The 72,089-nt window shown below is 33.2% G+C and overlaps 3 protein-coding genes and 1 long non-coding RNA gene across 6 annotated transcripts; 3 read left to right on the top strand and 1 right to left on the bottom strand.

Moving 5' to 3' along the window:
• Positions 1-5,243: 5,243 nt before the first annotated feature.
• LOC131628176 (transcriptional activator DEMETER-like) lies at positions 5,244-12,125 on the bottom strand. Its single transcript, XM_058899046.1, has 19 exons — positions 11,603-12,125; positions 10,312-11,193; positions 9,347-9,437; positions 9,031-9,273; positions 8,736-8,949; positions 8,561-8,640; positions 8,371-8,455; positions 8,177-8,268; positions 7,963-8,031; positions 7,831-7,867; positions 7,662-7,744; positions 6,968-7,378; positions 6,774-6,810; positions 6,637-6,703; positions 6,338-6,420; positions 6,177-6,242; positions 5,979-6,093; positions 5,853-5,891; positions 5,244-5,754 (listed from the first exon to the last, which is right to left on the bottom strand). Exons 1-19 carry the CDS (start codon positions 11,751-11,753, stop codon positions 5,549-5,551), a joined length of 3,051 nt encoding a protein of 1,016 aa, XP_058755029.1. The 5' UTR covers positions 11,754-12,125; the 3' UTR covers positions 5,244-5,548.
• A 19,677-nt stretch (positions 12,126-31,802) lies between these two features.
• LOC131600886 (uncharacterized) lies at positions 31,803-35,107 on the top strand. The gene is made up of 5 exons (XR_009283494.1): positions 31,803-31,930; positions 32,257-32,608; positions 32,686-32,797; positions 33,778-33,942; positions 34,649-35,107. It is a non-coding gene; the product is annotated as an uncharacterized LOC131600886 (long non-coding RNA).
• A 258-nt stretch (positions 35,108-35,365) lies between these two features.
• On the top strand, positions 35,366-40,614 carry LOC131628181 (uncharacterized). 3 transcript variants are annotated; one of them, XM_058899057.1, is made up of 6 exons: positions 35,412-35,661; positions 35,956-36,708; positions 36,784-37,289; positions 37,428-37,747; positions 39,672-40,264; positions 40,365-40,614. In XM_058899057.1, the coding sequence occupies exons 4-6, from the start codon at positions 37,433-37,435 to the stop codon at positions 40,372-40,374; spliced, it is 918 nt and encodes a 305-aa protein (XP_058755040.1). In that variant the 5' UTR covers positions 35,412-35,661; positions 35,956-36,708; positions 36,784-37,289; positions 37,428-37,432; the 3' UTR covers positions 40,375-40,614. The 3 variants fall into 3 exon arrangements, with proteins under 3 accessions (XP_058755034.1, XP_058755040.1, XP_058755036.1); XM_058899051.1 differs by lacking the exons at positions 39,672-40,264; positions 40,365-40,614 and having other exon boundaries at positions 35,366-35,661; positions 37,428-37,620; XM_058899053.1 differs by lacking the exons at positions 35,956-36,708; positions 36,784-37,289 and having other exon boundaries at positions 35,421-35,661; positions 40,365-40,613.
• A 7,823-nt stretch (positions 40,615-48,437) lies between these two features.
• On the top strand, positions 48,438-58,448 carry LOC131628200 (bifunctional dethiobiotin synthetase/7,8-diamino-pelargonic acid aminotransferase, mitochondrial). Its single transcript, XM_058899064.1, has 14 exons — positions 48,438-49,248; positions 49,963-50,133; positions 50,976-51,237; positions 51,456-51,536; positions 52,601-52,721; positions 53,981-54,129; positions 55,028-55,122; positions 55,467-55,582; positions 55,665-55,802; positions 56,154-56,287; positions 56,393-56,524; positions 57,018-57,152; positions 57,658-57,770; positions 58,066-58,448. Exons 1-14 carry the CDS (start codon positions 48,614-48,616, stop codon positions 58,244-58,246), a joined length of 2,463 nt encoding a protein of 820 aa, XP_058755047.1. The 5' UTR covers positions 48,438-48,613; the 3' UTR covers positions 58,247-58,448.
• The last annotated feature ends 13,641 nt before the right edge of the window (positions 58,449-72,089 follow it).

The raw sequence follows: 72,089 nt of genomic DNA on the forward strand, positions 1-72,089 counted from the left end.
GACTGTTCTTAAAAATGGCGTCGCACGGGTCTCTGACTAGTTGGTATGTAAAATCAATGGTAGAGACTGTTGTTACAAATGGCATTTACAAAGATGTTGACCCAAATCACAAACTTTAGCTAACCTACAAACTGTTGAAATATAAACTTGATTTGGGCCTAATTATTATTTGGTATTTTGGGCTTAGTTATTTTGGGCTTAGATGATTTTGGGTAGTGTTTCTAGAGAATTCTTGTAGTGTTTGGAGTGTCTAGATATTTCTTATAGTTGTAAAATTCTCTAGAATACTCTTTAGATATCTAGAGTTGAGAACTCTCTAGAATTAGTGAATCTAGAGTTCTCCTTAGAGTACTATAAATAGAGATGTAATCTCACACATTTGTATCAAGCAAAATACAAAGTTCTCTCTTCCATAAAGAATTCTCCTACCTATCAAGTTTTATTCAAGCCTCCAATATTTCTAAACACTTGTCCTACACATAAAAACACCCTTAGTTCCAACAAAGTGGTACCAGAGCTTCAAGGTCCTCAAAAGATGGCGAATGGAGGTTTCCCTTTTCAAATTCCGATGCTCACAAAGAACAACTATGATAATTGGAGTATCAAGATGAAGGCGCTACTAGGATCTCAAGATGTGTGGGATGTCGTTGAGAAAGGCTTCAAGGAGCAAGATGAAGCCTCGTTAAGCCAAAGTGCGAAAGATACATTGAAGGAGTCAAGAAAGAGAGACAAGAAAGCTCTCTTTCTCATTTATCAATCGGTGGAAGAAGATACTTTTGAGAAGATATCCAACGCAACGACGGCCAAAGAAGCATGGGACAAGCTTCAAACTTGCAACAAAGGAGTTGAGCAGGTAAAAAAGATTCGTCTTCAAACTCTTAGAGGTGATTTTGAACGTTTGTTTATGGAGGAGTCCGAGTCAATTTCGGATTATTTTTCTCGAGTATTGGCCGTAGTCAATCAACTTAAAAGAAATGGTGAAGATGTTGATGATGTGAAAGTCATGGAGAAAATACTTCGCACTTTAAATCCAAGTTTTGACTTCATTGTTACCAACATTGAAGAAAATAAGGATTTAAAGACCATGACCATTGAGCAACTCATGGGTTCCTTACAAGCATATGAAGAAAAACAAAAGAGAAAAACTAAACAAAAGGAGGCTATAGAGCAACTACTACAACTCAACATAAAGGAAGCAAACTATGTAAACTACAAGAGCCAAAGAGGACGAGGACGTGGCCAAGATCGTGGACGTGGACGCGGACGTGGAGGAGAAGGAAGAGGAGGTTACAACAACTACTCTAACAACTTCAACAATGGAGAAAGAAGTTGGAATCCACAAGCGACAAGAGGTCGTGGAAGAGGAAATTCATGGTCGAGGTACGAAAAATCACAAATCAAGTGCTTCAACTGCAACAAGATTGGTCATTATGCATCCGAGTGTAGATTCTCGAAGAAGGTTGAAGAGAAAGCTAACTTCGTAGAAGAAAAAGGTGGAGAAGAAGAAACTTTGTTACTCGCATGTCAAAACCAAGTTGAAGAGAAAAGAAACAAGTGGTACCTCGACACTGGTGCAAGCAATCACATGTGCGGCGATCGAAGCATGTTTGTAGAGATCAATGAAGCGGCAACTGGCGATGTCTCATTTGGAGATAACTCGAAGATACCGGTCAAAGGAAAAGGTAAAATTCTCATACGCTTGAAGAATGGTAGTCATCAGTTCATATCCAATGTCTACTATGTCCCTAACATGAGGAATAATATTTTGAGCTTGGGACAATTATTAGAGAAAGGCTATGACATCCACTTGAAAGAACATAGTCTTTTCTTAAGAGATTGTAGACATAACTTGATTGCTAAGGTGCCTATGTCAAAGAATAGAATGTTCCTCTTGAACATTCAAAATGATGTGGCAAAGTGTCTCAAGGCGTGCTATACCGATTCCTCGTGGCTATGGCATCTACGATTTGGGCATCTCAACTTCGATGGCCTAGAACGTTTGGCAAAGAAGGAGATGGTGAGAGGCTTGCCTAACATCAACCACCCAGACCAACTCTGCGAAGGATGTCTAATTGGGAAGCAATTCCGAAAAAGCTTTCCAAAGGAATCAACATCAAGAGCCACAAAGCCGCTAGAGCTCATACACACAGATGTTTGTGGACCAATCAAACCCAACTCATTTGGAAAGAGTAAGTACTTTCTCCTATTTATTGATGATTATTCCAGAAAAACATGGGTTTACTTCTTGAAGGAGAAGTCAGAAGTGTTTGAAAACTTTAAGAAGTTCAAAGCCCTTGTGGAGAAAGAAAGTGGTCTTTCCATTAAGGCCATGAGATCTGATCGAGGAGGAGAGTTCACTTCAAATGAGTTCAACAAATATTGTGAAGACCATGGAATACGTCGTCCTCTGACTGTGCCAAGATCGCCACAACAAAATGGAGTAGCAGAGAGAAAGAACCGAACCATATTTAACATGGTGCGAAGCATGCTCAAGAGCAAGAAGATGCCGAAGGAGTTTTGGGCCGAAGCAGTGGCATGTGCGGTATACTTGACAAATCGCTCCCCAACAAGAAGTGTGCATGAGAAGACACCACAAGAAGCATGGAGTGGAAGGAAGCCAGGGATATCTCACCTCAAAGTGTTTGGAAGTATTGCCTATACCCATGTTCCAGACGAAAGAAGAACAAAGCTCAATGATAAAAGTGAGAAATATGTGTTCGTAGGTTACGACTCAAGTTCCAAAGGATACAAGCTTTATAATCCAAGTAGTGGAAAGATCGTCATAAGTCGCGACGTGGAGTTCGATGAAGAAGATTGTTGGGATTGGAGTGTTCAAGAAGAAAGGTATGATTTTCTTCCTTACTTTGAAGAAGAAGAAGAAGAAATTGAACAACCAATGATAGAGGAACATCTTACACCACCGACCTCACCGACACCAAGGTTGGAAGAAACAAGCTCAAGTGAGAGGACACCGCGACTAAGAAGCATTGAAGAGCTTTATGAGGTAACCGAAAACCTAAACAACATTAACCTCTTTTGTCTTTTTGGTGATTGTGAGCCTCTAAGCTACCAAGAAGCGGCGGAAAACATAAAGTGGAGAGATGCCATGGACGAAGAAATCAAGTCAATCACGAAGAACGATACGTGGGAACTTACTACGCTTCCACGAGGACACAAAGCAATCGGAGTAAGATGGGTGTACAAGGCGAAGAAGAATGCAAAATGAGACGTGGAGAGATATAAAGCAAGATTGGTGGCGAAAGGATATAGTCAAAGACAAGGAATTGACTATGATGAGGTATTTGCTCCCGTTGCTCGTCTTGAAACTATTAGACTGATCATTTCTTTGGCAGCCCAAAATAAATGGAAGATCTATCAAATGGATGTGAAGTCGGCCTTCTTGAATGGTTTCCTCGAAGAAGAAGTTTATATCGAGCAACCATTGGGTTATGAAGTAAAAGGGCAAGAAGAAAAATTCTTGAAGTTGAAGAAGGCACTGTACGGTCTCAAGCAAGCACCAAGAGCTTGGAATGTTCGAATCGACAAGTACTTTCAAGACAAGAACTTCATCAAGTGTCCATATGAGCATGCACTTTATATCAAAGCGCAAAGTGGAGATATTTTGATTGTGTGCTTGTATGTAGATGACTTGATTTTCACAGGGAACAATCCGAGCATGTTTGAAGAGTTCAAGAAAGACATGGCAAATGAATTTGAGATGACAGATTTGGGGCTCATGGCATATTATCTTGGCATCGAAGTAAAGCAAGGAGACAAAGGAATTTTCATCACCCAAGAAGGTTATGCCAAAGAAGTACTTAAGAAATTCAAGATGGATGACGCCAATCCAGTTGGCACCCCGATGGAATGTGGAAGCAAGCTGAGCAAGCATGAAAATGGAGACATCGTGGATCCAACTCTTTACAAAAGTTTGGTTGGAAGTTTACGTTACTTGACATGTACAAGGCCGGATATTCTCTATGCCGTAGGAGTCGTAAGTCGCTACATGGAAGCTCCAACAACAACTCACTTCAAGGCGGCAAAGAGAATTCTTCGATACATCAAAGGTACAACAAACTTTGGCTTGCACTATTACTTTTCTAACAATTATGACATTGTTGGTTATAGTGATAGTGATTGGAGTGGAGACTTGGATGATAGAAAGAGCACTACTGGTTTTGTGTTCTTTATGGGAGATACTGCTTTCACTTGGATGTCAAAGAAGCAACCTATAGTCACACTATCAACTTGTGAAGCCGAGTATGTCGCTGCCACATCATGTGTTTGTCATGCAGTTTGGCTAAGGAACTTGTTGAAAGAGTTAAAGATGCCACAAAAGGATCCTATGGAAATATGTGTTGACAATAAATCTGCACTTGCTTTAGCAAAGAATCCCGTCTTTCATGAAAGAAGTAAGCATATCGACACACGTTACCACTTCATAAGAGAATGCATTGAGAGAAAGGAGGTGAAGTTGAAGTATGTGATGTCTCAAGATCAAGCTGCCGACATTTTCACCAAGCCACTCAAGTTGGAATCTTTCGTGAAGCTAAGGAGTATGCTTGGAGTCACAAATCAAGTTTAAGGGGGGATGTTGAAATATAAACTTGATTTGGGCCTAATTATTATTTGGTATTTTGGGCTTAGTTATTTTGGGCTTAGATGATTTTGGGTAGTGTTTCTAGAGAATTCTTGTAGTGTTTGGAGTGTCTAGATATTTCTTATAGTTGTAAAATTCTCTAGAATACTCTTTAGATATCTAGAGTTGAGAACTCTCTAGAATTAGTGAATCTAGAGTTCTCCTTAGAGTACTATAAATAGAGATGTAATCTCACACATTTGTATCAAGCAAAATACAAAGTTCTCTCTTCCATAAAGAATTCTCCTACCTATCAAGTTTTATTCAAGCCTCCAATATTTCTAAACACTTGTCCTACACATAAAAACACCCTTAGTTCCAACACAAACAACTTGGAAAAAAAAAGAGCAGATGAAGATGTGATTATAGGTTGCAATTGCACAAAACACAAATTTTGAGAAGGAAAAAGGCATACAAATTATCCTTGACAACAATGGATTTTCTGATCCAAGTATTTTTTGAAAAACTAATCAACATGAACAAAAATAGTGTTCTGTTCTGTTTCTTCAAAACAAAGCAGGTAAAAAATTACTAACAAGGCAAATTCAGACTAGTTACAAAACTATTATGATGACATTAGTCTCCATCTCATCTCAAAGGGAAAAAAAATTGAATAGCAACATAAACTGGAACAAACATGAACCAAGTTTATATTTGTCCAATAAGAGAATGAAAGTTATTAAAATTTGACAAATAAAAATTGATAATAATTATTCTTATACAGTAAGATATCTGCTCGGGTAGATACAATTGCAGAGACGCGGATTCGAATCAACGACATCTTATTTATTCACCTATAAGAAATACAATTGCAGAGACGCAGATTCGAATCAACGACATTTCATTTATTCACTTTTAAATTGATATACAAAAAACAATAATATTCCAAAAGTACTATTAAAAACAATTTTACACTATGCTTGCATAGGTCATGATATTCCTGTCATGATTTGCTACTAATAACTCTGGCGACTCATTTTTCTCTTTTTCAACTGCCTTTTTCTCTTTTTCAACTCTTTCTTTTTCAAATCTAGCAGTTGTGTTGAGATGCAGCAGGGATGATATTGGTTTTGGAGCTCCGGTTTTTGTATCAAATGCTCTCACACAAATGTATCCTATATAAAATATAAGAAGACATTAGACATATTACATATTCTGTTCTAACCATCAAGTAGGAATTTATACAAAACCTACCGATATATTATTTTCTTACCTTCGTTGAAGAATTCTCTAACTTTTTCAGCTGACATACCTGTATTGATATTTGATAGAATAGTCGTTATTATTCGTACGACAATAAAATAATACTAAAACACGATATCATATTTGAATCATTTACCTCTTGTAATGGAAGATGTCCCGGTACCAAAATATGCTATCTGTTTCGTTAGAGACCATAACAAACGTCTAGCAACATAAATCGGTTTTATCATTGAAGCGAAGTCAGCAAAAACCTAAAAAAATAAATTACAGTAAGTACTTTTCAAGAGATTATCTATACTTTATGAGTCAACCAGCATTAATTTCAATTATTTACCTCATTAATTTGAAAGTATGTTCCGTTCAAGGGAAAATACCCTTTCATTGCAGTTCGGCATGGTATCTGTTAGATAAATTTTAATTCAATCTATAACTCTCTAATTTGTATAAGAAATGGTATTCAGAATGCAACATAAGTTTCATTGTTTAATAACTCACCAGAAGTGTCCCAGGAACTGCTTGGCTATTATCTTCCTCTTGCAAGTCAGATGTGTTTGAATAACCCGAGCTTTCTAATTCCGCTATTTAAGAATACACATAAAGTAGGCATTTGTGCTTAATATTTTCCTTTAAAATACAATTTTTTTTCAAGTAATATTCAATATTGGATACACTTTTATACATAGAGCAATTTAGTAATAGTTAGATACAAGATGTATTCATCATATTTCCGATTTTGCTTTTTGCTTAATATATGTAAAAAAATGGCTAAGCTTATAAAAAGACGAAGAGAGTACCTTTTAGCCATTCCATAAGAAGATAAGGGGAAGGATCGTCATGTACACGTGGATGAAATGGAGCATGCTGTAAAAAAAGAAACATGAATATATGTGTGCATAATTATAGCTTAATTCGTGATTATGTTGGTACATACCTCTCTTAAGAGAGGGTGATCATCCGGGAGAACATAACTGGACAAAAAAGAAAGAAAAACATATAAGACTACAAATATAATGAACACAAAATTAAATATTAACTTAACTAATTTAATAGAGATAATACAACTACGAATAACTTTAAAATATGAAGAGATCCAAATATAAAAATACAAGGAAGAGATAAACTTACACTGTACGCTCGGTTTTGAGACGGCTAGCTTCTTTCATTTTTGGTAAAGGGGTGTTTGCAGCATAAGGATGTAAAGCAACTATAGCCGTTGATGTATTCATGTCATGGTCAAATCCATCGAAAGAATAATCGACGGGCTTTGGCAAGCATGATGATTCTTGAGTACTGCGATCGACTCTTCCCATATCTTCAATGTCATCTTCAATGTCTTCACCATTTTTGTTATTATAATCATGGTAAATCTCTTCATCATCCTTTGTTTCAAAATCAGCCAACTCCGCTGTTTCAAGTTCCGGTGATGCAGGCATCTCAATTATAGGCTCACATTCTTTAATTTCATACGGAACAGACGTCAATGTAGGGTTGCTTAGCATATCAGAATATGGATTGAATGGCAAGGCAAATCTTTTGCTGCATATATATTAGCACATCTTTATACCAAAACCAATTTTAGGCGAGAAATTGAAACAACGCATATGTGGGTTAGTGGTAACATTGCAACTGTTAAAGCAAAGGTACAATTGTCTCTTCAAACTTTTTGAGGCAGATTTAGAATAGTGTACAAATAAATTTACATTCAGACAACAAAAATTCCTAAAAAACAATAATATGTGTTGTCAAAGCTAACGATTTCCTTTCAGTAAACCAAGCAATAACATATGCTTCAAATTTAATAAATAAATGCAACACATACCTTGCAAGGGAACTTTGATAATGTAAACACCTCTGTTTCATTGGACAAGCATTGCAATTTGGGTGTTTCTTTGTGCAAAAGACCTACAAAATATTTTAATAAGATTTCAATTTTCTTAATAGAAAGATTAAAATAAAAATGTATTATTTTGAATAATGTTAACATTTACCTTTCCAAATGTTATCAGCTGATAATGCAATTCATACCTATACAAAGCCACGTATCATATGATATGCATAAGAAAATTAATCTAATACAAAGTTCAAATAGATTAAAGATTAAAAAGATAGTTGATATTTACAATTTACGATGATCAAGAGTGCATAGTCTTGGCCAAAGATACTGTTGAATTTTATTCGAATCTGGAAATCTGTTATAAAACAAAATAGAGTAGTCAATAAATTGTAATATATGGTCTTTGCTAGATAAATGGTTGAATTTTGTTCAAATTTGGAAATCTGTTTTAAAATAAAATAGTGTAATTAATAATTAATAATTTGTAATAAAAGACTTACTCCTCTAAATTATGTATTTGCATTGATTCTGGCAATGGTTGCAGAGGAACCCATCCTAAACGTACTACGATTCTTGCAACATTTACATCCACCTATTAAAATTGACAAATTTTTTTACAAATAAAAAATATTCAGATCTAACAAAAATAGCTCCATTCATTAAAACAAGAACATTTGTCTTCGTATTTTCTTACCGGAAAAGCAATATGTTGAAGTGCTAAAAGTCTTATGCATTCCACACTTTTCAATCCCAATCCATGTACGCTCAAAAGATATTCCCTTTAACATAAAAAATGTACTTGGTTAGAAATACTCATGTTGATGACTAATAAAGACACTTTATACATACAAGAACTTGCAAAAGGACATGATGTGTAGACTTACTTTGCATCCAGTGGTGGAATATATCTCAGCCATTCTAGATCCATGTTTCCAGTGGTGGAATATAACTTTTTCAAAAGATCCTACAAATATATGACAATGTACTGGTTACTTCAATCATTGCCTTAATAATATGTCAAAAGATACTACAAATATACTAGTACTAATATTTTTTTACCACTACTCTGTCAGCAATAGTTTTTTGTTGACCACGAATTTCAATAGCTTTTGTAACTTCACCAGCTTTTGCATCTTTTACTGATTTCCAATCAACAAAATCCATGTGATCATCGTGTCGAGGCTTATCACTGTGGTATTTTCTTAGTGTATCCCAATATTGTTGTTTCTTTTCCAATAGCTCTTTTTCCTCTTGATTCTTGGTCTTTTTTGTAGTTGGCGTTTGTTTCTTACCAACTTTGGGATAGTCATTGGCGGAATTGTATTCAGTTCCCTCGTTATCAACACTGGGATATTCATTGGCGGAATTGTATTCAGTTCCTCTGTTATCAACTTTGGGATATTCATTGGCAGAATTGTATTCAGTTCCCCTGTCATCAACTTTGAGATATTCATTGACTTTCTCAACTTCCATTTCTTCACCTTTTCCATCTTTCATCTCTATATCAAACTTAGGATCCAACAAAACCATATTGATATCTTTTTCACAGCCAACTGATTTGATAGGGAAATGAGCAGCAAGTGACATGAATGCATAGTTATAGAAACAATAGTTAGTATTAATATTCAACATAGAAAAATTAGATAAATAAATTTTCTATTTAACTTTACCTTGACAAATAGTCAGACACGTTTTGAGTTAAAAAAACTCCAACCACAGAATCCAAAATTGAACCTTTCCACGGTAAGAATCTTCTATCACCTGCAAAGTTTATGAATGAATCTTTTAACAAATGACAAAATAAAATAATATTAAACAACCAATTCATGATTTGCAATTGATTTACATCTAAGAGCATTGCTATATACAGCGAACACCAATATCGTGAATATGACGAAGGTAACTTTAGACTCTATATATATCTCATTGGTTAAAAAAAAGGTTCACTATGTATACCAACATACAATTACTTTTTATTAAAATATAAAAGTAGTCATTATCGCCTTACCCAGAGAGTCCATATATGTTGCCTAATAAAGCTATTATCTGGTTGCCTTGACCAACGTAGTTCCATCTACTCTACTTTGGTCTCAAATTAATCAATAAATATTATAAAAAATTCAGCTAAAAAGCATTAAAGGAATACCACTGCTGTAACTTGGACAATTCAGCTTAAAAAAGAAAAAAAAAACATCAGGTTTATTTCCTTTCGTAAATTTTTCGTGAAATATAGTTCGCGAGATTAAGCATTTCTCTACATCTAATAATTCAATATGCTACAAAAAATTAATTAACTTGTTTATTAAAGAACTCAAATTGGCATTTAATGAGAGCATATTAGCACCATTTATTACAACAACAAAAAAAAGATTTGATTACTCATTATTATATGATATATGTCAAACAGTAAAATTGTGTGTTTCCTCGAATTCCTCTACTCATATAACATCCTAGAAAAATATATTCATTTTCTTTTAATTAAAACATAAAACTAAATCTAATCTAATTCACTTATAGAAACTAAGTCATCAACTCATTATCGATTAGAAGATTAAAAGACATATTTTACATTTTTATAAAAAAAATTCAAACATGTAAAAAATAGAATATGAAATCAACTGAAAAGAAAACATGCCTTGGGTGTCTTGCATCTGATCTAAGAATGATTGAACCATATTCTGATAATACTTTCTTATATTCTCCCAATGAATACGTTTCTGATCATCCTTTTCTTCATGTCCTCTTTCAGCAACGAGCAAATTCCATACTCGTAATGTATCATCATCAAATAATACATCAACTCTTGGAGATTGTTGTTTATAAATAACTAACTCCTCTGATTTTTTTAGGATATTTAACTTATTTATCTTTCGGCGATCTTTTTTCTTCAAAGAAGTCAGTTTATTTAGTATAAGCCTCATTTGTCTGCTCGGTATAGAACTTCCTTCTATGTGTAAATTTTCAAAACATTTTCTCTTTTTCATAGAAAGACTTGATCTTTTCCCCTTTGCAAAAGGGGTTAAGACTTTTACCAAACACATTCTTTGTCTTTTAACTCTTTTCCGCTTACACATCAGTGGAAAGTTTCCTCCAACTCTTCTGTTCTCAACTAGAGATAAACATGACAATGAATTTATCTTCTGATAACTCTGCAGAGAATTATATCCAATGGCAGATTCATTAGTTATAGTAGAATTCCCAAATCCACCATGACAAACGGTTGAATCATTGAAATTTTCCAAAAATGGTAGAGAGATGAAATCTCCACCATCATCAAATAATGGTCGCCGACACTTGGGAGTTTTTTTGACATCAGGTTTTCTCTGCTTCGGAGTTGAAGGTTTTGGAGTGGCACTGCTTTGAGGATGAGATTTCTTTGTTCTCTTGGGATCTTCAGAGACCACTTTGGGCCGATATATCTTTCTTTTAGTTTGTTTTTGCTGCTCATCATTAATATCCTTTTGGCTATTATTCTTTTTTGCTGAAGACAGTGGTGGATATAATTCACTATTTTCACCTGTATAGTCATAGAAAGTTAAATACTTTAATTATAAGCCAACACATTCCAAAAATAAAATTTATGAACATTACAAAGTTACAGAGACTAAAGTCATTTAAAATTGTTTCTATAACAACTTGTAGACGAGTGTTACTAAGTCATGGTAAGCTTTGATTAGTTCTCACTTCTCACTTCGCAATGTCGAATACCATGTCTGTGATGCCCCAACAACAACAAGGCAGGGATACCATGCCCGTTTCGAAATACCTCATTTGTAATGCTCTAAAAATAATAACAAAAATATTGACACCATGATGCACAAAAGAAGCAATGATGTGTCTGACAACAACTTCTATCACAATATCTTTGATAGAATAATAACAACAATATGAGAACACAAGTAAATGCATCAACAACTACAACTTACATTGAGAAGATACGTCGAACACCTCGTCTGCAAGGTTGAACAAGCCATCATCCCCGCCAATTACGTTCTGTCCAGCACTAGAATCAGCAGAACAAGGTACTTTATCCTTCAAATCGGCACCGGCACTGCTCGGAAACTGAGAGATTGCCATTGCCGTCAATGTTGTTTTGAATTAGTTTCAATTGTATGAAGTGAGTTTAACGCAATTGTAGAAACCAAGGCGTTGGAAGGAATTGTGATATGATGATCAATGACAGTGATAAGAGTGTATCTATTATCAAGATTATTGATTGAGATGATCCTTTTCAGAACTTTGAAGTTAATTCCGATTCTTGAAAACTGTAGAAGTTCAAACTGAGAACTCAGAGGTGTCAAGTGACGGCACTGAGAAACAAGGGTTTTGCTTGTGACGCAGGGTTTGTTACGCTTTCTAAAACGGTATACTCTTTTTTTTTTTAATTTCAACTTTTTTAATAAAACTTAAATTAAAAATAAACAAATAAAACCCTGCGTTGAAAATGAAACGATTTGTTAGCTTACTTTACTCATCACCGTCTTCTATTGTATCCAAATGTTTTCTTAATCTACAAGATATAGGACTATGATCTAATCTCCTACCCTTTTTACATTCCACTCCTTTACAATAATAATTATCACCTAATTTATCAACTTAACTTTGCTACTATATTTAAGCTTAAACTTTTATCAACTTAACTTTGCTACGATATTTAAGCTTAACGGAGCGAAACAGAGTGGAACATAATGGAATGGAGTTAAGCGGAGCAGAATGATATTAAGATTTCATTTCATTGTTTGTGTATATTTTATAGTTTGACGGAGCAGAATAAAATATTTTAGTTTATTCCATTGCATACACCTAAAATTTGGTGGAATAAAAATTGAAGGATATGATGGAATGGATTCCATCATATTCCATTCCACTCCATCCATTATTTATAAATCCAAACAATTGAATCTAATTAAATACCACTCCACTTCATTCCATTCCATCACATTTCATCAATCCAAACATACCCTTAGTTTCCTAATCTTTTTAATTTGTCCGTTTACTTTTTTTTAGGCACATAAAATTGATCTTCTTCTAAACACATAAAATTGATCTCAATAATACAATAATTATAACCTTATTTTTTTACAATTAGTGTGTTAACATTATATAATTGACTTTTGAGAAAGATTATTTGTCGAAAAAAAATCTCCTAAGATCGAGTTTTTTACCATTAACTTCAATCGCAGAGATATAAATTTTAAAAAATAAAGTAAAACATAAAGATAAAATATGATGTCGTTGTTACATTCCCAAAACTATTTACTTTTCTACAATTTATTTTAATTTATTTTTTAAATTTTAAATATCTAATATTTAATTTAATAGATGATCGAAAAAAGATCAGCATGTCATTTAAAAAAAAAGTATACCGTTTTAGAAAGCATAACAAACCCTGCGTCACAAGCAAAACCCTTGTTTCTTAGTGCCGTCACATCACACCTCTGAGTCTCAGTTTGAACCTCTGCAGTTTTCACGAATCAGAATTAACTTCAAAGTTCTGAAAAGGATCATCACAATCGATAATCGTTTGATGATAGATACACTCTTATCACTGTCATTGATCATCATATCACAATCCCTTCCAACGCCTCACAATTATGCTGATTTCGTACACCAATTACACTTAGCCCGAGTACCCGAATCATCTCTTGTAAAATGATCCCAAACCCAAGATTTAGGCCTATAAGGTTTTTGTTTACCTGCATCTCCAGCATTAGAATCATCGGCATTAGAATTTTCAGGTTCTCCAACTTTGCTTTTCTTCTTTTGAACATTGTCCAAATCAATAGTTTGTGGTGGATTTGTTGTTGGCATTTGTTGATTACTTTGAGGCTGCAAATACATAATAGACACATTGTTAGTATATTTCTACTATTATTTGTCATCTAAAGAACTTAGAAAAGTTTGAAAAAAATATAAACAAACAAAAAATTAAGAGCACAGTAACTCTAAATTAACCCATCACTGTCTGCAATGGAAAAGACTACAATACTTTATTCAAATAACAATTTTGCATAGCAAATTCCATATTTGATACAAAGTTATTAATATCTAAGAACATTATACACGCCAATTCTTAACCCTTAAGGGTATTGAATTGATTAAACAGTACTCTCAAATGCCTACAGACAAATACATCTTATAGAAATTGTTTAAGCTACTAAAAATACATGATACTACATTACTAAAAATAATTCCAAAAAGATCACTAGTTTTGAAAGAAGAAAATTCCTATTTGTTTAAGCTACTAAATTACATGATACTACAAACTGTCTAAGAGTACTAAAGCAAAGTGAAAGAAAGGATGAATGTGATTAAGAAAGAACAATGTGATTAAGAAAGAACAATGTGATTAAGAAAAGGCTAAATTACCAGATTTTCGACCATGGAAATGAAGAAGGAAGCATAAAAAACATTGACATCTTTATCGTTATCAATAGTCATGTCTGTTACAGAAGGAGATAAATAGAATGAGAAGATAGAACATGATTCACGGCCGGTAGAAATATAATTAGAAATTACCTGGAAACGAAAGAAACAGCGCAACCAGTAGAATCGGGGACGGCGACAGTAACGGTTCGTAAGTAGCACAAACCCTAGCCGTGTGTGGTAATGAGTATGGTAGTTAAAACCGAACCGAACCGGACGGTTCAACCGATTGAACCGGGAACCGGTCTCGAGTACGGTTCATTCAATGGAGAAAACCACAACGCTTCAAAACCGACTTATAAACTGCAAAACCGGACAGAACTGGCGGTTTGACTGGTTTTCTATGTTGAACCGTTTTTATCTAGGACTAGAAAAGAAGTGCTGATGGGAGGGTTAGGTTGATGTGCATAAGGTATATCCTTATGTATGGTGCATAAGTCTCGTACGAGTAATATTTTAGTTAGAAACGAGTAATAATATCATAATCCATGAATAGTATATGCATTTTTTGTACACATCTATTAATTATGAGTAATTATTAATTGTGAGTAATGAGTACACTATTTTGAGTAATATTTACACCATTCTGAGTAATATCGAATTTTAACTATTTTGAATAATATATTCATTGTTCTGAGTAATATTTATACTATTTTGAGTAATTTGTATATTATTTTGAGTAATAAATATAATTCTTTGAGTAATATAAACAATATTTGAGTATTTATGCATCGTGCATAAGGATATACCTTATGCACATCAACACATCCCCTAATGGGATATTTTAAGGGATTATACATGTTTTAACTGGAAGAATGTTGATTTGATATGAATCTAAAACAAAGATGTCTCTTCTTATTCTTCCAATCTTTCTTTCTTTCTTATACTTTATCATTATCTCTCTTCCTTTCTCTTCACAGACTGCTTCATTTTTCTTCTTCCTCTTCTCCTTCTTCCTTCTTCCTCTTCCTTCTTCCTTTTCTTCTTTACAAATCTAATGATACTCTTGTAAGAAATACTTGGCTAATGAAACGCTAATCAAACTCGATAACTATGCACGAAAGTAGGGTTTCAGAAATCCTATAAAAATGAAGAAGATGCATAAAATTAGGGTTTCATAAAAACATCAAACTCAATTGTTTTAAGTTTTTGCATATCAGGTAATCTATTTTAGTTTTTGATTTTTTGTTTTAGTAGTTTTTTTTTGTTTTTGATTATTAACAGGTTCTATAGGTTTGATCTATGGATTTCTAACTTCTTTGTCAATGGTAACAAACTATTTGTGGGTAAAATAGAAAGGTATGATTATGTCGAAAAAATAGAAGGATCGGGAAAGTGAGGTTTTAATTTTGTTGGTGTTGGTAATGAAAAGGGTATAATTTGTGGTTAGGATTTTTAGAATAGAAATTTGTTTTCATGATTTTGAGTTATGATAGAAATTTTTCTGGGTATTCTGATGGATGATTTTGAGTGTTGATTATGTTTCTGGTATCGTGTTTCTAGTGTCGGTATTAATTTGTATTTTGATTTTTTACTCCATTGCAGGTTGTTTGGCCCAAGACTCTAAATCATCAGATGCAGAATGTTTTATGGATGGTATAATATAATCTTTAATTTTTCATCAATTGATTAATCACTATTGATTTTTCATAGGAAATATGTTTATTGTGTTGATAATTTTCAGTTTTCATGTTACTGATCAAAATGGGAAAAAGTGTTCAAGCCCTTATACAATTTGGTTATTTGGTACTCTTTTTCTAACCCTATTTCTTCTACTCACTCAAGCTTTCCTCTTATCGTTCTGCCTTAAGTTTGTTTCTTCTTCTCTCTTACAAATTTCATTTGCTCCTGATTTATGAACCTCTTGTCGCATTTGTGAACCAACATCCACCGTACGGGTTCTGAATAATCCACGCCTGCTGATTCAATGGTAGGTTTGATAGTTATGGAATTTTGATTTTAGGGTTTTCTTTTTTTTGGTATTTTTGTTGGAAAAATTCAATCTTTTTTGGATTTTGAATCATGGGTTTTCTTTGTTTTGTTTTATTCATTGGAAAAAATGTAATATTTTTGGATTTTGAGTCATGGGTTATTCGTAGATTATTAAGGTGAGGCTGTCCGAGGAAGAAATTGGTAGTTTGAAATAGTAGGTTTTGTACAAATGCGACTATTCTACATAATCTTTAAGATATTTGTTTCCAAATTTATGGAAGTTCTGTTTTCTAATTCAATTTTAACTGTGTTTTTGTGTGACTGCTTATATTTTTAGGGTCACATTAGCTTTGTAAATCTTCAACGAATGACGAAAGTTTGTCATGTGATTCTTCTGTGTTCTATGATATGTATCCGCCAGAAGTTCGTCATCAAATAGGGGATTTTGGTATAAACCAAGTCATTCACAATCCTGGTTTATATTTTTAATGGCCAATTGACAAACTCAACAATCTCTAATAATTTATTTTTATCATGTAGTGAGATACGTTCAACAAGTTACTGTAATAGAGAAACACTTCTTGGTGCGTGCATGGAGGACTGATTTATGGCTGCAAGACGGAAGAGGTGTGTGAACTACACATGTATGGGGATGGAATCCTCCGTCTATATATATTATGATGTTTTTCAATCCTTTTTGTTTTTGTTTCTTCTATACTTTTCATTATGAAGACACACTTATTAACTATATTCTCCTTGTATGAACTACTACACTCCCTTTTTTGTTGTAGATTATAATTTGTCATATGTTGTAAATTATGAGTGTTCTCTTAAAGTTTGCATATTAAAAGATCGAGATCTACTACGGTTGAACTTAATAGTCTAGCTCTAAAAACGAAGATCCAGCTACATCACATCACATGAATAACTGAGAAGATAAATATAATGACACAACTACGATATATGATATAATATTTACGCACATCAATTAAACTCAATTATTTTTAAAAAATTGACTTCGTTCGATAAATAAAAAATTGCAAAAATCAAATCAAATCAATCCATTATTTTTTTTATCGGTTTAATTTTTTGTCTAATTAAACAGAATCGACTAATTACACCCTAACAACAAAAAATTAAATAAAAAAAATTCATGTGTTATTATGCAAACCATGTAAAATATATTCACAAGAGTAAGACATGTGAAAATAAAATTTAGTGTTCATTACCATGTTGATTATTGGCTTTTCCACCTCCAGCTAATGAGTTGGAATATGGAAGTTCAACAAATAAAGTGCCTTCTACAACTTTATGTTTACTCTTAAGTTCACATTTACCTGGAGAAACATTGGCACGAGCATCTGCAGTGTTTTGTTGCACCACGATAGGAACCTTTGAAGGAGGAGTATAAGGTACCCAACGTTTTGCTCAACATCATAGCACTCTTGGATATAGTGATTTGAGTGTCACCTGAGTTGATTTTCATCGCTAAAACACCACAATTATCTACGTTTATATAAAAAAACAATAAACGAAAAATGAAGTGAATATGAATTGAGATTGAAAATATTACTGTTAGAACGAACAAATATGTTAAATTTTTTTATATTATATTTTAAGTCTTTTTATTCCAAATCTCTATTGGCAAAAAAAGAATGTTTGTATTTCTTTTATTTTTTAAATTATATTTTATTATTATAATACATTGCTTATATTTTAATAGAATACATTTCTTGTTAATATTTTCATTTTTTGTATTTATAACAAATTAATTATTATGACATTTTATACATTACTTTTTAAAAAGTGATAATTTTTATCATGAAAAGAAAAGAAGAAAAAAGTTGTAAAATTATTTATAAATCCCAGATCGTTATCATGAATTGTATATGTGATTCTTTACTTTTTCATACTTGTATGTGATTTTTGCCACATTGCCATTTCGACACAAAGATATCATTACTTGTAGGGGTGTTCATGGGTTGGGTAAACCCAATAAACCCAGTAAAACTCACCCAAATCGATCCAAAAAAGTGGGTTGAGTTGGATTATTGGGTGAATACGGTTTTCAAAAATGAAAACCCATTCAAAATAATTGGGTTATGGGTAAAACCACACCCAACCCACAAAATCCATGGGTTATTGAGTGACTATATTTTTTCTCTTTTTTTATAATTTGACAAATGATGACTTTGATGTTTTTAATTTTGCTTGCTTCAATTTCAACTTTTTGAAGATATTTTATTTAGTAAGTAATGATTTTAACTTATTTAGGATGCCACATTTTGATTATTTTGATGCTAGTTCTAATAAATTGCAAGTATTTTATGCAATTCTAGGTTTTACTAATGTAACTTTGGTTTTTACAAACATATGTTTATGATAAATTTCATTATACATTTTGACATTTGATGTTAAAAAAACAATAATATGTTAAGCTATTTATTAAGAAAAAATGTAACATATCATTAATAATTATATAAGGAAAAATAATATTGGGTAACCCATTACCCAACCCAATCCAACCCATAAATTTGTGGTTTTACCCAAACCAACCCAATGATATTGTGGGTGGTTATTTTTCCTCACCCAAACCAGTGTACCATGTACGGGTTGGGTTTTGGTTTTGGCTAAATTCAACCCAAACCGACCCATGAACACCCCTAATTACTTGTATGTGCACCATCTCTCCTCTTTCACGTGTAAATCTTTTCATTATTAAAATAAAAAATTAAATAATTTTGGTTTGAGGAGATAATTTGGATTTAACAAATAAACTGTTTTTAAAATATAATGAATTCTTTTAATAAAATTTTCATGTTGGATCGATTAGTTATTAAATAAAATTTCACACTTTCATTTTTTCTTTAAAAAATAAAATAAAAATTAATAATGGAGGAGAGAGAAAAAAAGATTCACACATAATTTTTACCATTTATTTTAAAATCTAATAGTTCAGATTCATTCTCAAATCCTTAATATATTAAGGCAAAATATTAAGTCACTCTTAATGATCCGCTTATCTTATTACCCCGTCCAATAATATAGAATTTAATAATTATTGTTATTATTAATAATAATAATATTATTATTATTATTATTATTGTTATTATTATTATTATTAACCTCTACTCATTTATTATTTAACCTCCATTTTAAAACACAAAACTCAACCTTCCTTTTTAAGTGCCTAAAATTTGCATTCCATGTAACACTCAGTTTCATTTTAACCAAATCAAAATATCTCCTATTTTTTTTACAATACACTTAGTCAACAAACTAAAAGAACTTAGTGTATCTTATACAAAATGCACATTACTATTTATTTATCCACCATCCTTCCTATTCCTTTTGAAAATAGTAAATAAAAATATTTGTTTAACATTATAGTTATAATAATAACAACAATAACATTTTTTAATAGTCAAATAACTTACATATAATAATATAATTGAACATTTGATTTATTATAAAATCATTGTCAAAAAATAAATTTCAAATAAATTATGATATTTTTTTATCTAAAATTAACTTACATCTAATAATATTAATAAGTAATATTTAATTATTTTTCACATTCATAATTGCTATACAATACCAATGTTACAAAACACGTGCAATAGGTTAGTCATACTTCAAATTTAAAGTTTGCGAATTTTCATTTATGTTTAACTAAAGTTTATTTGATCATATTTTTTCAGATGTCATTCACGTGATTAAAAAGTTTGACATGAAGGAAACAATAAGAAGTAGAATTAGAGTTAAACGGTTAGATATTGTGTTGGAAGATTTGGAGTAAAATTTTGCACTATCATTTCATTATTATGATTATTATTATATTTATATTATTATGTTTATATTATACAATAACACTCATATATTAATTGACTAAAATTGTTGTTTTATTTGTATCATCAATACAGAGGAAATAATGTGGATTGTACTTTGTGGGCTGAACATGCTGAACAGATGAACACTTATTTAACTGATAATGGTTATGATAAGTCTGTAATAGTCATTTTACACTTGTGTAAGCCTAAAAATTTTCAATGTAAGTGACTTATATTTTAATAGATTATATTTTTTGTAGCTATACTATTTACAAACCATACTAACAAAATAATATCTAAATATTTTTCCAGCAATTCATGGCATATCAAATGCCTTTAATGGTACAAGAATCTTTATTAATAGCAATCTAAAGGAGTCTCTTAAATACAAAGAGAAGTAAGTTCAATAATATGCCTACATTTTCTTTTTAGTATGTTTCGTTGCTTTGTTGTTTGTTTCATTATTTATTTGGATTTATATTTTATGTTAATTTTATGTTGTTAGGTTGGAGAATGGAAATAAGTCACTAAACCAAATGATTAGTTATGTATCTAGCCAAAAAGACTTCAAACGTACGTTACTTCACGAGCTGGTTTAAAACTTCTTATCACTGATGATGATGGTAATGCCACTAATAAGACTTCAAACGTTGTTTACAAGGAGGTTTTCCAAAATATGAATAACATACGTTACTTATTCTATGCTAAATTATTATCAAATTTTATTTTATTTTTTATTTAACGAATTATTTTAACAACTTAATTTTCCTTTGCCGGTTTAGTCCATTGGTTGATTATGCTCTCGAATGATATTTGGATGGTTAGAAATTTTTTACTTCAATACGGTTATATCTCAATATATAAATATACGAACTCCATTAATTTATGTGGTGTTTATTTTTTTTTAATATAGGTGGATAATGCCAAGTACAAATTCAAAAGGTTTGGATGCATATTATTTATTGTGTAAGTTTGTTCAAATTACTATTTTAATTCCTTTACAACATTTGTATTGCTATTTTAATTTACTTTCAAATTTTGTATATTGTGTAAATTTGTTTAAATTGCTAATTACTCTTAAATCTCAAAATGAATTTACTTTATTTTTGTTCAATTGCAGGAAAAGTCAGAGAAATACAACAATGCCTTCTGAGATTCCAACAGTTATTTTAACCTTTTTGTAGCCAATGATGCTTCTTTTGTCTTCCTTTGCAACACCATCTTTGTTCTCTGATTCAATGCTAGCATCAGCTTATGTCTTTCATATTCGTTCTTTCTACCATCTTTTTTAAGCTGAAGAACTTCCTTTTCACGTGAAGTATTCCATAACCTAAATTGTTCAGATTCCTGCTTAATTTTGTGTTGTAGTTGAACCTTTTGAGATTTAATTCTTTGGATCTCATCCTGCAGTTTCTTTGCAGCTTCATCACCTTTCTGTTTTTGTCTCAACATATGAGCCTGAGCATCCTGTTTCTTCTTCGGCTAAGAGACCTGTTATTCAAGTGTAATTAAATTTTGAAGATATTCTTCTTTTAGTTTGTGAATGCTATTACCAGAGATGGATTTGAGTTCTTTAATTCTCCCAGTAAATATTTTTCTCATATTCCAACTCAAGAAGTTTTTTTTTCATAATTTTGTTTGAGAATTGAAGTATTGTTAAATATATAGTTTTTTTTAATTTTAAACATTAATATTTTTATTATAAACATAAAATATCTATCAAAAATTTGTCCCGTGCAACGCACGGGTAGAAGTACTAGTTCTCATATAAAAAAGACATTTTCATATGATATGCCATATATATATATATATATATATATATATATATATATATATATATATATATATATATATATATATATAAATTTTGACGAAATATCTTTCTATTTAATTTTGTGATTTGAATTTTTTTAATTCACTTTATTTACTAAAAGTGTATATAAATTTTGGATAAGCTACACATATTTGCATGACGTATCTTGAACGTGGTCAATATTATTATAGAAATAATATTATTTTGACGAAAAATTTATTAATGTGTTTGAACGTTGAATGTAAAACTTCTTATAGTTCATATTGTATGACTTTGATTTGAATGGTAACATACATTAGATATTTGAACAAATAGTTTTGTCGAATAAAAGTGTGTAGTCATAAAGATAAACATGTTAAAAAATAAAAAATGAAAATTTAAATTGTGTTTAAAATAGGTGGATTGGTAGTTCAACCGGTATGTGTTAATTGATTTAAATATATATATATATATATATATATATATATATATATATATATATATATATATATATATATATATATATATATATATATATATATAATATTTCGTCTAAGATTTAATCCATGACAATAATATTTACTTATATTTATATATTAACATAAACAAGTTGATAATAAATCAAAAAATAGAATGAAAAATGGAAACACAAACACTTTCGATAAAATATTTATATAAAATATATGCTCAAAATATGATGAATTGGTCGACAAATAGAAAATTAAGAAAATAAAAGCCAGAATATAATAAAGTAAATATTTAAAAATTATATATTTAATTTATGATTTTTTTTATAGTTAAATAAAATTTCACACTTTCATTTTTTCCTTTAAAAAATAAAATAAAAGCCAATAATAATTATTTTAAATATATATATATATATATATATATATATATATATATATATATATATATATATATATATATATATATATATATATATATATATATATATATATATATATATATATATATGAGGGGGGTTATATTGACTCCAAGAGTAAGTTATAATAACTTACTCCACATCTTCACCATTAATTCTTTTCAATCTAATGGTTAAAAAGAATAAGGAATAATTTTCTCTTTCCACATTTAATGACTTATTATTTTTAACCATTAGATTGAAAAGAATTAATGGTCAAGATGTGGAGTAAGTTATTATAACTTACTCTTGGAGTCAATATAACCCTCCTCATATATATATGAGGGGTATATATATATATATATATATATATATATATATATATATATATATATATATATATATATATATATATATATATATATATATATATATATATATATATATATATATATATATATATATATATATAAAGCCACCTAAAAAACCAACAAATATCTTTCCATTGAATCTTGTCACTTGAATTTCTTGTAGATTCACTTTATTTACTAAAAGTGCATATAAATTTCGGATAGGCTACCACATATTTGTGTGACGTATATTGAACGTGGCCAATATTATTATAGAAATAATACGTTTAAATCTTATTTTGACGAAAAATTTATTAATATGTTTAAACATTGAATCTAAAAAATTTGGTATTGATATCGTTTGACTTTGATTTCAATAGTAATATTCATTGTATAGAGATTTGAACAAACAATTTTGTCGAACAAAAGTGTGTCGTCATAATTGATAAACATACTTAAAAACACAAGAAATGAAGATTTGTGTTGTGTTTAAAATAGGTGGGTGAAATAACTCAACTGATATGTGTTAATTGAATTAAATAGATATATAAAATATTCTTCTAAAATTTTTAATATTTAACGACAATATTTATTTATATTTATAAATTAATGTAAACAAATTGATGATATTTATAAATAAGAAACTTTAAAAAATTGTGTTCAAAACATTTTTAAATTATCGTTTTGATAAATAAAACAATTACAAGAGTAAATAAACAAGTTAAATGAAAGATAGAATCAACACAACAAAGCATACATATTCACTATTAATCTAATAAGTTCAGTCCCTTCATACTAACTAACAAAACAACACACTACTATCAACTAGATCTTTTCAATCTTTTAGCTTGGTACAATTTAGTATTTAAAAAAGGAGGATTGCTACAATGAGACTAAAATTGACATCCTAATCTTACAGGTATTTTATTATCTGAGTGTGGTTTTTCAAATTTACTTTTAATATAATAAAGTAGATGGCATAGTAAATTACTTCATTAACTCTATAATCATCAATTTAAGAATGAAAATTGGGGACTTAAAGGTAATTCCATCAAGCTTAATTATTCCTAATTATTCCTAATTTTTAAATAGGGTTGCATATCTACCCTATTATTACTGCAGTATTTAATTCGGCCAATGGAAATAACGAATTTCTAGAGTCATTATCTTAGCCACCAAAACACTCTTTTTGAAAGAATCAATATGCAAAAAAACGATTTAGCTTCTTCACCATCTTAGCCTTCTTCAAAACCCTTCAAATTCTACTCTCATTGATCTATAAATTATGGCAAATGATTTCGACCCAGGTCCAAAGTTTTCTTCAACCATTCCTTGATTACGGTAATGCTGTTGTTCGTCGTGCTGTCTCTCTATCGAATTTTTTTCATGTTTTTCTTACTATCTTCAACTGCATACAATCAATCTTTTGCATCTTAAATTTTTGCAGCATGCTTGCACAATCATAGCAAACTCAAAACTGGATCTGAAGCAAACTCAGCAAACAATCGTAGCAAAACCAGATCTGAAGCAAACTCGGAAAATAATCATTGCAAAACCAGATCTGAAGCAAACTCAACAAATAATCGATTGGGATTCTCAGTTAGAAAGTTTAGATTTTTTCATATTTTCTTTAGTCAATAGATTCATTCACCATTTTGAAATTAGATTTTGATTATTATAATGATGATTTTCGCTAATCACTATCTGTTTTCAATCCGCGGTTTCTGAAAACATTTTAAGTCAGTAACCATATTTGATTTGCGCATGTTGATCTTTTTGAATTATTTTACCCTTATATTTATCGATTTAGATATTTTCATCGTCAAAAAGGTTGAATTTTGATACATTTTCTTATGTCAATAGATTCATTCACCATTATGAAATTAATTATTGATTCTTCTAATGATAACTTTCACTCATCACTACCGATTTTCAATCCATGATTTCTGAAAACGTTATACACCGGTAATAGTATGCTTTTCACATGATAATATTTCCAAATATTTCTGAATTTATTTTACCCTTCTATTATGATTTTCACACGTTAATATTTTTTAATTTATTTTACCCTTCTATTTATTGTTTTATTTTACCCTTCTATTTATTGTTTCAGCTATTTCCATCACCAGTTTCCCTTAAATCCTAACTTTTTTAACATTTGATTTGTGAAATAAAGTCTAAATCAATAGCTAAATTATAGTATTATTTTTTTAATAAACACCACCTATTACAAAATTTCTGCAAGTATGAATATCAATAATTAAGAATTTTAAAACGGGTTGTTATTAAATTTCTGCAATATTTTTTAAGATTTTATTATATGACTTTTTATTGTAAAGTTGTATGCTCAATTGAAGGAAAATGTCTCGTAAATTCGACTATATTAAGGATATCAATGATTCGATGGCGATATAACGTCTTGCTGCTCATATTCTTGATGTATGGATTGTCATCTACCATATAAGAAAAATTGTAGTTGTGGAAAAGCCTTTTCTAACCTTTGCCCATTTTCTAACACCTACTCAATTTGTTGGTTATTTGGTCTTTGTACATTGAATTGACCCATTATATTATTAAACAATTCTACCATTCTTATTATATCTTTCTTTTACACATTTTCACTTCATTTTCCCAACTTTTTCTCTCTCATTCTTTTTCTTTGTCTCTTTTTCTCTCGCTGTTTCTTGCTCTCTTCTTTTCTTTCCCCTTCATTTTTATGTCGTTCTTGTGTTTGAACGTTATAGTTGAACGTTTGATGAACACGGTTTGTTGTGTTGAGCGTTGAGGACGATGATGAACACGATGATGGTGATGTTGATATTGCTGGGTTCGTGATGAACGGTGTTGAACGATTTTGGATGAATGCATTGAGTTGGTTGAAGATCTACAAAGATGATGACGAAAGCTGCGATTCTGAATCACGGGTGAGGTATTTCTGGTTTTTGTTCTTAATCTCTCCTCCTCTTTCATGATTTTGAAGGGTTTTGATTTTAAGGAAAATGATGAACAAATTGTTTAGGTTTTTTTATGAGTGTTGGGATTTATCTGTGTTTGAGGTTTTGATGTTTGATGAACAATGTTCTTTGGATAATTTCTGAAGGGTTTGTAAAATTGGGAAAATGATGAACTAGGGTTTTGGTTGTTTTTGCTCTGCGGCTGTTTTCTTGATGATTTTTAACCTTATCCATTGTCATTTCTCATTAACAGGACTTTTTTCCAGATCCGACCCTTTTATGGGATTAGAGTTTCAGGAGATCTCGGTCGCAAGTTCTTTTCCAATATGGTATGTTTCAAGTTCCAACCAATGTTTTGTTGTTCTATAATATTCATTGTTAGATTGTTGTGTTATGAATCTTGGTACAAAGAATCTTTAGTTTGGCTGAATCGGCTTTTGGTTTCTGTTTGGTTTTGTTTATGCAGGAACTTTTTGTGGTGGTTATGCGGATTGGTTGGCAGAATTTTGTGGAAAGTGGCGGTCTAAGTCGGCGATGCAGCCTGTTATAACAAGCTGAAGGTGCATAGACTCTTAATTTCTCTCTTATATTTTGAACTGATGCAGATTTATTGTATGGCTTGAATGGTAATGTAAACTATTTTGAATGTTGATTTGAATGTAAATATGGTAGATTGAATTCTGGATTGAGTTTCAAGTAGGATATTGAGGTGTTATGGGTGAGTCATTGATGGCAATTTGGTTTCTATCATGCAGCTTTGATTAATGATTTGAACGAAAACAGAGTGTTCGATATTAAAGGAAACAAAGGGAGAGGGAGGTCAAAGGGAGCTGAATCTGAACATGTAATTCAAATTAACATATTGATTTATCCTGCATGATTTGTCCGTCCTTCCTTTTATGCATATTGGATATCAATGATAAACCCTCATGGCATTTTTGCAGGTCTGAACTGGCTCGATTTCTACGGGAACCAGTTTGTTATTCGTTTCGGTTGAGCTTTATGCAGGGCTGCAGTTCTGTTCATGTGATGATGGTTAAATTGGCATGCTGATTTTATGGATTATGTAGGGTGAGATTGAGTTATTCTTCTAAGGGTTAGTTTCATTTGATTTTCTGTTGTTCTTGGTTTTGGATGCTGATTTTGTGGATTATGCAGGGTCAGATTGAGTTTGTGATGTTAACTGGCTTGGGCAATTATGGGCTCTATGTGTTAAGTGCTGCAGGCTTGAATCTTTCCAGCAAAGTGAAGTGGAGATAAGGCAGCATCAAAGGTAATCGTTTCCCCTTCTATCAATCTAAATGATCGTCGATTAGTTGTATAACTTAATCTATATTTTCAGGGCAAAATATGTTGAATGGAAGGAAGAATGTCGTCAATTATTTTCGCTCGTGGGACGTGGTAGATTTTTCATAGCACCTTTAGTTACTGACGATGGTCAACCAATTCAAGATCCAGTTGTATCGAGCGTCTGCTGCGTAGATTAGTAAGCTCTAATCTATATATGTGATTTATTTCATTATTAATCTCTTTTTAATTCAAAGAAATGAATACTAATTGCACCACTAATATGAATCAAGAGGATAACAACATCAGATGATGAGATTGTTCAAATCGATGCCTTCAACAAATACTCCAACCTGATACCGCACGAATCACAAAGCCATCTCTGACGAAAAAAGATAAGCTTATCACATATCAATTTTTCCAAATTATTCATAATTTGGCTTGGGGAACAAAGACACAAGACCAGGGGAGAAATTGATCTTTGTATCTGATGTTATGAAGGAGCATTGGACAACCTATGGTAGAAATTTAATGCTTAGGTTGTTGTTGGCTTGGGTTGAAAATAGGCAAAAGTGAACCATATGATAAAAGTTCCATTGATACAAGTTCCCTGTTGCTTTATAACATTGTTATGAATAACAAATTAATCTTGAACCGGTTTTATGAATGACTTACAACAGCTTTCATTTAAATCTGTGAAGCACGAAAGATGCTTTACATATATCTATTTCAAGATCAGTTTTGTTGATTGGTTTATTACAGTTGCAATTTATCCATCTCTAAAATCTTTATGGCGTGGATGTAACTGCATTGTAACAATGTGTATTATATGATTAGTCTTTTGGGTTGACTCTCCTAATGAGCTTAAGTGACAAAAGCGGATGATGGTATTGCAATTGCAGTTACAATGTTGTTGCAGAGATCTTTTAAACATGTTTATATTAAAGTTATAATTGTAGTCGCTGACTGTAACAATGTGTATAATATCTGATTAGTTTTTCGGATTAAGCTCTCATTATGAAATTAAGTCATAACAGCGGCAGAAAACCTTGATGTCAAAGCTAGAACTTTAATTGCTGGTGGCAGTTTAGAACAATGTGTGTAATATCTGATTAATGAATCAAATCAATAAAACTTTGAATTTTTCTGAAGGTTTTTGGAAGAAACAACATGGGTAGTAAGACACTAAGTTGGTCTGACCAATGGGGAAACGGCGGGCTTGGCAACGACGAGTACGAGGATGATGTGATGGTGAAGAAGAATAATAAGAGCAATGGAAGTGGCAAGATGGCAGATGCAAAGGCAATGGCGTCGGTTACCATGGGCAAAGCCAAAACAATTGCAATTGTTGGTGCTGACAAAGCAAAGTCAGCTGCTATGGTAGGTGTTCAGAAAGTGAAGAGTGGCACCTCTGCTGGATTTAAATGGATCAAGAATCAGTGTAAGAAAAATAAGTACGAACAAAAAAATTCACTCATTTCCTTGGACTTTTGGATAGTTTCATATCATGTCTTTGTTAAATACACCATTAGTGCTCAACTATAGTGATTGGTTATAATGATTTGGTTTTTAATTTGGAGTACATAAGTTCATAATAGCTTTGTTTTCTATATATCTGGATTTATAGTCATAGATAAATTTGACAGTTTTATTTACTTTTATGTCATTTGTGCCACAATGTTCAAATTTTAGGGGGAAATTACAAGTGATGCTTGATCTGATAAACTGATTAATTTGGATTGAATCAATCTATAAAAGGTGTTGGGCTGGTTTTTTATGCATTCTAATCTAAACTGAATTTTATAGGGTTCATATCTCTTCCAGTACTGTGTACTTTATCTAATTTGTGTTCTCTTTGTAGCCTTCCTTGGCAGGGAATTAGAGCAGGGACCAAGAAATAGAGGTATGAAAAGCTTGGTTGTTGGTATGCCAATGTATGCAAGATGTAGATGTACATGTAGATGTGGTTAGATGTACTTTAAACACTATTTGGAAGATCTTGATGAACATATGGTGAGTCACTACTGTTGTTGCAAGATTCCAGGGACTTTGATGTTGTTGTTGTCATAGAGATTGATGTTGAATGTTTGACTTAATTGACTATTCATGCTGCAGCAATTTTCCAATTAAGCCAATACTCAGATAAGGTTAACAGATCTTAAGTTACTATTTGAGAATCGAAATAGATGCAATTGCAGGGTACATAAACAAAAATTTATCAAATATTTTCTTCTTTTTTTTCATTGCTTTGTAACTACATTTTATGCTGGTTTTTCACAGGTATTTTACATGTAGCAAACGAATGTCGGGTTCACTAGGTCATGAGTTTCAAGAAGCCAAAACTTTTGCATCATAGGTACTAAAAATGCCGGTCATATAAGTGATACATGGGAAAGGTAAAAACCATACATTCAATTTGTTTGTACAAGCCGTTCTTAAACGTGAACAAGTATGGTTTGTAATGTGTATAGTTCTTTGATGAAGTATGATTTCAAAGGCGGACACGAATGAAGTTTACGCCGAGTTAGCAAGACCTGATGGCTGGAATTTAGAATTTCTCATTATCTTAGACATCGAGTTTGTACATTTATTTCATTTAATTTACGAGTAAAGATATTCATTAAGCATTTTAAATCAACAGATCCTGATATGCTTGAGGTTGGAAAAGGAGGGATGACGAAAAATGAATATATTGTTCACTTCAGTTTAAGGGCCATTTCAAAGGTTTTATCTTTCTCTTCCCTTCAAGTATCTTAATTTTGTATTTGGATAGATATGGGCAGGTCCTCTTTTCCTGATACAGGGTCGCCGTTGTGTTGCTTAGTAAAGGTGCTCAGCTTATCGCTATAGCAACGAATTAGGATGACATTGACATACCGCCAAAAAGTGTTGTTGAAGCAAGAGATCTTTAGGAGGTATTTGTTATACTATTGTATATATTTGATTTATGTTTCATTACATTTTGTTGGATACTGAGTTATTTGTTATGGATGCGTGCAGCACAAGACATTGAAGAAACATTTTGTGGATAAGTTGAGCGTGACTGTAGAATCACATGCGTGTAAAATGTATGTTGGAACCAGTAGCATGTGTTATGTTATACAAGACTAGAACACAGTTGTTTAGATTTTGCAGGTTTTGGAAGCACGGTTGTTAAGTGAAAATTGATATAAGTTTGTTAGTTTATGAGTAAAATAACATGTTACTTTTGTGTAATGATGAACTTCAGTTTATTCGATAAAGATTGTTCATTTGCTTATGTTGGTTTTGTTAGCGCAACATTGGGGGAGGGTCGAGTCTGGAGCATTGTTAATTTTCGGGACATTCCTTTGAGCAACACACCTTTGTGGGAGAGACGCCACTTCTCCACCTAAAACCTTAAGGTGATGTTCTCTGATTCATCTGCGGTTTTGTTAGCGCAACATCGGGGGAGGGTCGAGTCGGGAGCATTGTTAATTTTCGGGACATTCCTTTGAGCAACACACCTTTGTGGGAGAGACACCACTTTTCCACCTAAAACCTTAAGGTGATAGGTGAGTGGGTTCTCCCACTTATATATGCTCAAGTCACCACACTCATTTCCAATGTGGGACTATTATCCACACTCACACTTGATTCTCAACACTCCCCCTCAAGTGTGAGTCTTACACAATGCTCTCCCTGATGTGGAAGCTTCTCTTCCACATACACTTGTATCCGTTGATTCTCTTCAACTGCAAGTTTTTAGCCGGTCCCTTATTCTTGAACCAAAGGCTCATGATACCATTGTTAGCGCAACATCGGGGGAGGGTCGAGTCGGGAGCATTGTTAATTTTCGGGACATTCCTTTGAGCAACACACCTTTGTGGGAGAGACACCACTTCTCCACCTAAAACCTTAAGATGATAGGTGGGTGGGTTCTCCCACTTATATATACTCAAGTCACCACACTCATTTCCAATGTGGGACTATTATCCACACTCACACTTGATTCTCAACAGGTTTAAGTTTGCTACCTTATTTTAGTGTATCAGCTTAAGACAAACATGTTTTTCCTTACATATTATATTACATTCTTTAAATCTTATTTTTAGAATATATATTTTAAAAAATCTATATTTTTTATTCTATAATCCTAACCGTAGTAAAAATATATTCTCCTCTTTATGCTATTCAATTCTAATTAAAACGTATAAATGTTAAGATATTTGCAAATCTATTCGATTTTAGGAATTAAGATTTCTATTTTTATCCTTTATATATTTATTATTATAATATTATGTGTAAATAAGACCCATCATATCTGAAGACATGTAACATGTATTTATGTGTATATACGGGAAAGAGAAGTGCTATATAGCACGAGAAATATTTTTTCGTCCAAAGCCAACAATAACAACAGCATATAATTAGAAGATGGAATAAAATACATGGGCGAGAGATAAATAAAACGGTGCTACCGTGTTTTAATCCAAAGGTCATAGACAATTGGTTCATTTTTCGTACAGTGTTTGTAACAAGAAGCATTATCCTTAGAACTTTTTGAAGTGCTATCAACTATCTACCCAATACTATAACGTTGCCCAAACTGACTAATATACCCTTCCTTCAAATAAAATTTACACTAACAAAAGGCTATATAAGTAATTAACAAATTAAAAATTGCTCTTGGCCATTTGTGTGATTCTCATTGGACAAATTCAAATTGTTTTGTACTTCCATTCAACTTTTTTGGCATTTTTCTTTTCCCTCCTATCAATATTATACCCACTCCTCCGTCCAAAGCTTAGACATCCGCTGTAGCCTGTATCCTTGCCCTGTTCGTCGTTTCTTCACCGGCAGGTATGAATAGCAAACAATACTCATCTTCAAAATCAAACTAACCATTCAGTTTTTAACTTAGATCCACCTTTCTTCTATTTTTATTTTGTTCTTCTGATTTTCAAGAAGTTCTAAGTTGAATGAGATTTGTTTATGGATATTAATTTATGATTTCATTGTTTTTGTTGATTTGATGTTCTGAAAATATTAATGTTGCTTTTGAATGGGTTGATGAAGATCGTAAACACCGTCGTGGGTTGATGAAGATTTTGTATGTTTACTTATATTACCATTTCTATGTACTATCATGGGATTTGGAATGAAATTGATTGCACTAACTATTGCAGGAACGGTATAGTACTAACAAACATCTTGGGGAGATAAAATACAAAGCTTCTAATCAGGTTTAACAAAGAAAAATAAGACGTAGCACCTCACTGTTGATTATTCATTTTTTTATGAATTAATTTGTTGCTCATGAGTAGAAATATGGAGGGGTAATATTTGTCAGTGGATGCGAATGTTATATCGGAGACGGCGTCATTGAACAAAGAAGAAGAAGCAATCCCTTGCAGAGTCAGGCAAACATTGTTAACGATGATTGTGAGCTACTTGGTGTGATGTCGAAGTTTGTGGTGCAGTTCATGCGGTTTCGTTGGTAAAGTTGTGGCTAGCGGCCAGTTCATGTGGTTTCTCCTGGTTCGTAATTTTCCCTTTCTCTCATATTTCTATTTTATGTTGTGAAATCGTGTAGTGAATCTTCCTTCTTTTATCAGTCTCTCTCATCAAGCTGAAGAAGAACCTGAAGAAGTCAAGAATCACGGTTATATCGCATCCTCTCAACTGAAGAAGTGAAGATTCATGGTTAACTCTCATTCTCTCATCCTGGTATCTTTTTCGTGTCTCTAAACATTTTCTATTACCATGAATCTTCAAATTCCTTTTTTCAAAGTTTGCCACAGCATGTTCATTTTCCTGTTATCAATATTTTCTCTAGCATTACCATATTTTTCATAACACAAATTCCAGATTTTTTTTGTGAAAGAAGGAAACTTTGAAATCTCTTAGTTTGTTGTTACTTTTTTTGAAGTTTACAAAATTTCCGCACATTGTTTAGTTTCATGTCAAAGCTACAAACTTTCTGCACAACTTTCTTTTCTTTGATGTTTGAACATTTGTTGCTATCATTGTTCATCTTGCTGTGAATATTTTGTGTGAAACATATCGAGCTATTGATGTTTCGTCAATGTCCTTGATGTTCTGTTGTTGAAATGTGTGAAAACACATTATAAAAGAACCACTTGTCTTTTGAACAATCAAACTATTTTGTAGAAGCTTAGCAAACTTCCCTGCAAGACATCTGCTTCTTTTGTAATGCTATTTCCATTTTAATGGATTACATTTTGTTCTGTTTTAATTTTGTCAATTTTGATATAATTTGCAACAGCTTCTGAAATATACACTTCTGATACACAACTATTTTAATTTTGAAGATATGTAACACCTCAATCTAAATAAATTCCACATAATGGTTGTACATATAAAAAAAACAGTTGCAGTTATATACTTTACATAGAACCAAATAATGGTCAACTCAAGACAAAGCTTTGTCAACACTCGCTTAACATAGAACCAAATAATGGTCAACTACAATTATAAATATCATAGTTCACTGATCCTTTTAACAAGTTAGGGGCATTTAGATGTAATGCCATATACTTTGCATTCTAATTTCTTCCAACCAAGTGGATCTATAAAATGAGTAGGTGTTGTTTCCAATAGTCTTGATGGAGTAACTGGCAGTGAAATTGAACCTTCTCCTTGGTGGTACGGAGCTAATTAACCCTTTTCTCTTTTTTTCATTGCAGATTTTGTTTCAATGTTTTGTATACTGTTAATCTTGCAATTGTTCTGCTCATCTTTGTCAAGACTGATGTGGTAAGCACAAATTCCCTGGACACGGATTGTCTAACTTTAAAGCGGGAAAGTTAGACTGACTTTCAAAAACAATTGTCTGTCAGATCCATCTAAAGGTGCATAATATGCCACATATCTTTCTTTTTTACTATTTTTTTTAAGTAAAAGACATTAGCAACAACGACCAAGAATATGTTAAGTTGGGTTACCTTCCGCCGGCTTGATGTTGCACAGGCTACGCCGCTGTCACCGGCATTTTTCCAAGACCACCGTCATCATTATAGAGTTGATGACGACCAATAAAAACTCCAACTTTGTTATATTTTGTTCTCTCATATTTCCATGGTAGATATGTTCATAAATATTAAATAGTCCTTGTACTATTCCCATTCTATCAAGTTTGTTCCATAAACTATAAATGTGTAAGGATTCTAACACACATCATATCTAGCTAACAAGCATGTATTTATCTTATTTTGATAGATTGTCTATATTTGAAGTTGTATATGCTTTACCTCAAATTTATAAATGCTATGCTTTACCTCAAATTTATAAATGCTATGCTTTACCTCAAATTTGTCATGCCAACTTTTCTATTTTTGCTAATGGAATAGTTCAAACTTCTTTACTATCATACACTTCTATTAGTGAAATAAAATAAAGTACATAGAATAAGTTTATAATCTGTTTGTTATATCAAAACAACCATGGAACGGATTCTAGCATCACCTAGCACGGTTTCACACTCAACCATTTAAATTATTATTTTTCTTACTTGAATTCTGCAAATTATCATGCTATCTGTGCTTTTATTTTGTGCAGGATTTTTGCTTTATTCCAGCCTGGCTGTAGTGTGCATTGTGGTCGATGTTGACAAGGGGTCAACTCATCAATAAATACAACCTGCTACCTTAATCAAAGTTCACAGCCTGCTGTTACTTTTTGCATGAATTGAGGTCTACTTTGCTTAAAACTATTGTTGTTTTTTCTGCTCCCAATATCAGTTTATACTAATCCTACTATTTGTAATATATTTTATCTGTTACATTGAAAAATGTACAAATAAAGTAATACTAATATTGTGATTGAGTTTGATAGTGAAAGCTTTTGAGATTGTAGTAATTTCTTTGGCATATGAGAAGCAGCAGACATGTCTTCCAAAAATTGTATGAATGTGCATGTTAAGCTACTGTATAAAGATATATGAATACTATTTTGACTTAGTGCTTCATTGAATAGTGCTTCATTGAATTTAAGATTGAAGGCCTTGACTTAGTGCTTGACTGGAATTTTATATTAATAACATACATCATTGAGTTAGTACTTAACTATTTTGAATAAAAGACTAAACTTTAGTAATATATTAAGATTAAAGTTTAAATATTATGAAAATTTCACACTTGCATCCAATCAGGTGACTTTGAAAATAACTTTGAAGATGTTTTAGGCTGTGTTTGGGAGTTGGGTTTTGGAGGGGAGGGGAGGGGAAGGAAAGGTTTATGGTATGATAAACCCTTGTTTGGGAGTTCAAAAAAAAGAGAGAAAGGTTTTGGGGATTTTTTGAAGCCCTCCAAAGCCCTCATTTGACCCAATTTTAGAGTTCCCCCATATTGGGGGGTTTTAGGGGATTTAGGACTAAATTGACAGATTTACCCTTATTATTATTTCAAAATTCCAATTTTAGACATAACCCTAATTTCACCACATAATCAAAATTCTCTCTCACTGATTCACGATTTCTCACCTCTCTCATCCCTCACGGCGGCGATCTCCGGCAACTTCCGACGACGACCTCCGGCGAAGTTTCTCTCTCAGCTGCAAACACTCTTGTTCTGGTACGAATCTCTTTCACTCTTACTTCTACACATTGTTTTCACTTTCATTTAGAAATCTTACATCAGTTTAAAATTCATCAACCTAGGATTCTACTTGCTGAATGTTCAAATCAAATAATAATGATTGTTCTATGTTTGTTGGATTTGTAGCTACCCCATTTTTTGTTCTGTGTAAAATATTAGTATATATTATTGTAGAAGCTAATTTTTACATGGGTTGAAATTTAACGTTTATATAACAGAATGGAGCAGAAAATTATTTTAACATAATCACTTTTGTTTGATTGGATTTAGGTTTCAATTGTTAAATGGATCATCGAACAATTAATGCATTGAGTAGATGGAGACAAAGAATTCAAATGACTATTGTTCATGTTCTATGTCTTGTAGTTCATTACTACATTATTAAAATTCGGTCTCGAGTTAGGATTGTTGATCGTAGTTTGACGCTAGAGAAGGAGAAAGTACGAGATAAGATAATGAACATAGTTGCAACTAGTGAAGGTCGGAAGATAATAAGAATGAGTCCTAAAGCCTTTTTAGACTTATGTTCTATATTACAACAAGAGGGTGGTCTTCGACCAACACAAAGGGTAACTGTAGAGGAACAAGTTGCTAAGACACTATATATTCTAACTCACAATGTTAGAAATCGTGAGATTCAGTTCTGGTTTCGACGCTCTGGGGAGAGTACTAGTCGTCATTTTCATCGTGTGCTTAGGTCGATAATTGAGATAGGACGTACATATCTCAAACAACCAGATGGTTCACGCATTCCTGCAGAAATTCTTGGAAACAGTCGATTTTACCCTTATTTTAAAGACTGTGTTGGGGCGATTGATTGTACACATGTTCGTGTAAAAGTACCGTTGGCCGAAGCTTCAAGGTATCGTGGTAGGAAAGATTTTCCTACACAAAATGTGTTGGTCGCATGCTCGTTTGATCTAAGGTTTACTTATGTTTTGCCTGGATGGGAGGGCACTGCTTCCGATTCTAGAATATTAAAACATGCCCTACGGAGAACAAATGGTCTCAAAATACCAAGAGGTAGTTAAGACTTAGTCATTCTTTTTCATTTACTTTTTTCCCTATAAATGTTAGTAATAGTTTTTTGATTTATAGGTAAATTTTATATTCTTGATGCTGGATTCATGTTGAGAAAAGGGCTGATTACACCACTTAGATCAACACGTTACCACTTGAAAGAGTTTTCCGCCACAAACCCCCCTAGAACACCTCAAGAGTTATTCAACCTTCGTCACTCATCGTTGCGTAATGTTGTTGAAAGGGCTTTTGGGGTTGTAAAGAAAAGATTTCCAATCATTGCAACTGGTGCTGAAACGACTTATGGAGTCGACACTCAAAATTATATTATTCTTGCCTGTTGCATTTTGCATAACTTTTTGATGGGAGTAGATCCCGATGAAGGCTTGATTGCGGAGGTAGATGAAGAAATTGGAAATCAAAGTGCACCTCAAGCTAATCATGGACATTTAGAAGTAGACGAGGATGAAGAACACACACGTTTAGGGCAGATTTATAGAAATTCTATGATTAATGCAATGTGGAATGACTACATAACACACGATTAGGGAAATTTTATAGAAATTCTATGGTGTTTTTCTAAGGTAATCTAGTTGTGCTTATTATGATGTATTTTGTTTGATTCGACATTATTTCATTGATAATGAATTCCTCTCTCTATATATTTTATATCGTCGTTAATTCTCTATCATATTTATTTTTCTTCAATTGTAATATATCAGGAATCATGTCTAACTCTGAAAGAGAGATATGGACAACGGAAATGGACAATGCTCTTATTGATGCCTTTGTGCATCAAGTAAATGAGGGAAACAAAGTGAATGGAACCTATACATCAAAAGCATATAGCAACATTACAAATGAGATGGCTGAAAAGTTTCGAAGATCTTTTCAAAAGGAAAAAGTGAAAGGAAGATGGAAATTAGTGAAAAAAAACTTTCATAAACGCTATGACATTTTCAAGAACTTGAGTGGATTTGCTTGGGATTCAAACACACATCGTTGGATTGCTGAACCTGAAGTTTGGAAAACACTAATTGAGGTATGTTTTGCTTGTTAATTATGTCATCATGGATTCTATTGCTTGTTGTTTCTTCTGTCATGTATGCTTGCTTGTTGTGGTTTTATTTGTTCAATGTCAAAATGATGTGTTAAGTTTCTGTTTGTTGTAAATATATCAACCATACTGTTATTGATTTCTTTTAGTTCTGCTTAGGTTAGTAACTGTTGGTCTTCAATTACTTTGATTTGAATTCACAGTTTGGCTTTTGTTATGAAAATGCAATGGTGGATGTGTATGTTCATGGTTATTATAGAGGCGAAGATGAGAGTGTGAGGTTGATGAAGGAATGGAAATGGTGATGGATTGAGAGATAGTGAGAATGGTTTAAGATGAAGAAGTTTATATGGGAGAGAGGATTGAGAAGGTGATGAAGGGTGAAAAAATGGTGCATGTCCCTGATAAGAGTAGTGATGATTGACTTATATAAGTTGAGAGGAAGAGGAAGTTAGTCACAGCTGTGAGATTCTGAGTTGTTGGATGGAAGCTTGCAGATAGAGGAATCAAGGGTTAGGATTCCAGTGGTTAGAGTTGGTTTGTGGAACCAGTTATATGATTCTATCATCTGTTGGTTACTGAATTGGTTTTCTGTTGTTGCTGTTAGGGGTTGGTTTTTTTATTAAGTTACAGTTAGTTATATCAGTTTGGGTCAGTCAGTTGATTTTCTGTTAGGCATTGGTTCTGCTTTTAGTAGTTATATCAGTTTTCCATTTTGGCTGATATTGTTGGCATGGAGATAGATGATGTTTTGGTACAGGAAAGGGAGAGTGAAATAATTAAGTTCTTCCTAATGATACATGGTGGAATAATGACACAGCCTTATGATACATGGTACTACTTTTTACTAGTACAACATTATTACTATTTCATAGAAGACACGGGTAAAAAGTTAAAAAACAATTGTGACAGAGAAAAGAAGAATGGGTCATAGATAGAATTATTAGCAGGAGTTGAATTTTGTGAACTTCACAGAATCATTGTGATGTCGTGGTATGCTGAGCTGAGTGTATCCAATGTCTATGCCTTGTTTAATTCCTTTGGTACTTGCACTCAGAAAAGGAGTCAGAGGACAAGTTACATACTCCAAAGGACTTTCATTTCAAAAGTGAAACTTTTCTACTCTTTTCTCATGGAGATTTATTGCATCTCTGAGTTTCTGCGATTGATAGTACAAAATGAAAGATTCTTTCCTAAATTTTAAAATTTAAATACTTACTCTTTTTCTTTGACAATCTCTTATTCCATCTTATTCCACCTTGGAGATTCTCACGCACCGTGTGTGTTACTAAAAATATCTTTCAGAGATTTGATAATCAGTTGTTTTCAGAAGATAGATCCGTTCAAATCCACACATTGGTATGTATGAGAGACAGAACAACAGGGGTGAAAGAGATTCACAACAACGGATTTGGTAATTAAAGGTGGGGTGAGGTGTAAATAGGATTATGTGCAACTAGATTTATGTACACCTTTTTAAAGAGTGTATGAAAATAGTAGAGTTGTCTTGTGGATGCTGAGATGAATAAGAGTAATGTAAACAATGTTGTCTTTGTTGGTAGGTCTTCTAGGATTCATGCTACTGCTCGTAAGTCTGTGATTGATGAAGGCGGTGTTTCTGTTTTGTGTTGTTTGCTTGGTCCTTTTACTTCATATGCTGTCCTGGATTAAGCCTTCTCAAAACAGTGTGTTTCTATAAAGAAGTTAAGGTTTTGTTAGTTAGCATTGGTGCTGTTCCTCTACAGATGCTTATTGAATTGGTCAATGGATTGGATGGTTTTATTTTATTCTTTACTTGATTCTTTACTAGAGAATTGTGGTTGTGATATGTGAAGTTATTTCCATGAGAGTGTATTTATATAGAAGTCATTTCTTGTGATATTTATTCATAATTTCATTTTTTTTATAGGCAAAACCGGAAGCTGCACAATGGATGACTAAACCTATTCCTAATTATGACAAGTTGTCAATTGCATGTGGAGATGATAGAGCCACTGGAGGAAAAGTTATAAATGATGAAGATATTCGGCAAAATCATCCCCTCAATCGTGCGTCAGAGTCCATCGAAACTAGTGAGCAAGTGACATTAGAGAGTTTGCAAGAGGGAGGCAATGATCAAGATGTTACTTCTCCTGAGGTGCAAATTCCACCAGAACCTAAAGCTAAAAGATCTAAAAAGGCTCAAGATGAAGCTGAAATTGAAGGGATAAAATCTGCTCTTTTGACCATAGCTGATGCTTTTAGAGAGAGTACTGCATCTCATGATAAATATTTTAAGGAAAGTGTTTCGGCTTATGAGAGAGCTAACATCAAACTTCCAATTCCAGAAGCAGATGTTTGGAAACTTTTACAGGAAATGCAAGTGGAGAGACATATGCTCACTCCAGCATATACTTATCTTCTTGAATATCCTGAAAAAGTTAGAGCTTTACTTGGACTCCCCGAAGATATTCGAAAGAATTATTTAGTTGACCTTATGTTTGGTCAAGGTCGTCCGTCAAGGTAATTAATGTATTTTTTGAATATTTTTTCATATAATTACTAATTCTATTGAAAGCATATATGATGATGTTAATTTGTTATTTTGGGTTGAATATTGTAGGAATTTGTGAGAGGATGGAAAAGAGAAGTTTGAACATCGTATGAATGTGTGAGATGATGGAAGAAAGAAGTTAAGAATATATGATTGTTGTCGAAGTTGTAATCGAATACATTATCTTGAATTGTTACTAATTTCGATCTATGTGGTACTTATGAATTGTGAAAACTCGGATCTACATTGTGTTTGTCAATTAAATTGATTTTAAGAAATTTTTAGTACATTTGATTTTGGACTTCAAGAATAAAATAAGAAATATTGTCAATTGAATTAGATATAGTTTTTAATTTAAATGTATTTTAATTTTAATTTCAAGTATTAGATATAGTTTTTAATTTTATCTAGAAAAATTTACCACTTTTTTGTGTATTTTTCAAATTAATAATGAAATAAAAAATAATATAATTTTTAGAAAAATTGAATTTTTATTTATGTAGTATTATTTTATCAAGTTTTTAAGAATTACATGTAGTTTAATTTTAAATTTTTTATTAGATATATTTTTTAATCTTATCTAAAAACAATTATCACTTTTTTTTTTATATTTTTCAAATTAATAATAAAATAAATAATAATATAATTAAAAAATTAATTTATTGTTATTTTAACAAATTTTTTCACATTTATATTTATTTTGATTTTAACTATTCTTATTAGATCAGAATTATAATTATAAAGTAAGAATATAAATTAATAATTTAAGAAAAAGGGTAAAAAAGTAATATTACAACAAAAGCCATCCATTACCTTTTGTTCTTATTTTTTAAACTCCCAAACAAGGGAGAGGGTTTCCCTTCTTCCTCCTCCCCTCCCTTTCTTTTCCCTTCCCTCCAAAGCCTTCCCCTCCCCTTGTTTTAAAACTCCCAAACATAGCCTTAGGGATTGATATAATCAAGTTGTATAACAATGAGATAATTTTAGAGGTACTGCTAACAACGTGATATTGAGCATGGGCTGTTATATTTTCTAGCCAAGCAAACACTAGCTAACTGCTATGATCTTTTCAAGCAATACTAATAAATTACATGAAGGATTAATTATTTTTTGATAGATTTTTATGGATTAATATGATGTTCACATACATAAAATGTTGATAAAAGCAGAGCATGACATCATGGATTCAAATTGATTTTTAACTTCTATTGGGTTAGCAATTAGGTTGTTTTGGTGGAGTTGTAGTAAAGTCAAGGATGCAATACCATAGCAACAAGTTTTAAAGACAAGTGTTGCAACTTTTGCAAGTAAATGATATGTTTAAATAAACGTTTCTCAATATTTTAAAAAGATAAGTTATATATAAGAAAACTAATTTTTTATTGATCAATTATTAAAAATAAATATCTTTATTAATTACTTATTTAAAAACAATTATTTATCAAAGAGGCATAAGCAACTCTACAAATAAATTGCTTTAAAATTATTTTAGTATAAGTGATAAATGTTAAAATGTTCATAAATTCTTTAAAAAGCCATTTTTTAAATTTAAAACAAAATTAGGAGTTTCTTATTTTTAAACTTTCTTTTATAATTGTTGAGCAGAAAAATAGGGATTTCTTAAACAATATTCTCATTATTCATTCGTTGACTAAAGTATAGAAATTTTGTATTAATGCCTAATATCCTTTATATACTGAAAGTTATAAGATAAATTCAAAATTGAAAGAGATTAGAAGTCTAAATATGTGAGTGAAATGGGTGCATGGCATGAGATGATGCAATCAACCTCTTTAAAGTAATTATCAATGATTTTTGAGAAAAAGATAAAAATGAAACCAGAAAACAATAAATTGATGAAGGTTTTTGGTAATTTAAATAAAAATATGAATCACTATATTACATGATGATTATAAGGGGTTTTTTGTAAAACGCTCCACATACAACATGATAGCTTATATATACACTAATTAGCATAATTAGATTATTTTCACGGATATTATCACCATAATACATGTTTTATTTTAATCAACAAAATATTATAAATATTTATAATTAGTATAAACAGATTATTTTCACGGGACACTATCACCACAATACTTTTTTATTTAAACAACAAAACATTATAAATATTTATAATCATTAGTGATATTTATAAATATTTATATTTATTAGTCATATTTGTAAATATTTATATTTATTAGACATATTAAACTTATCATGTTGGTGATTTGATAAATATTTATATTTAAATATTTTCACTCATTAGTGATTTTATAATAACAATTGTATATCACCAACAATCTGACCTTATCGAATTACCTAAGATACGAATGACTATTGCATTTCCTTATTTTTTTTACATACCTACTACATATAGATTCATTTCGTCTATATTATATTTTGTGAATCTTAAATTATTCATCTTAAAATTTGATTTACCCGTGCGGACGCACGGGTCTTCTACTAGTTACTATTACCAATACACCTTATTTTCTATATTAATTATTTAGGCTTATAAAAAGTGATTACTAATATTATAAAATAATTATTTAGGCTTATAAAAAGTGATTACTAATATTATAAAAACAAAGCTAATTTAATTATTTAGACTTATAATTTAATAACATTAAATTGAATAAAATTAAGTTAATGAACTATAAGCGAAAGAAAAATGTATGAATTCAAATTCGAAAAAAAAATTAATGTACGGATTCAGTACTGTGTGAACGCACGGGTAACCAGATCAAAATCAGTGTGAACGTACGGGTAACACATTAGTACTGTGTGAACGCATGGATAACCATGTCAAAATCTGTGTGAACGCACGGGTAACGCACCAGTACCGTGTGAACGCATGGGTAACTAGGTCAAAATACGTGTGAACCTATGAGTAACCAGTTCAAAATACGTGTGAACGCATGGGTCATTACATTTTTTTACAATTAAAGAAAATAAAAGTAAATATATAAAAAACAATGTATAAATTCAAACTCAAAAAAAATGTGTTGTTTTTTAATTATTTATGTATCTAATATTTTAATTTTGAAATAATTTTTTGCGATATATACAATAATTTTAAAGATAATATATGAATAATTGAAATATATATTATTGACGTCTTTATTTTAAAAATATTTCTTTCGATCAAAAAAATAAACTACGTACCACACCAGTATTTTGTTTTCCTTATTTCATCCTTTATACATTTTAAAATAAAAACCGTGCGTACCACACCAGTATTTTCTGAAACTACTATTTTATTTTTCAAACAACTTATTTTTTAATATGGAGTTAGTAACTATTTTATACAACCTACTTATAATATTCAAATGTTATTTTCAATTATGGGAGAATCACCTTCAATATTATCTTTTTGAATATTTCATACACCTACAGATATTTTATGCATTTTTATTTTGGCAAAAAATACACCTTATTTCATACACCAGTACCGTGTGAACCCACGAGTAACTTGACCAAAATCCATGTAGACGCACGAATAACACATCAGTACCGTGCGAACGCACAAGTAACCAGGTCAAAATATGTGTGAACGCGTGGGTTAATACATTTTTTGTACAATAAAATAAAATAAAAATAAAAATATTTAAAATAATGTATGAATTCAAACACGATAAAAATGTGTTGTTTTTTAATTATTTATGTATATAATATTTTTATTTTATAATTATTTTTAATTTAAAATACAATAATTTTAAAGATAATACGTGTAACGCACAGGTAACCAGTCCAAAGTTTGTGTGAACGCACGGGTAACACGTGTATACCATGTAAACGACGGGTGACCATACAAAAATTTGTCGTAGCATATCTGCAGTCCACACCAGAACTCGTGCGGACGCACAGGTAACCATACAAAAATATACCCAAACACACATGTTATTTTTTTTTACAACATTAAATTCTTTCTTTTTTATCATTCTATTTATGGACTTCAGAATCTACATTATTTTTTATTAATATTAAACCATATTCTATAAATAAATACTATTTTTGATTTTTTTTTTCTAATCAATTGAATAGTTTTGTTTAAACAATATAACTTCTATATTTTAATTTCATACCAAAAAAAAACTTTTTCGATTTTTTAACTTAATATTATATGTATCTGATAAACACAGTCCAACCCACACCAAAACCCGTGCGGACGCACGGGTTTCCCACTAGTTAATAGTAAAGGTGTTTAAAATGGGTGCAAATGTATCATACAGTTCATCTTTTTTTTTTTTATCATTTATGACTTTTACAAATGTTTACTTATAAGTGTAATTGTGTATGACCATTGATATCCAAAATGCATGAATGTTTGTAAATCTCAACTGTAAATGAGCATCTTTTGTTGGATTTATTAGAAAAGTAGTTTTGTTTTCATTTTTATTGTACTAAAAAATATATATTTTTATATAATTTTAGAAGGTTTTATTATTATTTTATACCTTTTATATTTATTTATTGTTTTATCATTAATTACGCAGATTTAGTTAATTTATTTTTGCATCATTCAAAAATCCTAATCATTTCATTCTATATATGTTTTCAGGGCTAAAAATAAGTCTTTTTCGAGGTGAATAAATAAGTCGCTTTAATTGCCTTTCAATTACCTTTATTTTATTGAAAATTGGTCATTTTAATTATGTTTTCATCACATATATTGCAAATTTTTACATTATACATTAACACGATTTATCATTAAGTATCCTAGGTATTAAGTATCCTAGGTAGGGGTGTTCATGGGTGGTAGGGGTGTTCATGGGTCGGTTTGAGTTGAATTTAGCCAAAACCATAATCCAACCCGTACATGGTACACTAGTTTGGGTGAGAAAAAATAACCACCCATAATATCATTGGGCTGGTTTGGGTAAAACCACAAATTTGTGGGTTGGATTGGGTTGGGTAATGGGTTATCCAATATTATATTTGCTTATATAATTATTAATGATATGTTACATTTTTTCTTAATAAATAGTTTAACATATTATTGCTGTTTTTTTTAAACATCAAATGCAAAATGTATAATGAAATTTATCATAAATATATATATGTAAAAATCAAAGTTACATCACAGTAAAACCTAGAATTACATAAAATACTTGCAATTTATTAAAATTAGCATCAAAATAGTTAAAATGTGGCATCCTAAATAAGTTAAAATCATTACTTACTAAATAAAAGATGTTCAAAAAGTTGAAATTGAAGCAAGCAAAATTAAAAACATCAAAGTCATCACTTGTCAAATTACAAAAAAAGAGAAAAAATATAGTCACTCAGCAACCCATGAGTTTTGTGGGTTGGGTGTGGGTTTACCCATAACCCAATTATTTTGAATGGGTTTTCATTTTTGAAAACCGTATTCACCCAATAACCCGACCCAACCCACTTTTTTGGATCGGTTTGGGTGGGTTTTACTGGGTTTATTAGGTTTACCCAACTCATGAACACCCTTAGGGTCTGTTTGGTTCAAATGAGGGGGAGGGGAGGGGAAGAATTTTAATGGAGGGAAGGGAAGGGGAGGGGAGGGATTTTTTGTAATTATATATATGTTTGGTTCAAACGAGGGGAGGGGAGGGGAAGGAAGAGATTTCGTTTAAAAATATGTTTGGTTCACGAGGGGAGGGGAGGGATTTTAATAATAATTTACAATTTTATCCTTGTAAATTTATATAAGTGATATGATATTCAATTGTAAAAATTTCATAAATATTTTCTTGGAAATAATATTTGTATAACTGAGTGATTAAAAAGTCATAACTTATTGCATAATATTAAATAAAAATTGAGTACACTTGATTCATATTATAACTCTCGACACAAAATAAACTATGCGTTGATAACAACTTTTGAATATATAAAATAAATTATAATAAAAAACAAAAAATTACAGTAATAATAATTTTTATTAAATAAAAAAAATAATTTGAAGGTGAAAAATAATTATAATAAGTTGATGGAAGTAATATAGAAAAAATCACAAAAAGAAAAGTAGGAACATGAAAATTTTTTTTTTTTAAAATAATAAAATAAAACTGAGGATATTTTAGTAAATATATTAATTAAATTAATATTAATACTCAGATCCCCTCCCCTCCGAATCCCCTCGATTCGGGGGAACGCAAAAAGTGTCATTTGGAGGGATTTTGCTCCCCTCCCCTCCCCTCCAGTCCCCTCCTAAAAATTGAACCAAACACATTTTATTTTAAATATTCCCTCCCCTCCCCTCGCTCTACCTCGAACCAAACACACCCTTAATCCTAGGCATTGGCGTGATTTTCTACAAATATCTCAATGTATATAATTGATATGCATTATTTTGTTTAACAATAGCTATAATTGATAGGTATTATTTTCTATGAATATACCAAAAATAATTATTATCAGATTAATATATAATAATCAATTGAATTTTTTTTTTCAAATTCATTTAAACCATTGAAATCTTTTAATGATTACACTATTGTTTTTTTAATCCATATATCAAATTTATATACTCATGTTGTCATTCTAAGATAATCTCTTTAATGCTTGCACTATGGGTTTTTTAGTCCATATATTAAATTTTTTTATTTTTTCAAAGATTTATTTCAATTTATTTATAATTAAAAATCAAAATTTAGTAAACAAATAACTTATAAAATAAAATACAAGAATAGTAAATCTTTAAGGAATATTTAAAAAAAATAAAGAATTAATTGATTCAGTATTGTAATATTTCAACATTTTTACGATGAATTTTTTTTATATATACAAATGGTGTATTTGTTGTATTATTTATAGTGGTTAAGAATTGCAATAGGGTAAATTATTATTATATTTAATTTAAACCATTTCTTCATAAATGTAATACATTTCATGCTGCTGATATTTGGAATAATTATATATTATATCAAAAAATAGATTATCAAGACGAAGTGCATAATTTCACTTAACATTTTCAAACCTACCAAATACATTTTTTCTAAAGCTTCACTTGAATTTTCAAAATAATTTTGCTCAACGGTTTCTCTTAATTTTTCTCTCACTACATTGATGTATTAAAATGTTGATAATGATATATCATTTATACTAATTCTCTTGGAAAAAAAAGTGAGAATTTAAATATTTATGCTAATCGATTAAATAGAGATTGGAATTTGATGTAATGGGTTGATACTTGATGTTGATAATATAGTCGAATTCAGGAGAAAGAAATTTAAAGTTTGATATTTGGGGTTGAAAGAGTGTTTGAGAATTGAGAGTTTGAAATGAAGAGAATGAGGGAAGGGAAAAGTCTGACGCGAATAGTAACGTCAACTTAGGGGTGGCAAAAGGACATGTCCGCCCCGTTTAGTCCCTCCCGCAAAAACCCGCGAAAAAACCAGGCAGACATATTTGATTGTGCGGGTCTAAAACCTTGCCCCGTCCCGCAAAAATGTGAGGACGGGGCGGGAAAAGTCCGTAGGCATTGAATCTTTTATGCCTAAGAATAGAAAAGGGTCATGCTAACTAGTGCTCTCAGGGCACTCTTTAAACATACTAAATAAAGAAAATATTCTTTATAAAAATTAACATTTCAATTTCCGATACACTTTTAATACATTGAATACACGCATTTTAATAAAAACTTACCACTTTAATTACTTAAAGAGTGCTGCAATGGCACTGGTTAACATTTCTCATAGTAAAATTGTATGAAAAAACTAATGCCTGGAAAAGCCCGTAAAAAAACGGGGCGGGGCGGGACGGACACATTAAAGGGAGCGAGCTTAAAACCTTACCCCGCTCCACGTAAATGTGCGGGCAAAACGGGTTTTCCCCACAGGTCGGACCCGTTTTGCCACCCTTAATCAAACCTTTCCGTAGATGTATTTACAGAAGAGTTCCGTAAGTGCAGCTACGAAACAAAACAACATTAAACAAAAAAAATGAGTGTTTCTGAAGAGGCATCTACGAAAGCACGAGAACATTTTTGCCAATTCCATGATACGTAAGAGACTCATAGGGTGAGATGAAAAATTATTCTAATTTAAAATATATTATTTAGACAGCAAATAACCTTAATTTAAAATATATTATTTAGACGACAAATAACCTTAATATGAAAATGTTGGAAAAAAGAAATGGCAGTATTATAGATGACTGTACAATGGAGTTCAAGTTTCAACAGTAGAATTGTCAACAACAAAAAATTCAAACAGTAGATTTTTCTTTCTTTTTCTTTCCCTCCTCTTCCTTCGGCTATACCAATACCACAACACCAACTCAAATTCATTGCTCTGCTACACCGTGAGTCCGTGACGCCGAATCTCTTCCCCTCCGCCATGTATCGCTTCCCCACCGTCCTCCACCGCCGCAAACTATCTTCCACCACCTCCATACCACTTGAATTACCCTTATCCCACCCTATCTACACTATCTGGGGCTCCAACACCGACGTCGGCAAAACCCTAGTTTCCGCTGGTATCGCCGCTTCATATCTCCTCTCTTCTACTTCCCCCGTCAAATTCCACTACCTCAAGCCTCTCCAAACCGGTTTCCCTTCCGATTCCGATTCCCGCTTCGTCTTCAACAAACTCCGCCACCTCCGCAACCGCAAAACTAACCCTAACATTTCTCTTTCCGCGTCAAACAACATTCTCAATGTCTCTCCTGCTGTACGGGACTCTGCAAAGGAGATAGATCGTTTTGAAGGTGAAGAAGGTTCTTCTACCTCCTCGGAGTTGATCTGCAAGACGTTGTACGCGTGGGATGAGGCTGTGTCACCGCATTTGGCAGCTGAGAGGGAAGGTTTTGTTGTGGAGGACTCGGCTGTGCTGGAAACGTTGCAGCATTGTTTTCGGGAGGTGGTTGAGAGTGGTGTTGATAAAGAGAGGTCGGGAGTTCTTTCTATCGTGGAGACTGCTGGTGGAATTGCCAGTCCTGGATCTTCTGGTTCACTTCAATGTGACTTGTATAGGTATGTTCTTTAACTTTCCAATTTTGTATAAATCATATATATTAGTACCATGGCCTGATTAAGCACTTTATTTTTTTCCCCTTGGTTACAGATTAAGCACTTATTTTTTGTTGGTTCCAGATTAAGCACTTATTTTTTGTTGGTTCCAGATTAAGCACTTATTTTTTGTTGGTTCCAGATTAAGCACTTAATTGAGTAGTTATAGGCTAAACACTTAGCAACGCATGAAATACATTTGAATCTTTTCATATAAGCTATTTTCACAAGCTATAGTATTCTGGAGAACTTATTAAAAAAGCCGAAAGCATGTCATAAGCTGGGTTCTATCAAACAGTCTCACAAATATTATGCGAGTGAATAAACTCAAATAAGACAATCTAAACAGTCCTTATGTATCTAGGTGCCGTTGATTTTGTTGGGTTTTCACTTTTCAAGTGAAGATTTTGACGATCACTCAGGTTGCTTGCAAGTTTGTTTAAGTTTGATTTTCTTCTTTTATACACTTCATCCGCTTTTGATTAATGTTAATCTTTGTTTAAGTGTAATCATGTGAATTTCATTCTTAACTGCTAAATTTAGCCATTTGGGGAAAGGGAGCGAACATGTTGGATATGCATTATCGGTAATGATGGTAGATCAGTGGTGCATGTCGCATAGGTTTACTCACTTTTTTTTTCCTTCTGTTAAATTTCTTCCTTCTTCCATTTCTACCAGGCCATTCCGTATTCCTGCAGTTCTTGTTGGAGATGGCCGGCTTGGAGGTATTTCTGGAACTATATCGGCTTATGAGAGCTTGACGCTTCGCGGTTATGATGTTGTTGCTATTATTTTCGAAGATCACGGCCTTTTAAATGAGGGTCCGCTATTGTCTTATGTGCGGAACAAGTAAGTTTGACTATACTTGTTACTAGTATTTTCCATTTCTGCTTGTGACATGGAATACAGGATTTTGCTTACTCAAAGAATTACAATACAAACGTTCCTTTTCTGTATGTTTTTGGTAAAGTTGAAGAATTTGTAATGATATTTGTAGCAAAAAAAGAAGTTTTGGTTAAGCAATAAGCACCAAGTAGTACTAAGCAAAGTATTAGAATTGAATTAGTTAATATATTACTATACAGTAAGGGAAACATCCTGGTTTACTTCATTAAATAAGAAAAGGGTTGAAGGTTTATGACAAGTGTTTAGTCACGCAAAGCTTGCTGAGTGGTTTCATCAGTTTTTTACTATTCATTTTTGTTAGTAGGCATTAGATCAGTTCAGCTAAAACCTTGTTGAGCAGTCTGCATTACATGTAATGATAATGTAGTTGGGATATATTATACAACTAAGTGCACCCTGCAATTGAACAGTATTATAACATACTCTGAATCCAGCGGATAATCTTGGGTCTGGGTTGCCTTTCGTTAGGATGTATATACCATATTGAAAAATAAGAGAAACAAAAGGCACATGATAAATTTATGCGTGTTAAATTTATGGCATACCGGCATTGGGGATATTATAATAATATATCTCAAATGTTAAATACTTAAATACAAGAATTTACAATTGCCCTAATATAGAACAAAGAATCATCTAATATTTTCACGCATACATGCATCTAAAATTCCTTCATAGCTGCATTTATATTTCAGCCCATCAGTTATCTTTTTAGTTTTGGCATTTCTGCTGTTTTACTATATGTTTGCTCTTAGTCCTTATATGCTACTTTTGCCTTTGTGCAGGGTTCCTGTTTTAGTGCTACCAACTGTTCCAAAAGATCCATCAAATGACCTAATGGAATGGTTTGAAGGTTCTCAAAATATATTTAGTAATCTAAAAGAAATAATGTTATCTGCTTATTCTGAGAGAATTAAGAAGTTGCATGAAATGCCAAATAAAGCAAGGGATATCATCTGGTGGCCTTTCACTCAACACAAACTTGTACCAGATGGAGGGGTCACAGTTATTGATTCGCGTTGTGGTGAAAATTTTGCAGTCTTCAAGGTTTGTTCTGAGTGAAGTCGTTATTTACTTACATAATTTATTTTATTTTATTTTTTAATATTACTTAATGCCATGCTATACAAATCTTAGGCAGCTGCCCTATAATGAGCTACTGGTGTTTACTTTGGAATTATATTCAAGAGTTTTATAGATTACTTTATCCATGTTTATTTTATATGCTGATACTTAGATGCTACTTCACGTGAATTTTTTTAAAGGACAAGAAGACAGAAGTCATAGCACCACTGTTTGATGCATGTGCTAGTTGGTGGACTCAAGGACCTGATGCTATAATGCAGGTCATACTCATTATTTTTTTAGTATTTAATTCTGATTTTCTAACTATTAATAATCATGCCAACTGTTTGATTGAGGGCCATATACTAAAGTATGCTATTCTTCCATTTTTTATCTGTTGGATTTGATTAAAAACAGTTCACGTCAGGATTATTAATTAGCTTGCAATTCAACTCGACTTTGATGTGAACTGATTTTGTAGATCAAACTTGAATCAAGCTCGCAAACAACTTTGTTCGGCTTAGCTTGAATCTCATAAATCAAAAGTCGAAGTAGTTTTCCACTCTAGCTCAATTCAACTCATTTGCAATTTACTTCTAGTTTTTAGATAAAATGACAGTATAATTAAAATATATTCATTTTATTTAGCAAACTCAGTTTTCAGCTCATATAGTTCACAAAGTTTTACAGATTATGTTTTTGAGTTGAGTCTCAAATTCTTTTCAAGTTGGTTCAGTTTATTGTCAGCTTTATTGAACATACAGACTGTATATGAAGATTGAAGAGTGCTAAGAACACTCTCATATAGTTCACAAAGTTTTACAGATTATGTTTTTGAGTTGAGTCTCAAATTCTTTTCAAGTTGGTTCAGTTTATTGTCAGCTTTATTGAACATACAGACTATATATGAAGATTGAAGAGTGCTAAGAACACTCTCATTCTGACACTCACTCTCTTGGGTGAAATTCATACGAGTTCCATGTTGACCACACGAATTTCACAAATTAAAAGGGTGAGTGTTCCTAACATTACTCTAAATATATATATATACACTTCCTTTTTACTCTTAAAACTTACTCTAAACATATATACTGCCTTTTTTTCTCTCAAATTCCGTAGCTGGTTTCCAACCGATATCAAAAATAGGATTGTATTAGACAATTAGTAGCAAATACAATAAAATTTTTAAAGGATCTTTATTTTATGACATATATCAGCGATACATTTTAATAAAGTTTTATTTTGTATCCAACATTATAGGTTGCATATTTAGTTGTGGATACCCTTCTTGATAGCATCTCTGAAGTTTTCCTTTAATGCTATTTTTCCATTTAGGTGATTTCAGGCTGAGCTTGCTAGGGAGATGGGATACACTGCTGCAAGATTTGGGCATGTTATGTTCCCTGAAAATGTTCATGAGCCAGCGTTGAATTGTGCCGAGCTTTTGCTTCAAGGCGTGGGGAAAGGTTAGTTTGCTGTTTTATTACTTCAATATTTGAACCATTAAGTTTTTCATCTAATAGAAATTTATCAAACAGTTCCCATTCTTATTAGTTTTATTGTTCAATCTAAATTCTGATCTTAGGGATGTTTGATCTATGAATGCTTTGGTTACAAATTTGCCTTTCAGTTTATTCCAGATTCTTACTGCTGCATGATATTGTGAGCAGTGTGGAGTTCTTTGCAGGGGCTGAGGCAGACTATACCCTGCAAAGCCAACTTTTCTCCATGCTCATAGCTTTTGGAAAATCTGAACCACTATATTACTACCCTACTCTAACTCTAAATATAAGACGGTCTTAAAAAATTTCATTGTACCTTAGTATAGAACTTTCAAATTATCTATTTTATAAGAAAATCAACTGCGTTAGTTATTTTGTACCAAATTACCTCGAATTACTTTACATAATTATTTAACCAATTGGTAATTAATAAATACTAAAAAGAATAAATTTGAAGAAAAAAAATAATTAATTCCTAACAATGTTGATACTTGATACATCATTTTTTTAATTCCTGTAATTTAACAAACAATGTCCTATATTTAGGGACAAATTTAGTATTATTTACTGCCTCCAGCCTTATATATAGCAGAAAATATATAACAGAAAATTAACTTTTTTGGGTCCAAAATATAAGAAATATACAGTAAATTATTTAAGTATATTAATTGTTAAATATTAAAATTCTCTTTATGCACCTATTTTATCGTGAAATTTATTTTACCTAAAAAACCTCTCAAGTGAATTTAATTTAATGGGAGTTAAATATGTAAATTAGTTTTAGAAAACAAAGTTAGCATTATTCAAGTCTTTTAGATGTGTTCCATTGCTTTTTTTATTGAATTTTTTGTTTTTTTATAAAAAGGACTAGGGAGAGTATTAAATATAATTAATAACCACTCCAAATTATAAAATAAAGCTAATGAGGTTGACGTCTATATAATCGTCCCAGCTCTACATGTTGGTCAAGCTAAGGCTGTGCACATTGTAATTGATGAGTTCAATGTTTGATATAAATAGAAAAACAACAGTCATTTCTCTAAAATTCATAGCGCTAAAAATTGGCAATTGACATGGCATTCTAATTTTACCATTGTGGTTCAATAACTGACAGGGCCAAGGCCCCCGGGATCTAAGGAGTGCCTCCTTAGTTCTTAGTTTCATTGCTCAGTGAATAATTACTTAGCTTATGTTAATTTCAGTTTCAGTTTGATGTTTTGCAGGTTGGGCTTCTCGAGTATTTTTTTCAGACAATGGATCTACAGCAATTGAAATTGCTCTAAAGATGGCATTTCGTAAATTTTCGCTTGAACATGGACTTATTCCTGACAGTCACGAGAATGCTACAGATGAAAAATCCACTGAGCTTATGGTTGGCGCCTATGGTCCCTTATTTAATCTTTTCTGTCCCATTGTTTAGATTTCAATTTCATTTGAGGCTGGTATTCTATAAAGCAATCCTATAGTTTGGTTTTAATGCAAAAGAAGATGGAAACTGGCAATTGGTTGTTAATATTAACCGTCAAGTCCTTTTTATCCCTTCGGAGATCGAAGTGAGAGTTAGAACTTAGAAAACAAAGGTTACTAAATTGTTTGTCTGGACTCCAAGAAATTTCATTTTTCATTCAATATTTTTTTATTATTTGCATTAGGTGTTAAAACATATACTTTTTTCTCCCCAACATTTTTTCTTTTAGAGAATATTAAAAGGGAGTTTTAGATATTTTTATGAGAACGCCGTTGGTTAGAAACAATTATTCATTCAAGTGACTTATGAAGCCTTACAATTGTTACCTAGTGGCTACTCTTTGATGATTGTAAACAGATTTGATTGGTTTATTACTCTTAAATTAGGTAAATCTTTTTACACATAATTCTTTTTTTTTCCTTCCTAATTTTCTTTCCCTGATATTGAATCTCTGTATTATGCTTGTGTTGATAGTAATCTGCTGCGTTTTTCATGTCAGTCATGTTAGGAAAATTTTATGTCTTCTTAAAGGTGTCTTACGAATACTGTAATAGTTTGGCTGCAAGGCTCTTACACCTTTTTGATCGGGGAAACAATGCTCTGTATTTTCTGAGTTGATTTTTTTCTTTTGATGACTGACTGCAAAATTATCATGTCATATACATTTAAATTTAAGTTTCCAAGTAGTTATTTGTGTATTTTAACTAGAAATCACCAAACATCTAATATATGTGAGATAGACACATATATTATGAAACACACATCTGTTGATGCCTGTACCGTGTTGATCCAATTATTTCAGGTTCTTGCACTTCAGAGATCTTATCATGGCGACACCTTGGGTGCTATGGAAGCACAGGCACCATCATCTTATACAGGCTTCCTGCAGCAACCATGGTACGAACGTTGCCTTCTACTGTACACTTCTATATGCATTTAAATAAATGGATTTAAATTTTTCTACTGTACACTTCTATATGCATTTAAATAAATGGATTTAAATTTTTCTTCTGTACACTTGTATAGGCACCATCATCTTATAAGTTCTTCATTCTCCATGTATATGCATTTAAATTTTTTGCCCCATGTTATATTTAGTTTTTGAGTTCTAATATTGATGGTATAGATTATCATTCCTTGGAGCATATTTTCCATATTTCCAGATTACTGTTCGGGAACGGATTCTAGTTTTTCTGAACCTAGCCAATACTCATGTAACCCTTCTAACTTGAATTTCACAGGTACACTGGAAGAGGCCTCTTCCTTAGTCCTCCTTCTGTCTCTATGCACAACAATAAATGGAACATTTCCATTCCCGAAGACTTTCAATCAGAAAATCTGAAAAATGAAAGTATCAGTAAGTTCATAATGTTCAACTTTAATACTTTGGTTTGTTACCATTTAAAATATCATCATTTTATTTGCTGACACTTTCACAGTCTTTGATTCACGTGATGAAATATTTCACAAGCGCAGAGATGATTCTGAACTTGCTCCAGTTTATTCATCTCACATATCAAAAGTATTATCTGAATTTAGAGGGTCGAGCAAGATTGCAGCATTGATAATGGAACCAGGCAAGATATTTTATGTGATTCCTTTTTTGCAAATTATATCATGTCACTTTTTTATAATTCTATATTGTGTCATTATACTTTTACTATCTCCTGTACTCTAATAATAGAATCCTGTATGTTATTAGTCAACATTTGCACCATTTCCTTTTGTAAAATATGGATAAAATACTGCATTTTGGTGGTTCTAGTTCTTCCACGCAACAAAATTTTCTTTTTTTTTTCCTTCTTTTTCTTGGTTCCTATAAACGTCTTCTTTCTGAAGTTGTTTCAGCAACCTTATATTATAGTTTAATTTAACTGCACCTTTTCATGAAATTGATCATCTAGTCTGGGGTCTGAGCTGTTTTGTAGTCATACAAGGTTCTGGTGGAATGCATATGGTGGATCCACTTTTTCAGCGCATACTTGTTAATGAGTGTCGAAGTAGAAAAATTCCAGTTATTTTTGATGAAGTTTTTACTGGTTTTTGGCGTTTGGGAGTAGAGGTGATAACTGACTTCCTGTAATGGCTCTTCACTTTCTAATATATATAGAAACAGTATTTTATTCTCTTCATTTATTTGATTAGGATTGTATATTTCTTCTCACAGACTGCGGTGGATTTAATCCACTGTGAACCCGATATAGCTTGTTTTGGAAAGCTGATGACTGGTGGGATGATACCTTTGGCTGCCACCTTAGCAACAGATGGTGTATTTGATTCATTTCTAGGAGATTCAAAGGTATATTGAATATTTTTTGGATGATTTTCTTTCTTTGCATTGACTAGACACGGAAACTGCTCTCAGTTTCATCTCTCTTTGCTGGTTGCTTTGATAAAATTATTTTGTTGATTTCCTACTTCTTGATTTGTTCATTAGCATATAGACTATTAAGCAGCAGGAAATGATTTGGTTATATATTCTCTGTTGTGTTTTTTCTGATTGCTGTTCTACAATAGATAATGCTTACGAATATACTGCACTATTTCTCGTGACATATAATGTGATTTTCTGTTACCACTAATATTTTTGTGCAACATTTTTTTGCTGGATTGTGTGGACCTTTATTATTTTTTGTTGTAGTAGAAAGCTCCAACCAATCATGATTGTTCTACTCTTTGATGTTTGACTTACCATTTTGGTCCTACTTGTATTTTGTGTTTATGCAAAGCAAAGTTCTTAGGCAGTGCTTTGATGGCATAATAAAGTGATTATCTTCTTGTTCTGGTTATAGCTCAAGGCCCTTTTGCATGGACATTCTTACTCTGCACATGCTATGGGCTGCATGGCCGCTGTAAAATCAATCCAATGGTTTAAAGACCCTTTGTCCAACCCTAACATCGCTTCAGAAGGAAGATTACTTAGGGAGGTATGAATATGATTGCTGTATTTTTTTCTCTTGTTAGTTTCTTAATTCGTAATATTGCGTAAGAGCAGACATTTAATCTATTTTCTGTCGTATTCCTGACTATTTTTTCAGTTTTTGTCTTTTAAGTATTAAAAAAATTTGGTCCATTAGTTGTTCTTACCAAATATCATCCCTTTATTTTTGAGTGCATCATTTTGCTCTTATAAATCAAACCAATGTATAATGCTTTCCATCATGGTTACTTGAATTTTGCTCTCCCTTTTAAGGTGAATATAGACAATGAAAGTATTTCTTGGAAGTTTTTTATCGGCAAAAAGTAAATTTTCATGCTGATTGGTTGGTAAAAAAAAAAGAAGGCAAATGCTACTAAGTTATCTTCTATGAAGACTTATGCTTAATTAATGTGTTCTAGGTTCCATATTTATTTGATATACAATTATGGAGTTTGTCATTTTCCAATATGCAAAAGTATTCATTTGATCTAATTTTTGTCCGGCATTTTCAGTTATGGAATGATAAATTGGTTCTCAAAATTTCATCACACTCTGCTGTTCAAAGAGTAGTGGTGTTAGGAACTCTGTTTGCCTTGGAACTAAAAGCAGAAGGCAGTAATGCTGGGTATTATTTCATCACTGTTCTCCCTTTTCCCTTCTTTTTGATAATTTTCTGCACCTAAGATTCTGAAATTCCATTGCTAAGTAGCCTAATCAGCCACATGTATAATTGTCAAGCTGAATTTAGTATAAACTTTCAAATTAACTCGAACAAAAAAACTTACATTAACGGGCGGTTGCTAGTGATTTTCAATTTTTAGTTGATGCATTTCTTTGGTTCGTTGGGGGAAAACATGGTACCGGAATTGAAAAGGTGAATTTCAATCTCGAAGAGGTTTCTAAATTGTTGTTTTGTACAGGTATGCAACATTGTATGCGAGGCCCCTTCTTCAGAAACTCCGGGAAGATGGTGTGTACATGAGGCCTCTTGGCAACGTTATTTATATCATGTGTGGACCCTGCACATCTCCAGAAATTTGCAATCAATTGCTCGTCAAACTCTATGACAGGCTTGAAGAATTTGATGGATGCAAGAATTGAGATTTCTGGGGGTTACCTGATAAAAAAAGTATAACATGTATATTAGTTTAGGTTTTTCATTTTGTTGAAGGGAGAGGGGAGATGTAGTTACTAAGTTATATAATTAGTGTTAATAACTGAACATGCAATAAAACTAATAGTTTTGTATTGGATGTATGCTTTTATTTTCTACGAGGGGAGCATATTTGAGCTCTATGAACTACTCGGGGCATTTTTAAATATGCATGTAAACAAAAAAAAAATCTTTGAAATTTTTGTTGTTACTTGAGACGCCTACGTCAATCCCATGACCACACATGACAATGCTACTTAGTAGAAGACAAATGGGGCACAAAAGGTTCTCCAAAGGGCAGAATAAGCCATTATTATGGTTATATATGCAAATGTTTGAAACTTTTTGGTAGTGGATGAGGTTGCGATGGGGTCAGTGGCGATTGTGATTCCAATGGTAAATCACCGAAGATTTATTTTTTATATTTTAATGGAAGTTGTTGATTGAAATGTTATGGAAACTTGGGACTATTGTGTTGCCAAAACAATTGTTATTGTTTTGTCAGATGCGTCTGTCTATACCTTTCAAACGGTATCAATGGCCAGTGAATGTTCTTTTCCTCAGCCTCTCAGCGTATTAGATAATATAGTAAAAATAGTTAGTTGTTTTTAGTCTTAGTTATTGTTAAATGGCTTAATTGCAATTTTAATTCTCCTATTTTGTATTTTTTTAATTTGGATCCTTTTATTTTAAAAATTATTATTTTAGTCGTTTTTAAAGTTTTATGTGTAATTTTTGTCTTTTTATTTTGTTTTTGTCTATAAAATTAGTTTCTATTTTTGTCTCCTTTTCAACCGAAAATTCATAGGGAAATCATAATCGTGATTTTAAAAATAGAGATTGAAATAAAAAATAAAATAAAGGGACCAAAATTACAATTAAGTCTTATATGATTTGTATCATTTCATGTAAGAATGTTTCTGCCATTAAATAACTAAATAAGTAAAGGCAGAGATCTATCACAAAATTAATAAATTAATAGAATGAGTGATTCAACTAGTTTAAAAATAGACAATTTCTCATCCCACCCCATGACCTTCTTACGCACCACCGAATTGACCAAAATGTCCTCGTGCTTCCGTAGATGCACTTCCGGAAGCATTTTTTTTGTTTAACGTTGTTTTATCCTGTAGATGCACTTACGAAACTCTTCAGTAGATGCATCTACGGAAATGTTTGATGTTATAACTCGCGCCAGACCTTTTCCCTCCCTCATTCTCTTCATTTCAAACTTTTATCTCAAACTCTCAAACTCTCTAAACCCCAAATATCAAACTTCAAATTTCTTTCTCCCAAGTTTGGCCTACATTATCAACATCAAGTATCAACACATTTCATCAAGTTCAAATCTTTATTTAATCGGTAAATTTTCGACATTTTGACTTATTTTAGAGTATTTTGAAATCGAATCAGAATATGATATTTATGTGTAGAAATGATTGGATAGGTTTAGAGATATTGTTTAGAGACAATGTAGTTGCTGTTTGTGGTTTATTTTGGACGATCAAGCAAAAAAAATGGGGTTTTGGGAAGACTGAACAATGCAGTTACGCCGTTGTTGCATTTTTAATCTCCAGTGCCTTCCGTAGATGCACCTACGGAGGAGATGAAAGTTAGGGCATTCCGTAGGTGCATCTACGAAAGCACCATACATTTTGAAACTAAGGTGCTTCCGTAGATGCATCTACGGATTTTTTTTTTAATTTCTTGTTTATTTATAAACCATTGTTTATGTATAGATACATTGTAGCTAAGTAGATGTTATCACAATACAAACATTATGACTCACGGTCCGGATAGAGATATACATGGGAGACTGCACAGCACGTATCCGTGCGACGTGAACGGGCGCGTGTAGTATCTCACGTGACTGATGGAGCTGTTGTTCCACCTGATACATCCACTCCAGCCGAGAGTCTTCTACATTTGTCCTAGTTGAGGGGCTCTCTACGTCTGTTCCAATTGAGGAGTACATCACCTGGTACTACAGGGTGTCACACCCGTACATGTTGCCCGCTGCACCTAGAGATCTTCCTAGACCAGCCACGAGGAGATTCTGCAGGCTCATCAGGCTGAGTTGGACCACTCACGATCTCTTTCCTCGGTGTCGTGAGATAGCTGATACGAGAGCCATTGCAGATGGTTTATTCCCTGAAGGGTCTGCGCAGAGGCGTGTGGTGGATGTTATGATTAGGCTGACACATGAGGCATTTCTATACCGTAGAAATCGTGTCAGGACTGGTGGGGCACTTGACGCTAGAGGCATAGCCAAGAGAGGCCGTGGTGGACGCAGAGGCGGTGGCGGGTCAGAGGTAGAGGAGAGCAGCTGGATAATGTTCGACACACACAGTAGTGATGCATGTGGTCTATTTTTATGTTTGTATTTTCTTTGATGATGTATGTATGTTACTTATATTATTTTGATGATGTATTCGAAATTATGACCGACATTACTTATACGATGTATGTTTTTTGGTCTACCTACTATTGTCTTTAATTTTACACTTTTGTAAGCAAAATAAGAACATAATTTGAAAATATAGCAGAGTGTTCCGTAGGTGCATCTACGGAACACTCTCTTTTCACCATGATTCGTAGATGCATCTACGGAAGACTTCATCAACTGAAATCACTGGCTTCCGTAGATGTACATACGGAAGAAAACACTTTTTTTTTCAAAATTAGGGTACTTCCGAAAGTGCATCTATGGAAGCTGGGGTAAATTAGAATTTCGCGCGGTGTGTAAGAGATCATTGAGATATTGTCTAAAAATAAAACTCATAATTTTATTAGATCTCTCACAAAATTAATAAAATGAGTTGATTCATCTAGTTTAAAAACAAAACTTATAATTTTATTTGATAATAATAATTTATAAATAAGTTGTTAATTAGATTCATGGCCAGTGCGTTGTACGGATTTAATTAGAATATTTAATTTTAAAATTTATATAAATAAATTATATCATATGCTTATATGTGCTTTAAAATCATATAAAATACAAACAAAATTTAAAAAATATAAAAAATTCCTAATAATTTATATTTCAGTTATTGAAAGAGTGAGAATTTTTTAAACATTATAATAAAATTAATAGTTACTATAAAAGTGTCCTTTATTATTATGCCACATTTAATCATTAATTATAAATTGATATTGTTATAAATAATAATTATAATAATGAGGATAAACAAATATTTGTAGTATTGTTTAATGTATTAAAATAATAATAATAAAATTATCCATTAATAATTTAGTGGTACATCAAAAAAAATTGAAGAGGTAAGTGATGAAAAATGATTTATTATTTTTTATTTATTTTCTATTATAAATTATTTATATTAAAATTGTCATTTTACGTGATCGACATAATATTTACGCTGTAAATAAGAAAAATAATATTGTATAGAATAAAAATATGTTTAACTTATATTTTAAAAATGATAAATCTATATTAAAATAGTAATTATATATTTTTTACCATAAATTATTTACATAAATGATTTTAACATATAAATCTATGATTATAAAAATATGACTACTTGAACTATATTAAAAATTTTATTTTACTTATAATTTTAATTTATAAATTTATGATTATAAAAATATGACTACTTGAACTATATTAAAATTTTTATTTTACTTTTAATTTTAATTTATAAATTTATGATTATAAAAATATGAATACTTGAACTATATTAAAATACAAAATGTAAAAGAGAGCAATTTTTTAATTTATATTTTAAAAATGATATATTTTAAAAAAAAAAAAACTATATATATATAATAAATACTTTTAATTATATATATATATATATATATATATATATATATATATATATATATATATAAAATACAATATATATAATCAATAAAAAAATACTTAATTATTTTAATACTTTTTCATTAATATTACACTTTTAATTATATTATTAATATTATTATTATTTTGTTTACTATTATTGTTATTATTATTATTATTTTAATATTAATTTTAATTAATATGTTTATTATTATGTTTATTATTATGTTTATTATTATTATTATTGTTATTATTATTATTTATTTATAATGTAGGGATAAATTATTAAAAATACAAAGTGACATCTGGTTAGGGTTGCCATTACGGCAACTTGAATTTATATTAAGTAAATGTCAATCTATCATTGACTAACTAAATAATTAATCTCCCGTACAAAAAAGACTAAATAATTGATCTAATACTCTCACACTTTAAGGACTTCGATCCTCTCCATCTTTTTTTTCTCTCCATCCCTCTCCTTCCTCTCTATCTCTCTCTTAACCTCACTCTCTCTCTCTCTTAAGCAAAAATAATTTTATAATGAAGAGAGATAGTGGAATTAAGAGAGAGATAGAGAGGAAGGAGAGGGAAGGAGAGAAAAAGAGACGGAGAGGATCCAAAATGCACACTTTAATAACAATAATAAATTTTTAAATGAACATGAGTTTTAACAATCGAATATCAATTACAATTATGATCAAAAACACTGATAATTCATAAGGGAAATAAGTTTCAGAGAAATAAGTTTCATCACTGCAAAAATGTTTTCGATAGAGAAAAACAAATCATACAATTTCAAATATTTATTGATATATGAATGATGATCTTATAATAAGAATTTCTTATTATACTTTGGTTTATAATTCTATCCTTTTCTGAAACTCCATTGTTTGTATGTGATTATTATTTGCTAGAGACACTTTGTATTTTGATAATGTTTCGGACTAGCCCGATGGCTAATGATGGCTCAATCCATACCCGCCCTTAGGAAATTCAATGACTTTGACCCAATCACCTAAGAATAGTAGAAAGACCATCTCCCATGCACTTCTGTCGGGCTCGCTCCCCTCTCATGTCGAGGACATCTCACCACCGCTATGCTCGACCAAATCAGCCTCCATACCAGCAGCCAAACTCCCTGCTCCCATTGAGCCTCCATAGTCATGTTCTTGCCGAGGAGCAAGTCGAGAAATCGCATATGAGGAATCCGCAGAAGCATCGTCTCTGCGCATGTATCTTAGAAAGCCAAATATCAAAAGTTTCCTGAAAAACCTTCCAAACTGAAGGAGTGCGACGTGAATTTGGATCCCAACGAGCATGTACAACTCGATAACGAATGTTTAAACTACTTCTTTGCCGATGAAGTAGCAAAGTGCAAACTATTTGCACCCACTCTAACAGGATCTTCCGCACTCTGGTTCAAAGCCCTGCAATAAGAAAGCATTGAGTCGTGTAGGGGTGCTCGCGGTGCGGTTTGGGCGGTTTTGACGAAAAAAATCATCCGAACCGCAAGAGAAAAAATAGTGCGGTTTGATTTGGTTCGGTTGGCTTTTAAAAAAAATCCGAACCAAACCAAACCAAACTAATGCGGTTTGGTTCGGTTCGGTTGGTTCGGTTTTTTACAAATATTTTATTGAGCCATACATACACATAGATGATAACATAATTTTGTATTTATAGATTCATACACTATCAAATAACAACAAAACTCGTCATATTTTGACAACAATTTTCCATTTAATATGTAAAAATTAAATTAGACAAAAGTGGAATATTAAACATAAAATAATAGCATAAAACAATATAAAAATTATTATAACGAAACAAAAAAATAGAAGAGACGAAAAATTAGTGAAAGTGAAAAAGAAAAAAGTGTTGAGAGATTAGAGAAGAAGATATGCAATAAAAACGAAACTGAAATACAGAACATTTACATAAAAATGAGAAGGTGAAAAAGAAAGAATATAAGAGAGTAGAGATTATAGAAGAAGAGGGAAGATGTAAGTGGCAAAGAAGGTGCGATAATGTTATTAGAGATTTTAGAAGATCGGGACTGAAATTATATGTGTAAGGATGAGAAAATTGTTCGTAATCATAATGCTAATGTATAATAAGTTTAAGTTTGGGTTGGATGTGAGTTAGTAAAATTTAGGTTGTAACATAGTGCGGTTTGATTCGGTTTGGTTCGGTTTACAAAATACAAACCGCAAACCGAACCGAACCGTGCGGTTTTGTAAAAACTGGCCCAAACTAATCCGAATCAAATGCGGTTTTTTGCGGTTTTGGTTCGGTTTGGTTTGGTTTGCGGTTTTCTATTGGGTTGGTTTGGTTTTGATCACCCCTAGAGTCGTGAACCAATCTTTTCGAGAGATGCGCCGCTCATTTCATAGCTCGCAAGTCGCAAGTTACTTGGAAGTAGAAAGAGTTGAGTAAGGGCCTTAAGTGTTCGATATTTGAGAATGACCCAATTCTTTATAGCCCCTTTAGGGAGAAATTAGGGCGGAAGGAGGTTGATCGGTAAAATAGCAAGTGTACTATTTTGCCTCTGTAGTAATAAAGGGAAAATTCCCTGAATGTCGATCTCAAGGACTGCGTGATATTATAGAGTTATTTGGAATTCAATTAAACAAAAAGCCTTGAGGGTTTTGGTTTTGAAAATTACGAATTAAATTGCAAATAAGCTTAAAAGATTGATTTGGCCAAATATGAGTAACATGCTAGGGTAAGTGTGGGCATTAACCTGTAACAATTCTGAACCCTTGTTTCACTAACAAAATCCAAATTATCAATTACCAATTCTTAAGGGTGTTTGCTCCTAACTCCTTAGTGGGCAAACCTTTGAACATTCATTCCTAATCCCAAAGTCCTTCGAAACTAGGATTGAAATCAAGCATTATTTATTACCAAGAATATTCTGGTTACTATAAGGTATCCATAGCCCTAGGTGATATCTACTAAAATATAATGGTATAAAAACCCTAACAATGGAGGTCCATCCTAATTGTTAGTCATATATCAATCCTGTTGGTCCGACGAGGAAAGCGTTAAAAACCTTATACCATTAAATTGAACGTAAAAGATAAATATAATATTGAAATTCAGAATTCAGAATCATCACAATTGTTAATCAGGGACACCCCCTAGCATTGAAGGGTATAGCTACTCATATCAGTCAAAGAGATTACACAAATATCAAATAAATACATTACAATATAGATGATGAACTTTGGTCTTCAATTGCTTCCGCTCATGAAAGTTCTCCGTTCTTCTCCAATTGCATAAGCTTCACCCTTCAATCCTATAATTCTTCGTGTGCCAAAAAGATCCCTAATTCATCTTGAAAACTCTCCTAAATAGTGCAGACTCACTTAAGTTGGTTGGAAATCCCGAAAACACCCTTGCAGGCCAACCATTAACAAAATAGGAAAAAATCACTGAAATCAGCGTCATCACCCAACACCCAAAAGGTGTTCTCGACTACATTATTTAACCGTTTATAATTTAGACGTTTATTCAATATTTTATTAACCGTCTATTTAACATACTTTTTTATTTGTTTTTTTGTAACAGGAGAGAGAGCCGTTGAAAATGGTGAACCATGCCCGAAAGATTTTCAGTCTGTTTAAACCGACTGCCGAGTGGTTTAACGACGCTGTGAGAGGTTCAGGGCTCAGTGGGCTCTGCATGACGGGGTACACCACCATCAGCCACGGCATGCAGGGGGCTTTTGTGGAGCGGTGGCACAAGGAGACGTCTTCTTTCCACTTGCCGGTTGGGGAGATGACGATCACCTTGCATGATGTGCAGTGTCTTATCCACCTGCCGATCAGGGGGCCACTGTTGACCCACTCCCGGATCCAGAGGGTCGAAGCCACTGAGTGGATGGCGCTCTATTTGGATATGGAGCCTGAAGTTGCTGACTTTGAGTGCGCCACGACATCTGGGCCTCATATCCGGTTCACCATACTGAGCCGTTACTTCGAGCACCACCTAGTGGCGGCGGCCGAGGCTGAGGATGCGGGTGACGAGCTATTTACACATTATCACCGTGGCTGCGCTCTCCGGTGCTGGTACATGCACGTGGTAGGCATTGCGATCTTTGTGGACAAGAGTGCGAGGTACGTCGACGTGACCTACCTCCGCTACTTCATGGACTTGACCACCGTTCACCAGTGGAACTGGGGGGCAGCTACTCTGGCATACCTATACCAGAAGCTGGATGAGGCCTCCAACTGGAGGACAAGGCAGTTGACTGGATCCTGCACACTACTCACGGTACGTTTCATTTTAATTGTTCCGTATTTATTTATGTTTCTTATTTGTGTTTCGTATTTACTTATGTTTCGTATTTATTTATGTTTCAGAGCTGGATCATCTCCTACTTCTCCCGCATCCACGACTTCCACATCGATCCTGCGTACGTTGACGCCATGCCCAGGGCCTCCAGATACGTTCTCCAGAGGGGGAACAATGCGGTGGGACCATACCGTGGGTACTTGGACCGCACGATGCACGATGACGTCACCTGGAGGCCGTTCAACGACTACACTCAGATGGTCCCCTTTGACGGCATATCTCTATATTCTGGCTGGTTGGCATGCGGAACTACCATCATGGTCCGGTATCTCCCTGAGCGGTGCATGCGGCAGTTCGGATTTGTGCAGATGATACCCAGGTCACCCTTTGAGGCTACTCCCGACACAGTGACCAGAGTGCGGCTCACTGCCATGTTTGAGGATTGGGAGCATCATGTGGTACTAGAGGAGTATCGTTGCATGCGGGTCACCCAGGACTGACACAGTGTGGAGGGGTACGTCACATGGTTCTATCGGGTGTCACATCCTCTGCTGACACCCGGCGCTCCCGGCGCTCCTAGGCCAGCACACGAGGAGATCCTGGAGAACCAGCAGGCCGAGGATGACCACGCCATTGATCTCCTGCCGATCTGCCAACGGATAGAGATGCTTGGACGGGACGCATTGGATCGAGGTGTCGTTCATCAAGGCGGTCTAGAGGCAGTCGCCGTGATGGAGATGATCGTCACTAATGCGGGCCGTGCGACGGCATACAGGCGGCAGAGGAGGGCCCAGGGTGAGAGGGTTAGGCATACCCAGTAGTGGTCGGGTTTATTTTTTTTGTTTTCGGATTGTATCTTTCGTACACTATTATTATTTGGATTTGGATCGGATCGGTTTGTATATATCACTATTCTTATCATATTAGTATATTAGTATTTTCTGTTTATATATCGCTTATTTTATTTGCCGTCTTTCTTTAATTAAAAATACGAGGCTGTTTCCAAAATCATAAAAAAAACACAGTTTCTGCATAATTCGGAAGTTCATTTCCGAAACCCCCCAAAATCTGAAAAAATGTGTTTTCGGAAGTTCATCTCCGAAAACACCCCCATTTGGTGTTTTCGGAGATGAACTTCCGAAGTCTGAGAAAATTTAAAACAAAAAAATACTTCGGAAGTTCATTTCCAAAGCAGGGGTAAACTGGGGTTTTCGCTGGAGGTGACCCCCATAGGGAGGTGGGTAAAGAAAAAACCTTAGAAAATCATTGTCACTTACAATTCACACACGGTAAATATTTATTTGTCACTAATCAATTTTATAAATATAGTTTTTTAAAAGTAGTTTTTAAATAAAAATATTATAAAATAAATTATAATATATTAATTTGAATTTATTAAAAAAGCCGTACATAGAATGCATATTTGTGATTAAATAATTAGTTGAATTATCGCACTTTTTAAGTATCGTTGAAATAAAAATGAAAACAATTGTAATATATTGACTTTTTTTTCACATTTCAATTGTATTTAAGTTGTTTCTCTTTAAACAATTCACTTCAGAAATAGTTGAAGCTTACAATTACAGAATAAACTCTTTATATTAATACTCGGTAAATTAATAAACTCTCTAAAATAATAAATTCGTCCGGTCCCGACTTGGGCCAATGTAAAAAATTGAAAAACTCGATAAAATAATAAGATAATAATTTTTCGGGAGATCCCTTTATAATTTTCGGTCTCAAGAAAATTATAAATTAATAATTCATAGAAACTGAAAGAAATATATTACACTCTATTGAAATATGATTCAATAGTTGTCTGTTTTCCTTTAAGAATACATTGAACACATTTGTTCCTCTTGTTTACATTTACTATACTTCAAAAGTCGTTATTGATTTCCAATGCATATGAACACAATAGTTACTAATTTACGTTGAGTCCCAAGGTTCGCTGCAACGTAATTCTAAGAGGCATAGACTAATTTTCCTTTTTTGTTTTGTATGTATAATATAATTACTTAAAAACTCTTTAAATTAATAATTATTAATTTATCAATAAATTAATAACTCTCTAAATTAATAAATTTATCCGGTCCAGACATTATTAATTTAAGGAGTTTCTACGTGTAATGTAAAGCTTTTTTTACCACTTTAATATCCAGGCAAATTAATCTCTTATAATATATTTATTATGATTATATATATATATATATATATATATATATATATATATATATATATATATATATATATATATATATATATATATATATATATACTTAAAAATTAGTTAATTTTTTTTTTTAATATTGTTGAAAGAAATGAGGCATATTATACATACAATATAAATTTTCACATTTCAATTTTATTTAAGTTATTTTTCATAAAAAATCGTTGAATTGTTCAATTGATAATTGATCGTACCTGATCAGAAGAATCGTCGTAGGCTGCTCGGACTGGATCTTCTAGGAAGGAGAAGGGGGGGTGTACCTGCAAGGTACTCCAATGCCAAAGTAAGTTGACGAGCAAAGGAGCGCAAGTACTAGCTAAGAGTGAGTAAGAATTGAATACCTGACCCTCTAATCAAAGAGGGTATATATAGCCCCCAGCGCTGGGCCATGATCTCGCTATTGGGTTGGATCCCCAAGCCCAACTAGGAGACTGCCAGGTTTCCTGAGCGGAAATATCGGAGGTGCGTGTATGCCCTCTGTCCTGGTTAACCGCTCCGAAGTTCCAGGGAGACGCGGTCTTTCAGGAGCCACGTGGAATCCGAGTTGTTCGGAGGGTTGTATATGAAGGAACCCTGCGCGGAGCAGAGTCCTCGGCAGCGAAGGTGTTTACGGGGTCGTTAGTGCCGAGCATGCCTGGTGCCGAGCATGCCTAAGGTGGGCATCCTAGGTGCGTAGGAGGGTCGTAGAGGAACGTGGGCCTCTGAGGTTTACTGGGCCGAAAATCGTATTGGGCCTAACCTTGGCCCAGTCCAGAACAGGAGCCCCCCAAGTCGGAGTTTTCTGGTTAAGAAGCTGTGACTTTACCTTATGCTCGGGCCGGGGATCCTCGGGAGATGCTCGATGAGATGGCTCCTCGTCAACCAGATGTGCTCGGAGGAACAGCCTGTGGAGGGGCGAAACGTCGCGCGTGGGCGACACGCGCTGACGTGGCATAGGTAATGATGGTCTAGGGTCTAGGAGGCGGCGCTTGTCAGGAGAGGTGACGCTTCGCCTTCCGAGCCCTTTCCCTATAAAAGGGGGTGAATCCTCTCATTTAGAAGTTTCCCTCTCTTTGTTTACCTGCTCGGCATCAGACAGGCGCTCCTCGGAAGATACTCTTCCAGATTATTCAACATACTATTCGACTGCCGAGAAGCTCATCCGGTCATCGTCATCATGTCTTCGAGTAAGTTCGCTTCTCTCTTCGTTGTTTTATTAATTTCCTTAGGGTTTGTGCGCTTTGTCCCCGTGGTCGTCGTCGCAAACGTAGGCTGGATCCGATGAGAGGTCGTTGCCTCCTCCCTGGGTTATCCAGGCGATGCCCGGGGGTTAGCGTGGGTCGGTGGACCAGATGACGTTGGCGTTGGACCGTTGTGCCTGTTTAGATACGATTTTTCGTAGTCGTGTCACGTCAATTCGCGAGTCCCCGGCTGACGGGCGTCTTTCCTCGACGGGGGTTTAGCCGGGGGCTCCGTCGCTCCTGCTCTACCCTTTCGCTTGCATTGTGGTGGAAGGGTGGATTTGATGAACTGTCGAATTCACTTTCTCCCTTCTGCGTGCAGGTGGATCTGATTCGAGCGCCAGCTCGAAGTCCAGCTCGGAATCTGACTCATGGAGTAGCGAGTCGGACGGCTCGACGGCCACTAGCTCCGATGTTGAGATCATCGAGGATCAAAACGCGCCCTCTCTGGTCGACAATGACCATGCTGGTTCTCCGGGTTCCGACGCCGAGGGAGGGGTCTACCCAATGCCCTTGTTTAGTTACGAATGCACGGTTGCGGCCGACTGGATAGCCGAGGAAGCCTTAACGGTCACTTCCCGATACACTGAGTCTCTAGACGGGGCCTTCACAGAAATCGAGGTTTTGAGAGAGGGCGAAGCGCCGAATTACCAAGTGATGTGCCCGTCTCAGGACGAGCGCATATGCTCTCGGTTCAACGGGGATGGCTTTGCGATGTATGAATATGTGTTCAAGGAGCTCGGCTTCCGATTGCCCTTCTCTGACTTTCAGAAATCGATGATGGCGTTTCTAAATTTGGCGCCGTCCCAATTGCATCCCAATGCTTTTGCTTTTATGCGAGCATTCGAGATCGTCTGTAATTATTTGGGTATTGGTGCCACGACCGCATTGTTTGGCCGGTGTTTTCGTGTTCAAAGGCAGGCGGCAGACGGGCGATATGGCTGGGTCTCGTTCAAAAATGCCGAGCGGAAGCTCTTCGGGATGTACACTGACTCTGTGAAAGGTTTCAAGGACCGATACTTTGTCGTTCGTCCGCTCAGCCCGACGGCTTACTACGATGTGTCGGATTCCGTGGTCCTTCGTGACGCCGACGGGGAGTTAGTGAGGGGTGAGGACGGGCAGGTAGCAAGGGAATTCTGTACGAGGTTCCCGTTTTTCTGGTGGAAAGGTCACTTCTCGTCTCCCCCTAAACATTACGTTTGGGAAGATGGGGACCTGGACGAGCAGGACGCAGAGTCCTACTCGGTCCTATGCAAATACGTAGACAGCTTTACTATGTCCCGGTGGGTGACGAGGAACGGGAATCCCGTATTGGACGAGAATGGTGTGCCGGTCGTGGAGCAGCGGCCTATTAATACCAAGGCTTTGTTATCTTGTCGGACTCCCGAGGAGACTCGGGCGTTGTTAGGTCGTGCCTATTCACCCTGCTTTCCCTTTTCTGTCCAGTGTTTTTGCTAACTCATTTGTTTTCTTTTTTTCTTTGTAGATGCCATGCCGGAGAAGGAAGACGCGGTCCTGAAGATGGCCCTGGATGCGAAGAGGAACCAGAAGAAGAAGAATCGGGGAGCCGGTGCTGCAGAGAACTCGGCCTCGGCAGGTTCTCCTCGGATGAAGGAGGACGAGAGGGCTTCCAAGAGATCTCGTGCTACCGAGGGGGGACGTCATGAGCCGTCGAGCCTAGGTCCCGAGTGTGGCTTTGTATTGCCTCCTTGCTACAAGGATGGAGGTTATTTTGAGAAGTTTCCCCTGGTTACCTCTCCGGATGAAGCTCGTCGGATCGGTGAGATGGACCCTCCGTCCCTTCAGAAACAGCTGGCGTGCGACGGTGCTGCCGTGATGAGGGTTTTGGGGATGGCCCAAATGTTAGCCAACGGTGGCTCGGGCTCGTCCGAGGCCCTGAAGGAGGCGGAGGCGGCAAAGAAGACTGCCGAGGACAGGGTGAAGACCCTGGAGACTGATCGCAAGGAGTTGAAGAGAAAGATCGATGCGGTTCTCAAGCAGAAGGACGGGGAGATTGCGGCGGAGAAGAAAAAGCTTGCCGACCTTCAGCTTGAGTGGGCTCCCTCGGCTGACGAGTCGCCGGATGTGTCCGCTCTGCAGACTAGGGCTGAATTCGTGGAGAAGATAGATGGCCTGAAGATAAGCTTGGCCGACATGGCTGAAGTCGGTTTCGAGCGTGCTGTTCGTCAACTGAGGCTTCTAAACCCTGGTTTGAAGGAGGATAATATCGGGCTTTCTTCGAA

Source organism: Vicia villosa, linkage group LG1 (assembly GCF_029867415.1).
Source record: "Vicia villosa cultivar HV-30 ecotype Madison, WI linkage group LG1, Vvil1.0, whole genome shotgun sequence".
NCBI classification, from domain to species: domain Eukaryota; kingdom Viridiplantae; phylum Streptophyta; class Magnoliopsida; order Fabales; family Fabaceae; genus Vicia; species Vicia villosa.

Coding starts and splice junctions, on each gene's coding strand:
- LOC131628176 (XM_058899046.1), bottom strand. CDS start 11,753: ATGGCAATCTCTCAGTTTCCGAGCAGTGCCGGTGCCGATTTGAAGGAT. Junction 6,704..6,773: donor ATCACCCTCTCTTAAGAGAG/GTATGTACCAAC, acceptor CTTTTTTTACAG/CATGCTCCATTTCATCCACG. Junction 5,892..5,978: donor GACATCTTCCATTACAAGAG/GTAAATGATTCA, acceptor ATATCAATACAG/GTATGTCAGCTGAAAAAGTT.
- LOC131628181 (XM_058899051.1), top strand. CDS start 35,970: ATGGATCATCGAACAATTAATGCATTGAGTAGATGGAGACAAAGAATT. Junction 36,709..36,783: donor TGGTCTCAAAATACCAAGAG/GTAGTTAAGACT, acceptor TTTGATTTATAG/GTAAATTTTATATTCTTGAT.
- LOC131628200 (XM_058899064.1), top strand. CDS start 48,614: ATGTATCGCTTCCCCACCGTCCTCCACCGCCGCAAACTATCTTCCACC. Junction 57,153..57,657: donor AAGGAAGATTACTTAGGGAG/GTATGAATATGA, acceptor CGGCATTTTCAG/TTATGGAATGATAAATTGGT. Junction 57,771..58,065: donor GCAGAAGGCAGTAATGCTGG/GTATTATTTCAT, acceptor TGTTTTGTACAG/GTATGCAACATTGTATGCGA.